Below are 72089 nucleotides of genomic sequence, written 5' to 3'. Positions count from 1 at the left end.
AGTAACAACTAGCACATTTTAAGAGGCTGAGGGCCAACAACCACAACTATGCACTGGAAGCAGCTTGATCACGGCGACTCGACGTCTCGTCAATGAAAAGGAAGAGCCCTCCTGTGCCTTGGTAGAGCATGAGTAGAAAAATGTCTCCAATTTTCCAATATGGATGCATTGCCACGAGAAGCGAGAACTTGTTAATTTGAATGGTTCCATTTCTGCGAGAAATGCAGTACCTTGCAATCACTTTGGCGTTATTAGCAGGCACAAGTGTAATTCGACCATGCCGGGAAATCGATCCAGGAACTGCTATAGGGGACAATTTCTGTTGACATGTAGAATAAAAAAAATTGTAACATATCGTTGAAGGTATATATAGTTTATGAGCATCAACATTAAAATAAGACTTTTTACCAGCATTTTGTGCACACAATTGGTCTTGTTCAGTATGTGTACCATAGGTCTAATTAATCCCATCGAAAATCCAGCGTTCATACGCTATGCTATCTCTGTCAGATTATCAACAAAGTTTATGACATGCTTCAAGTGCATCAAGTGAAGTACGCTTAGTAACATACAGATCATTCACTATGCATCCAACATATCCTGCTTAAAAGGTGGAAAGGTATTATTTATTCAGAACATGGCAAAAGAATATATAGTGCGCATAAATGGGTAAATAGAATTTGTTACTACCTAGGAACAGAGTCAGAATATGATATCACAATTGGTTGCTTAAATAGTGATCAATTGGTTGCTCAAATAGTAATATGACAGCATGGAGAAAGTTGAAAGGACACTAACCTCGATCAGACTTTGATCGGCTGATGACGTTGGGGAAGTAAACATCCATGTTAATTAGACCAGGTTGTGGTGCACGCACTAGAATTTTATTGCCGGCTTTTAGTTCATAACACTTAGACATTTTTCTCCAAAGGTCCGCATTAAAATAGGAGTGACCATCTTTATCAAGTTTACGCTAACCTTCATTGTAAATCCATGCTGCGTTGTCAATATGACATCCTGGGAGTCATCAGCAAAGTAAAGCCCAAGATTTCTTTCTAATCCTGTTCTTGCAAAGCAAGGGATGTACTGCTTGAAATGAAAATTAAGACCGTAAATTAGATATATTGAAATAACAAAGCAAGATGCAAATATGGGAGTAACTAATAGAACAGATCAATATATGGATGGAAGCAAAGTACAAAAATATAGAATTAAAAATAGATAATGTAACAAAGATTTGATGCAATATATAGATAATGTAGTGCTCCCTCTTGAGAACTTCGTTGGTTTCCCTTGAAGAGGAAAGGGTGATGCAGTAAAGTAGCGTAAGTATTTCCCTCAGTTTTTGAGAACCAAGGTATCAATCCAGTAGGAGATCATGCTCGAGTCCCACTCACCTACACAACCAAATAAGAACCTCGCAACCAACACGATAAAGGTGTTGTCAATCCCTTCACGGTCCCATACGAGAGTGAGATCTGATAGATATGATAAGATAATATTTTTGGTATTTTTATGATAAAGAGAAATAAAGATGCAAACTAAAATAAACGGAAATAGAAATAGCTAAGTGTTGGAAGATTAATATGATGGAAGATAGAACCGGGGGCCTTAGGTTTCACTAGTGGCTTCTCTCAAGAGCATAAGTATTACGGTGGGTAAACGAATTACTGTCGAGCAATTGATAGAATTGAGCATAGTTATGAGAATATCTAGGTATGATCATGTATATAGGCATCACGTCCGTGACAAGTAGACCGAAACGATTCTGCATCTACTACTATTACTCCACACATCGACCGCTATCCAATATGCATCTAGAGTATTAAGTTCATAAGAACAGAGTAATGCTTTAAGTAAGACGACGTGATATAAACCCCATCTTTTTATCCCCGATGGCAACAATACAATACGTGCCTTGCTGCCCCTGCTGTCACTGGAAAGGACACCACAAGATTGAACCCAAAGCTAAGCACTTCTCCCATTGCAAGAAAGATCAATCTAGTAGGCCAAACCAAACTGATAATTCGAAGAGACTTGCAAAGATAACCAATCATACATAAAAGAATTCAGAGGAGATTAAATATTGTTCATAGATAAACTTGATCATAAACCCACAATTCATCGGATCTCGACAAACACACCGCAAAAGAAGATTACATCGAATAGATCTCCAAGAAGATCGAGTAGAACTTTGTATTGAGATCCAAAGAGAGAGAACACGCCATCTAGCTAATAACTATGGACCCGAAGGTCTGAAGTAAACTACTCACACATCACCGGAGAGGCCATGGAGTTGATGTAGAGGCCCTCCGTGATCAATGCCCCCTCCGGTGGAGCTCCGGAAAAGGCCCCAAGATGAGATCTCTTAGGTACAGAAGATTGCAGCAGTGGAATTAGGTTTTTGTGGTGCTCCTGGATGTTTGGGGGTACGTGGATATATATAGGAGGAAGAAGTACGTGGGTGGAGCAACAAGGGGCCCACGAGGGTGGAGGGCGCGCCCAGGGGGGTAGGCGCGCCCCCTGCCTCGTGGCCTCCTCGATTGTTTCTTAACGCCCACTCCAAGTCTCTTGGATCACGTTTGTTGAGAAAATCACTTTCCCGAAGGTTTCATTCCGTTAGGACTCCGTTTGATATTCCTTTTCGGCGAAACTCTAAAATAGGCAAAAACAACAATTTGGGCTGGGCCTCCGGTTAATAGGTTAGTCCCAAAAATGATATAAAAGTGTAAAATAAAGCCCATTAACATCCAAAATAGATAATATAATAGCATGGAGCAATAAAAAATTATAGATACGTTGGAGACCTATCATATAGCAATAGACGGTATATGTTCACAAATTTAGGCCATGCTGACTATGGTAGGTTGAGATAGAACATACCGAGCGCTCCCTAAAGTCATCCCGAATGGTGAGATAGAACTTCGTTTCCGACTGGCCACGACCACACTTGCCCGATTTGTGCTCGCACTATGGACACATGAATGAATGATACATGTCCAAGGTATCTATAATTTTTTATTGTTCCATGCTATTATATTATCTGTTTTCCATGTTAATGGGCTTATTTATACACTTTTATATTATTTTTGGGACTAACCTACTAACCCAAGGCCCAGTGCAAATTGCTGTTTTTTTGCCTATTTCAGTGTTTCACAGAAAAGGAATATCAAACGGAATCCAAATGGATTAAAACCTTCGGGAGAGTTATTTTTGGAACAAACGTGATCCAGGGGAGTTGGAGTGGATGTCAAGAAATCGACGAGGAGGCCATGAGGCAGGGGGCGCGCCCTCCACCCTCGTAGGCCCCTCATGGCTCCACCGACCTACTTCTTCCTCCTGTATATATGTCCATATACCCCGAAAACATCCAGGAGCACGATGAAACCTTATTTACACTGCCGCAACCTTCTGTACCCAAGAGATCCCATCTCATCTTGGGGCCTTTTCCGGAGCTCCGTCGGAGGGGGAATCAATCACAGAGGGCTTCTCCATCAACAACATAGCCTCTCCGATGATGTGTGATTAGTTTACTTCAGATCTTCGGGTCCATAGTTATTAGCTAGATGGCTTCTTCTCTCTCTTTGGATCTCAATACAATGTTCTTCTCGATCTTCTTGGAGATCTATTTTATGTAACTCTTTTTGCGGTGTGTTTGTCGAGATCTGATGAATTGTGGGTTTATGATCAAGTTTATCTATGAACAATATTTGATTCTTCTCTGAAATATTTTATGTATGATTGGTTATCTTTAAAAGTCTCTTCGAATTATCAGTTTGGTTTGGCCTACTAGATTGATCTTTCTTGCAATGGGAGAAGCGCTTAGCTTTGGGTTCAATCTTGCGGTGTCCTTTCCCAGTGACAGTAGGGGCAGCAAGGCATGTATTGTATTGCTGCCATCGAGGATAAAAAGATGGGGTTTATATCATATTGCTTGAGTTTATCCCTCTACATGATGTCATCTTGCCTAATGGATTACTCTGTTCTTCTGAACTTAATACTCTAGATGCATGATGGATAGTGGTCAATGTGTGGAGTAATAGTTGTAGATGCAGAATCGTTTCGGTCTATTTGTCTCGGACGTGATGCCTATATACATGATCATGCCTAGATATTCTCATAATTATGCACTTTTCTATCAATTGCTCGACAGTAATTTGTTCACCCACCGTAATACTTATGCTATCTTGAGAGAAGCCACTGGTGAAACCTATGGCCCTCGGGTCTATTCTCCATTATATTAATCTCCTGTCAACAAACTATTTCTATTACCTTTTATTTTGAAATCTTTATTTTCCAATCTATATCATAAAAATACCAAAAATATTTATCTTATTATTATTATCTCTATTAGATCTCAGTCTCGTAAGTGAACATGAAGGGATTGACAACCCCTTTATCGCGTTGGTTGCGAGGTTCTTATTTGTTTGTGTAGGTACAAGGGACTTGTGTGTAGTCTCCTACTGAATTGATACCTTGGTTCTCAAAAACTGAGGGAAATAATTACGCTACTTTGCTGCATCACCCTTTCCTCTTCAAGGGAAAACCAACGCAGTGCTCAAGAGGTAGCAAGAAGGATTTCTGGCGCCGTTGCCGGGGAGATCTACGCACAAGTCAAGACATACCAAGTACCCATCACAAACTCTTATCCCTCGCATTACATTATTTTCCATTTTCCTCTCGTTTTCCTCTCCCCCACTTCACCCTTGCCATTTTATTCGCCCTCTTTTCCGTTCGTCTCTTTTCTCTTGCTTCTTGTGTCGCCGTGAGTCGTCATGGCTAGTCCCTTATCTGCCCCTTTGTCTCCTGAGTTTGAAGTTCTTCACTTCAAACAAAGACAAGTAGAAAATTTAAAAGATGCTTGGTTTAGGATGATGGAATCTTATTGTAATTTCACGCTAGAGGTGAATTTTAGAATTTTACTTCGCAATTTTTATGTTGGGTTGAATATGTCGCATAGACAACTCTTGGATTGCGTTTCCAAAGGGAATTTTATCGAAATTGTTCCTAGTATTGCTCATGAAATCATAGAGGGAATAGTAGGAACACTACCTCAACAAAAGGGGTCACATCATACCTAGGAAGAGACACAAGTTTTTGAAAAGATTTGCGAAGTTACGAAAATTTTACAAATGTCTCTTGAACCTCTTATGAGTGTTAGCGGAAATCTTCACCACATGAATATGTTGATTACCCTTTACAATAAGCGGTTGGATTCTTTAGATCTAAAAATTTCTGAATATGAAGGAACGTAAAGAACCTCCCAGAGCATGACTCCGCTAAAAAAATCAAAACCAAAGATGATAACACCTAGATCTATTCTTGCTTTTATGCCTAGCTAGGGGCGTTAAACGATAGCGCTTGTTCGAAGGCGACCCAATTTTATTTTTGTTATTTGCTTTTTTGGTTCTGTTTCTTAATAAATAATTCATCTAGCCTTTGTTTAGATGTGGTTTTATGCTTTTAATTAGTGTTTGTGCCAATTAGATCCATTGGGAAGACTTGGGGAAAGTCTTTGCGATCTTGCTGTAAAAAACAGAAACTTTAGCGCTTGCGAGATTTACTGCCATTTTCTACTGGAGAGTGAGATTAGGTTGAATCTTTTTGCAGATGATTAATAGGTAAATTCCTCACATCCAGAAATTTATTTTAGAATTTTTGTGGTTACATAAGTATTCAAAACCTACAGATTACTACACTATTCTGTTTTTGACAGATTCTGTTTTTCGTGTGTTGTTTGCTTATTTTGATGAATCTATGGCTAGTATCGGAGGCTACGAACCATACAGAAGTTGGAATACAGTAGGTTTAACACAAATATAAATAAAGAATGAGTTCATTACAGTACCTTAAGTGGTGGTTTGTTTTCTTATACTATGGGAGCTCATGAGATTTTCTGTTTAAGTTTTGTGTTGTGAAGTTTTCAAGTTTTTTGGGCAAAGATCTGATGGATTATGGAATAAGGATTGGCAAGAGCCTAAGCTTGGGGATGCCCAATGCACCCAAGGTAAAATTCAAGTACAACCAAAAGCCTAAGCTTGGGGATGCCCCGGAAGGCATCCCCTCTTTCGTCTTCTTCTATCGGTAACTTTACTTGAGGCTATATTTTTATTCACCACATGATATGTGTTTTTCTTGGAGCGCATTGTATGATTTGAGTCTTTGCTTTTTAGTTTACCACAATCATCCTTGTTGTACACACATTTTGGGAGAGACACACGTGAATTGAAATTTATTAGAATACTCTATGTGCTTAACTTATATCTTTTGAGCTAGATAATTTTGCTCTAGTGCTTCACTTATATCTTTAGAGCACGATGGTGGTTTTATTTTATATAAATTATTGATCTCTCATGCTTCACTTATATTATTTTGAGAGTCCTTTAGAACAGCATGGTAATTTTCTTTGGTTATGAAATTAGTCCTAATATGATAGGCATCCAACATGGGTATAATAAAAAAATATCGTAGAAAGTGCATTGAATACTATGAGAAGTTTGATACTTGATAATTGTTTTGAGATATAAAGATGGTGATATTAGAGTGTGCTAGTTGATTAGTTGTGAATTTGAGAAATACTTGTGTTGAAGAATGCAAGTCCCGTAGCATGCACGTATGGTAATCGTTGTGTGACAAATTTGAAGCATGAGGTGTTCTTTGGTTATTCTTCCTTATGAGTGGCGGTCGAGGATGAGCGATGGTCTTTTCCTACCAATCTATACCCCTAGGAGCATGAGCGTAGTGCTTGCTTTTGATGACTTGTAGATTTTGGCAATAAGTATGTTAGTTCTTTATGACTAATGTTGAGTCCACGGATTATACGCACTCTCACCCTTCCATCATTGCTAGCCTCTTCGGTACCGTGCATTGCCCTTTCTCACCTTGAGAATTGGTGCAAACTTTGCCGGTGCATCCGAACCCCATGATATGATACGCTCTATCACACATAGACCTCCTTATATCTTCCTCAAAACAGCCACCATACCTACCTATTTTGGCATTTCCATAGCCATTCCGAGATATATTGCAATGCAACTTTTCACCATTTCATTCATGACACGCTTCATCATTGTCATATTGCTTTGCATGATCATGTAGTTTACATCGTATTTGTGGCAAAGCCACCATGCATAATTTATCATACATGTCACTCTTGACTCATTTCCCTTCTCGGTACACCGCCGGAGGCATTCATATAGTCATATTTTGTCCTAGTATTGAGTTGTAATCATTGAGTTGTAAATAAATAGAAGTGTGATGATCATCATTAATAGAGAATTGTCCTAAATAAAAAAAGAGAAAGGACAAAAAAAGAAAGGCCCCCAAAAAAACAAAAAGAAAAAAGAAAAGAAATAAAAGGGGCAATGCTACTATCCTTTTTTCCACACTTGTGCTTCAAAGTAGCACCATGATCTTTCTGATAGAGAGTCTCTTGTTTTGTCACTTTCATATACTAGTGGGAATTTTTCATTATAGAACTTGGCTTGTATATTCCAACAATGGGCTTCCTCAAATGCCCTAGGTCTTCATGAACAAGAAAGTTGGATGCACACCCACTTAGTTTCTTTCGTTCAGCTTTCATACATTTATAGCTCTAGTGCATCCGTTGCATGGAAATCCCTACTCCTTGCATTGACATCAATTGATGGGCATCTCCCTAGCCCATTGATTAGCCGCGTCGATGTGAGACTTTCTCCTTTTTTGTCTTCTCCACATAACCCCCTATCATTCTTCTATTCCATCCATAGTGCTATATCCATGGCTCACGCTCATGTATTGCATGAAAGTTGAAAAAAGTTTGAGATTACTAAAGTATGAAATAATTGCTTGGCTTGTCATTGGGGTTGTGCAAGATGAGAGCATTCTTGTGTGACGAAAATGATGCATGACCGAACTATATCATTTTGTAGGGATGAACTTTCTTTTGCCATGTTATTTTGAGAAGACATAATTGCTTAGTCAGTATGCTTGAAGTATTATTATTTTATGTCAATATTAAACTTTTGTTTTTGAATATTTCGGATCTGAAAATTCATGCCACAATAAAGAAAATTACATTGAGAATTATGCTAGGTAGAATTCCACATCAAAAATTTTGTTTTTATCATTTACCTACTCGAGGACGAGCAGGAATTAAGCTTGGGGATGCTTGATACGTCTCCAATGTATCTATAATTTTATATTGTTCCATGCTATTATATTATCTGTTTTGGATGTTAATGGGCTTATTTATACACTTTTATATTATTTTTGGGACTAACCTACTAACCCAAGGCCCGGTGCAAATTGATGTTTTTTTGCCTATTTCAGTGTTTCGTAGAAAAGGAATATCAAACGGAATCCGAACGGAATAAAACCTTCGGGGGAGTTATTTTTGGAACAAACGTGATCTAGGGGACTTGGAGTGGATGTCAAGAAATCATCGAGGAGACCATGAGGCAGGGGCACGCTTATCCCCCCTGGGTGCACCCTCCACCCTCGTGGGCCCCTCGTGGCTCCACCGACCTACTTCTTCCTCCTATATATATATCCATATACCCCGAAAACATCCAGGAGCACGACGAAACCCTATTTCCATCGCCGCAACCTTCTATACCCAAGAGATCCCGTCTTGGGGCCTTTTTCGGAGCTCCGCCGAAGGGGGAATCAATCATGGAGGGCTTCTACATCAACACCATAGCCTCTCCGATGATGTGTGAGTAGTTTACTTCAGACCTTCGGGTCCATAGTTATTAGCTAGATGGCTTCTTCTCTCTCTTTGGATCTCAATACTATGTTCTCCTTGATCTTCTTCGAGATCTATTTGATGTAACTCTTTTTGCAGTGTGTTTGTCGAGATCTGCTGAATTTTGGGTTTACGATCAAGTTTATCTATGAACAATATTTGATTCTTCTCTAAAATCTTATATGTATGATTGGTTATCTTTGCAAGTCTCTTTGAATTATCAGTTTGGTTTGGCCTACTAGATTGATGTTTCTTGCAATGGGAGAAGTGCTTAGCTTTGGGTTCAATTTTGTGGTGTACTTTCCCAGTGATAGTAGGGGCAGCAAGGCACGTATTGTATTGATGCCATCGAGGATAAGAAGATGGGGTTTATATCATATTGCTTGAGTTTATCCCTCGACATCATGTCATCTTGCCTAATGCATTACTCTATTCTTTTGAACTTAATACTCTAGATGCATACTGGATAGTTGTCGATGTGTGGAGTAATAGTAGTGAAACCTATGCCCCCGGGTCTATTCTCCATTATATTAATCTCCTGTCAACCAGCTATTTCTATTACCTTTTATTTTGCAATATTTATTTTCCAATATATATCATAAAAATACCAAAAATATTTATCTTATTATTATTATCTCTATCAGATCTCACTCTCGTAGGTGACCATGAAGGGATTGACAACCCCTTTATTGCGTTGGTTGCGAGGTTCTTATTTTTTGTGTAGGTACGAGGGACTTGCGTGTAGTCTCCTACTGGATTGATACCTCTTGAGCACTGCGTCGGTTTTCCCTTGAAGAGGAAAGGGTGATGCAGCAAAGTAGCGTAAGTATTTCCCTCAGTTTTTGAGAACCAAGGTATCAATCCAGTAGGTGATCATGCTCAAGTCCCACACACCGACACAAACAAATAGGAACCTCGCAACCAACGTGATAAAGGGGTTGTCAAGCCCTTCACGGTAACTTACGAGAGTGAGATCTGATAGATATGATAAGATAATATTTTTTGGTATTTTTATGATCAAGAGAAATAAATATTCAAAGTAAAATAAACGGCAAAGGAAATAACTAAATGTTGGAAGATTAATATGATGAAACATAGACCCGGGGGCCATAGGTTTCACTAGTGGCTTCTCTCAAGAGCATAAGTATTATGGTGGGTGAACGAATTACTATCGAGCAATTGATAGAATTGAGCATAGTTATGAGAATATCTAGGTATGATAATGTATATAGGCATCACGTCCGAGACAAGTAGACCGACTCCTGCCTGCATCTACTACTATTAATACACACATCGACCGCTATCCAGCATGCATCTACAGTATTAAGTTCATAAGAACAGACTAATGCTTTAAGGAAGATGACATGATGTAGAGGGATAAAATCATGAAATATGATATAACCCCCACCTTTTTATCCTCGACGGCAACAATACAATACATGTCGGTTCCCTATCTGTCACTGGGATCGAGCACCGCAAGATTGAACCCAAAGCTAAGCACTTCTCCCATTGCAAGAAAGATCAATCTAGTAGGCCAAACCAAACAAATAATTCAAAGAGACTTGCAAAGATAAACCAATCACACATAAAAGAATTCAGAGGAGAATCAAATATTGTTCATAGATAATCTAGATCATAAACCGACAATTCATCGGATCTCGACAAACACACCGCAAAAGAAGATTACATCGAATAGATCTCCAAGAAGATCGAGGAGAACTTTGTATAGAGATCCAAAGAGAGAGAAGAAGCCATCTAGCTACTAGCTATGGACCCATAGGTTTGAGGTAAACTACTCACACATCACCGGAGAGGCCATGGAGTTGATGTAGAGGCCCTCCGTGATCAATTCCCCCTCCGGCAGAGCTCCGGAAAAGGCCCCAAGATGGGATCTCTTGGGTATAGAAGGTTGCGTTGGTGGAATTAGGTTTTCGTGGTGATCCTGGATGTTTGGGGAGTACATGGATATATATAGGAGGAAGAAGTACGTCGGTGGAGCAACGGAGGGCCCACGAGGGTGGAGGGCGCGCCCAGGGGTGTAGGCGCTCTCCCCTGCCTCGTGCCTTCCTCCCTTGTTTCTTGACACCCACTCCAAGTCTCCTGGATCACATTTGTTGAGAAAATCACGTTCCCGAAGGTTTCATTCCGTTTGGACTCCGTTTGACATCCCTTTTCTTCGAAACCCTAAAATAGGGAAAAAACGACAATTTGGGCTGGGCCTCCGGTTAGTAGGTTAGTCCCAAAAATGACATAAAAGTGTAAAATAAAGCCCATTAACATCCAAAATAGATAATATAATAGCATGGGGCAATCCAAAATTATAGATACGTTGGAGACGTATAAAGCAACCCCAAGCTTAATTCCTGCTCGTCCTGAGTATGTAAATGATAAAAGAAGAATTTTTGATGTGGAATGCTTTCTAACATATTTCTCAATGTAATTTTTATTTATTGTGTCATGAATATTCAGATCCGAAAGATTCAAGATAAAATTTTAATATTGACATAGAAATAATAATACTTCAAGCATACTAACTAAGCAATTATGTCTTCTCAAAATAACATGGCCAAAGAAAGTTGTCCCTACAAAATCATATAGTCTGGCTATGCTCTATCTTCACCACACAAAATATTTAAATCATGGACAACCCCGATCAAAAACCAAGCAATTGTTTCATACTTTTGATGTTCTCAAACTTTTTCAATATTCACGCAATATATGAGCGTGACACTACTAGGGAAAACCCTATACACAGAATCTTAGCAGCAGTGCGGCTCAAAAAGGAGCGCTGCTGCTAATTAGCAGTAGCGCGGGTGTGGAAAACCCGCTACTGAAAAGTGCTTAGCAGTAGCGCGCTCGGCGTAACCCGCGCTGCTACAAATATCGACCGACAGTGCCCACCCAACTCCATTTAGCAGCAGCGCGGTGCCGCGAGCCGCGCTACTGCTATAGCTGTAGCAGTAGCGAGGTTTTTCTAAGGTCGCTGCTGCTGATTTTCAAATCGGGCACACTTTTGGTCCCGGTTAGCAGTAGCGCTTGTACCGAAAGCGCGCTGCTGCTACTTTCTTAGCAGCAACGCATTTTACGTACCGCGCTACTGCTAATCCGCACCCACCACCTTTTCCCCACCCGTCCTCCCCCTCCCCCAAATCCCTACTCTCTTCCGCCACTCCCTCCTCTCTGTCTCCATACGTTCTCACATTGACCTCTTGCCCATGCGCCCCGCCTCCTCCATGGCACCGAAAGAGGGCTCCGCCTCGCGCCACCGTCATCTAGGAGCTCGCCGGTCTTCCACCGGCGTCTATGAGGCCGCCGCCTCGCGCCACCACGCCGGAGACCTAACCACCGGTGACCAGCCCAGCTACTGCCTCCATCTCCTTCCTCTCTCCCTCAGTTTTCTTTCTCTTTCTCTCTCTCTCCCTCTGATTTGACTCACAATCCCATGTCCATGCCCGTGCAGGTAGTCGCCATGGACGACCATATCTGGCATGGTCGAGAAGAGGAGCCCCACGCCGCTGCCTTGCTCTTCCATGGAAACAGGCCCTCCTCCAATAGCCACCGCTGGATCTGGTCTGCCACTGCTTGTTCATGCCTCCGGCGACCCCAACCATCACTGGATCGAACAACTGCTGCCATTGACAACACGCACGGGATCGAGATATTTTTTTGCTTTTGAAAGTAATAGTAGTAGCGCGGGGTATAAGACCCGCTACAGATAATTAGCAGTAGCGTTGTACTGCAACGCACGCTACAGCTAACCATGTATAGCAGTAGCGCGTGTCAACACGCACTACTGCTACAAGTTAGCTGTGGCGCCGTATTAGTAGCGCGGGCGCCCACGCTGCTGATACACCCAAAACCCGCGCTACTGCTAGGCTTTTCCCTAGTAGTGTGAGCCATGGATATAGCACTATGGTGGAATAGAATGGTGATTGTGGAGAAGATAAAAAGGAGAAGATAGTCTCACATCAACTAGGCGTATCAACGGGCTATGGAGATGCCCATCAATAGATATCAATGTGAGTGAGTAGGAATTGCCATGCAATGGATGCACTAGAGCTATAAGCATATGAAAGCTCAATAAAAGAAACTAAGTGGGTGTGCATCCAACTTGCTTGCTCATGAAGACCAAGGGCATTTTGAGGAAGCCCATCATTGCAATATACAAGCCAAGTTCTATAACAAAAGTTTCCCACTAGTATATGAAAGTGATATCATAGGAGACACTCTATATGAAGAACATGGTGCTACTTTAAAGCACAAGTGTGGAAAAAGGGTAGTAACATTGTCCCTTCTCTCTTTTTCTCTCATTTTTTTATTTGGGCCTTTTTCTTTTCTTTTTGGCCACTTTTCCCTTTTTTTCCGGAGTCTCATCCCGACTTGTGGGGGAATGATAGTCTCCATCATCCTTTCCTCACTTGGGACAATTCTCTAATTATGATGATCATCACACTTTATTTACTTACAACTCAAGAATTACAACTCAATACTTAGAACAAAATATGTCTCTATGTGAATGTCTCCAGCGGTGTACCGGGATGTGCAATGATGCATGTGTGACATGTATGAAGAATTATGAACGGTGGCTTTGCCACAAATACGATGTCAACTACATGATCATGCAAGCAATATGACAATGATGAAGCGTGTCATAATAACGGAATGGTGGAAAGTTGCATGGCAATATATCTCGGAATGGCTATGGAAATGCCGTGATAGGTAGGTATGGTGGCTGTTTTGAGGAAGGTATATGGTGGATTTAAGGTACCGGCGCAAGTTGCGCGATACTAGAGAGGCTAGCAATGGTGGAAGAGTGAGAGTGCGTATAATCCATGGACTCAACATTAGTCATAAAGAACTCACATACTTATTGCAAAAATCTATTAGTTATCAAAACAAAGTATTACGCGCATGCTCCTAGGGGGATAGATTGGTAGGAAAAGACCATTGCTCGTCCCCGACCGCCACTCATAAGGAAGACAATCAATAAATAAATCATGCTCTGACTTCATCACATAACGGTTCACCATACATGCATGCTACGGGAATCACAAACTTCAACACAAGTATTTTTCAAATTCACAACTACTCAACTATGATGACTCTAATATCACCATCTCCATATCTCAAAACAATTATCAAGTATCAAACTTCTCATAGTATTCAATGCACTTGTATGGAAGTTTTTATTATTGCCATGTTGTTCTAAAGGACTCTCAAAATAATATAAGTGAAGAATTAGAGAACAATTATTTCTAGAAAATAAATCACCACCGTGCTCTAAATGATATAAGTGAAGTACTAGAGCAAAAACTATATAGCTCAAAAGATATAAGTGAAGCACATAGAGTATTCTAATAAATTTCAAATCATGTGAGTCTCTCTCAAAAGGTGTGTACAGCAAGGATGATTGTGGTAAACTAAAAATCAAAGTTCAAATCATACAAGACGCTCCAAGCAAAATAGATATCATGTCGTGAATAAAAATATAGCTCCAAGTAAAGTTACCGATAGACAAAGACGAAAGAGGGGATGCCTTCCGGGGCATCCCCAAGCTTAGACTTTTTGGTGTCCTTGAATTTTACCTTGGGGTGCCATGGGAATCCCCACGCTTAGGATCTTGCCACTCTTTGTTCCATAATCCATCAAATCTTTACCCAAAACTTGAAAACTTCACAACACAAAACTCAAAACAGAAAATCTCTTGAGCTCCGTTAGCGAAAGAAAACAAAACACCACTTCAAGGTACTGTAATGAACTCATTCTTTATTTATATTGGTGTTAAATGTACTATATTCCAACTTCTCTATGGTTTATAAACTCTTTTACTAGCTATAGATTCATCAAAATAAGCAATCAACACAAGAAAAAACAGAATCTGTCAAAAACAGAACAGTCTATAGTCATCTGTAGGTAACACAAGTTCTGTGACCTCAAAAATTCTAAAATAAATTTCTGGTCGTGAGGAATTTATCTATTAATCATCTGCAAAAATAATTAACTAAATATCGCCTTCCAAATAAAAATGTCAGCGATTCTCGTGAGCGCTAAAGTTTCTATTTTCTATAGCAAGATCAAAAAGACTTTCCCCAAGTCTTCCCAACGGTTCTACTAGTCACAAACACTAATTAAACACAAAAACACAACCAAAACAGAGGCTAGATAAATTATTCATTACTAAGCATGAGCAAAAAGCAAGTAATAAAAATAAAATTGGGTTGCCTCGCAACAAGCGCTATCGTTTAACACCCCCAGCTAGCCATAAAAGCGAAGATAGATCTAGGTATTGCCATATTTGGTAGGTAATTATTCAATGAGACACCTATAATTCTTAGGAGTTTCTTCCTTTTTATTAATTATCAAACTCCTAGGCACAAAATCAAGAAAATCATTTGTAGCAAACGGTTCCTTAATGATAGGAAAAAGATTAGGATGAACACTTATTGATTTTAAATCCGCAGTTTCCTTACTAGAGGATTCACCCTTATTTTTAGGAACATAAACAAGCTTGGCAATTTTAGTAGGAGGATTTGGAGTATTTTTAACGAAAGAAAAAGTGGATCCCAAGTTGGTGATAATTCCCTCAAGTTTATCGATTCTAGTAGAATCTTGATCTATTCTTTCATTAACTATGGGTTCTTTTTCCTTAAAAAATTTCAGAGTAACTCCCACCTTAGATCCATATTGGGTAAGTTGCTTGTGGATCTTTTTATCCAAATTCTCAATCAACTCTACAGTAGCAACTTTATTATCAATAATTTCAAGCCTTTGCATCACATGTTCCAAAGTTAACATAGTTCCATTAACTGAAAGAGGTGGTGGGCCAAACAAATCTATCATAGCATTATAAGAATCAAAAGTATGGCTACCCAAGAAGTTTCCTCCGGTAATGGTATCAAGAATATATATATATATTCCAAGGCGTGATGCCTACATAAAAATTGTGGAGAAGAACGGAAGTAGATTGCTTCCTGATAGATCTATTTTGAGCATTGCAAATTCTATACCAAGCATCTTTCAGATTTTCTCCCTCCCTTTGTTTAAAATTAAGAACTTCATTCTCAGGAGACAACAGAGAAGATAGAGGACTAGCCATAAAGACAAGGTAAGCAATCCAACACACAAGCAAACAAGAAATGAGCAAAAGAGGCAAACATGGAAAGAGAAGGGGAAAGGAGACAGAGAGGGCGAATAAAACAACATGGGTGAAGTGGGGGAGAGGAAAATGAGAGGCAAATGGCAAATAATGTAATGCGAGGGATAAGAGTTTGTGATGGGTACTTGGTAATGGCGCCAACAATGACTCGTTGTTGGAGTCAAATCTTGACTTGACTTGGCGCGAATCTCCCCGGCAATGGCGCCAGAAATCCTTCTTGCTACCTCTTGAGCATTGCGTTGGTTTTCCCTTGAAGAGGAAAGGGTGATGCAGCAAGGTAGCGTAATTATTTCCCCCAGTTTTTGAGAACCAAGGTATCAATCCAGTAGGAGATCACACTCAAGTCCCACGCACCTACACAAACAAATAAGAACCTCGCAACCAACGCGATAAAGGGGTTGTGAAGCCATTCACGGTCACTTACGAGAGTGAGATCTTATAGATATGAGAAGATAATATTTTTGGTATTTTTATGATAAAGAGAAATAAAGATGCAAAGTAAAATAAACGGCAAAGGAAATAACTAAATGTTGGAAGATTAATATGATGAAAGATAGACCCGGGGGCCATAGGTTTCACTAGTGGCTTCTCTCAAGAGCATAAGTATGACAGTGGGTGAACGAATTGCTGTCGAGCAATTGATAGAATTGAGCATAGTTATGAGAATATCTAGGTATGATCATGTATATAGGCATCACGTCCGAGACAAGTAGACCGACTCCTGCATGCATCTACTACTATTACTCCACACATCGACCGCTATCCAGCATGCATTTAGAGTATTAAGTTCATAAGAACAGAGTAATGCTTTAAGGAAGATGACATGATGTACAGGGATAAACTCATGTAATATGATATAAACCCCACCTTTTTATCCTCGATGGTAACAATACAATACGTGTCGGTTCCCTTTATGTCACTGGGATCGAGCACCGCAAGATTGAACCGAAAGCTAAGCACTTCTCCCATTGCAAGAAAGATCAATATGGTAGGCCAAACCAAAGTGATAATTCGAAGAGACTTGCAAAGATAAACCAATCATACATAAAAGAATTCAGAGGAGAATCAAATATTGTTCATAGATAATCTAGATCATAAACCCACAATTCATCAGATCTCGACAAACACACCGCAAAAGAAGATTGCATTGAATAGATCTCCAAGAAGACCGAGGAGAACTTTGTATTGAGATCCAAAGAGAGAGAAGAAGCCATCCAGCTACTAGGTATGGACCCGTAGGTCTGAGGTAAACTACTCACACATCACCGGAGAGGCCATGGAGTTGATGTAGAGGTCCTCCGTGATCAATGCCCCCTCCGGGGGAGCTCCAGAGAAGGCCCCAAGATGGGATCTCTCGGGTACAGAAGGTTGCGGCGGTGGAATTAGGTTTTCATAGTGCTCCTGGATGTTTGGAGTACGTGGATATATATAGGAGGAAGAAGTACGTCGGTGGAGCAATGGAGGGCCCACGAGGGTGGAGGGCACGCCCAGGGGGGGTAGGCGCGCCCCCCTACCTCATGCCTTCCTCCCTTGTTTCTTGACGCCCACTCCAAGTCTCCTGGATCACGTTTGTTGAGAAAATCATGTTCCCAAAGGTTTCATTCCGTTTGTACTCCGTTTGATATCCCTTTTCTTCGAAACCCTAAAATAGGCAAAAACATCAATTTGGCCTAGGCCTCTGGTTAGTAGGTTAGTTCCAAAAATGATATAAAAGTATAAAATAAAGCCCATTAACATCCAAAATAGATAATATAATAGCATGGAGCAATCAAAAATTATAGATACATTGGAGAAGTATCAAACACCCATGAATTAGCTAGAACAAAAATGATTCCACGGCGATTTCCGCCGGTTGATTAATAGCGACGGACGGACTGTGATAAGAGATGAGTGAATATTTCATTAATTAAGTTGATTACCTTCTCCATGAGAAAAATCCCTGGCCCAATCCCGCAGAAAACCCCAGTCGACCAATGTCTAGAATGTCAGTGCAGATAGGCGGCGGAAAGCGGTAGGGGCGAAATTCGGTGCCGTTTGGATCGTGACCTACGCCCGCCGCCAACAGCCATCGAGCTTAAGGTGCGGAGTTGCGGAGGAGTCCGCGGTGAGTGAGTGGGGACGAAGTGGGCGAGGGTTTTCTTTTTTCCTTTTGCATGTGTGAGTGAACACACATGGTTCGCAGCGGCGACGGAGATGAATCGTGTGCGATAGTAAATCACCGAGATTGAATGGGAATCCAAATTTCCTTTGTCCTTCATCCATGAGTTTTTTTCTACAATGAACATAAACCCTGTTAATCACCATGTTCAAATTTGACACTTTTCCAGGTTCATTTAGAATATTTAGGGGATTATGTGCACTTTGTAGGCATTAATGCACATAATTCAAATTCAAACAATCGATGCATGAAAGGGTGCACAAGAATGGTCTGGAAAAACCATACTCGTGGTATTTAGTAATTTCTCAAGCCTTTGACAAGGAATGGGCAGAGATTTTAATGGAATGCGTGGCAATAGTTAACCACAAACGCGTAATGTGTAATCAAGTATAGAACAATGAAATATGTTCTTAAAAAACATGACACCTGGCATGGTGCCATGGTATGGCCTCACCATGCCCTTGTTAAAAGCTGAGAAGGTTTGATTTATGTCATCATGCACACTCTCTTCGTAAATTGAACCATCACCGAGGAAGTTCAATGCTTTCAAGAGGGAAATCACCAAGATTGAAGGGGAATCCAAATTTTCGTCCTAGTTTTCATTCAGTTTTTTTCCAACGATCAACATAGCGCCTCAAATGCAATGTGTTCAAGTTTGACATTTTTCCAAACTCATTTACCATATTTAGGGGATTATGTGCGTTTTATAGGCATTAATTATGCACATAATTCAAATTCGAACAATCGGTGCATGAAAAGGTGCACAAGAACAGTCTGGAAAACCATACTCGTGCTATTTAGTACCTTCTCATGCCTTTTACAAGGAATGGAAACATATTTCAAGGAATTGTGTGGCAGTAGTCAACCATAAACGCGTTGTTTACTGGGTTAACAACTATACAAAAATGAAATACATGCTTGGAAAACATGACGCTTGGTGTGGTTCCATGGTACGACCTCACCGTGCCCTGGTAAAAATGTCGTCATGCACGCCTTTCATAAAATGAACCATCACCGAGGAAGTTTCATGGTTTCGAGGGGGAAATCACCAAGATTGAAGGGGGATCCAAATTTCCTTTGTCCTTTGTCCACGAGTTTTTTTTCTATGATGAACATACAACCTACAAATCATCGTGTTCAAATTTGTCACTTTTCTGGGTCCATTTGCCATATTTAGGGGATTATGTGCATTTCCTAGGCATTAATGCACATAATTCAACTTCAAACAATCGGTGCATGAAAGGGTCCGCAAGAACGGCGTGGAAAACCATGCTCGTGCCATTTAGTAAATTCTCATGCCTTTTACAAGGAATGGACAAATATTTCGATGAAATGTGTGGAAATAGTCAACCACAATGTTTGTTTGTTGGGTTTTCAACTATAGAAAAAATAAATTAAATGCTTAAAAACATGACGCCTGGCATGGTGCCATGGTATGACCTCACCATGCCCTGATAAAAATTTCAGAAGGTTTGGCTTATGTCTGTGACGCCCGGATAATTAAGCTACAGTAACCCTCTACTAATGTTGCCATGTCACCACGATTACTGTTGATAATCTCACGATGGTTCAAAACCGATTCAAATTCAAATTGGAAATCAAGCAAACCATAAAAGTTTTCAAATATTAAAACTAAAATGTTCTGCATGTGACACATAATCCCTAGGTAATGTTGGTGGAGAAACCACATTTTTATTAAATAATTCAATGCAGTAATGTAATTAAAACAGTAGCTAAAACATTTAATTAAATGTCATTTATAAATTATAAATTATTTAAACATTTTATTTAGGGGCCAAACTTTTAAGGTAGTGAGTTATTTAGAGACATTAATTTAGGAACTATTGTCCTATTTTACCAAACTAAAGAAACTAAAAGTAAAATAAAACAGAATAAAAGAAAATAGGAAAAAGAAAAGAAAAACAAACAAGAAAATTAAAAGGAGAAGGAACCCCCCTGCCGAGCCACGGCCCAGCTGGCCAAAACCAGCCGGCCCACCCGGTGCCCCAATATAACCCCACCCCACTAACCCTAGAGCCCACTACCCCCACTCCCCCCACGTCTCTCTCCCCCTCCTCTTCCCCCCATCCCTTCTGGATCGGGGCAGCAAATCCCGCCGCCGCCCCGACGCTCGCCGACGACCGCGCCCCCCTTCCCCTCGACACTGAGTTGGCGCCCCGCCACCTTGACGTTGTCACCCTGGGCCTCGGCGCCCCGTCCGTGCCCCGCGCCGCTGCCTCCAATGGCCCGGTGCTAGCCACAGCATCGCCACCGACCGCGCCCTCGCCACCCGGAACGCCGCCTAGCCGGACTTCCTCCCCAACGTCGCCGTTGTCCCCGACCTCCGTCGAGCCCATTGCCCCGACCCCTGCTCCGCACGGTGAGGCCATGGCCTCCCTCTCCTCCTCCCCGCAAGGTCGTGCTCACCCGCGCCTTGTCCAGACGCGTCCACGCCACACCAAGTGACGCCCGCGGCCGCCCCTGCTTCTCCTCCCGTGCTGCTGACACCGCCGGCCGCAGCTACTGCGTCCCCGGCTGCACCCTCTGTTGCTCCCGATCGAGCACCCCCGGCGCCGCTCCACTGCAGGCGCGCGCCCGCCGCCCCACGTCTCCGTCCCGCCGCGCGCGCGCTCCAGCGCCCTTGCCACGCGCCCGCCGCCCCACGTCTCCATCCTGCCGCGCGCCCGCTGATGCTTCCCCGCGGCCTCGCCCCTCGCTGGTGCCCCACGCCGACGCCCCGCCACTCGCCTGCGTCGCTGCCACCTTGCGCCGCCTCCTCTGTCGCGGTCGCGCCCCCTCGCTCGTTGCTCCTCACCCCCCGCTACGGCCCCAGGGCCGCCCCCTCCCCCTCGCTGGCACACCTTCGGCCGCCTGGCCTCGCCCGCAGCCCCGGCCCCCTGCGCTGCTGCGACCGCTCGTCGATGTGGCCGCTGGCGCCCAGCGAGGCCGCGCCGTTTCCCCTTGTCGACCTGGGCGGTTTCCCAGCGCCCGCACGGGCGATGCCCGTAACTCGCACGCCCGCTAAGCGCCCCCCCTGTGCCACTGACAGTGGGGGCCCACCTGAGAACGTATTTTAAAAAATAAAAATAAAAATAAAAATAATTAATTAATTAAAGAAATAATTAACTTAATTAATTTTGTTTAATTAAATTAAACAACTAATTAAACTAATTACACATTAGTTATCTAATTAACCTGATTAGTTAATTAATTAATTAGTCAATGACAGTGGGGCCCACCCTCCTAATTAATCCTAGTTAGGTTAATTAATGTGTTTAAGTAAAATGGGTCAATGACAGGTGGGACCCACACGTCAGGTTGACCAGGTCAACGGTCAACGTTGACTGCTGACGTCATGATGACGGCATCAAACACTATTCTGGATAATGTTGAATTTAAATAAATTAAATAAATCCTAAAAATGATTTAAATCTGTCATGTCATGTCATGCATCGCTATGCATCTATTTGCTTAATATTTATTGTTTATTCCCCCTCTTCTCTTGCTAGACACTGAGACCGACGCCACTGCTACCCAGTACAACTACGGTGTTGACGACCCCTCTCTGTTGCCAGAGCAACCAGGCACGCCCCCCCTTGATCACCAGATATCGCCTATTCTTCTCTCTACTGCTGGCATTAGAGTAGTGTAGCATGTTACTTCTTTCCGTTAATCCTATCCTGATGCAAAGCGTCTCCTTGCTACTACTGTTGTTACCTTTACATACAACCCTAAATGCTTAGTATAGGATGCTAGTATTCATTAGTGGCCCTACATTCTTGTTCGTCTGCCATGCTATACTATCAGGCCGTGATCATTTGGGAGGTGATCATGGGGATATATTTATATACATAATATGTGATACATGTGATGACTAAATTCGGGTCGGCTCGTAGAATACCCGCAAGTGATTCCGATGTGGGGGCTGAAGGGGCAGGTGGTTCCATCCAAGTAGTGGTGGGCCTGGGTTCCCGACGGCCCCCGACTGTTACTTGTGGTGGAGCGACAGGGCAGGTTGAGACCACCTACGAGAGAGGTGGGCCTAGCCTTGGTCGGCGATCACGGATACTTCAATTAACACGCTTAACGAGATCTTGGTATTTGATCTGAGTCTAGCTACTGGCCTATACGCAGTAACCAACTATGCGGGGACAGTTATGGGCACTCGACATCGTGGTATCAGCCGAAGCTTTCGTGACGTCAGCCACTGAGCGCCGCGTCCCGGGTTGGACTGGAACGCCGGCTCTTGTATAAGGGAGGCTAGGTCTGCTCACCGGCCGCGTACGCAACATGCAGGTGTTTAATGGGCGATGGGCCCAGACCCCTGCGCCATAGGATTTAGACCGGTGTGTTGACCTGTCTGTTGTGCCTAGGTAGGGCTGCGACGTGTTGATCTTCCGAGGCCGGGCATGACCCAGGAAAGTGTGTCCGGACAAAGGGGATCGAGCGTGTTGGGAAATGTGGTGCACCCCTGCAGGGAAGTTAAACTATTCGAATAGCCGTGATCTTCGGTAACAGGACGACTTGGAGTTGTACCTTGACCTTATGACAACTAGAACCAGATAATTAATAAAACACACCCTTCCAAGTGCTAGATACAACCGGTGATCGCTCTATCACAGGGCGACCAGGGGAGGATCATCGGTTAGGATTATGCTATGCGATGTTAGTTGGTGAACTTACCATCTACTCTCTTCTTCTGCTACAAGATGGAGGTAGCCAGAAGCGTAGTCTCCGATAGGACTAGCTATCCCCCTCTTATTCCGGCATTTTGCAGTTCAGTCCACATATGATACCCCTTTTCCATTTGATACCAATGCATACATATGTAGTGTAGTTCCTTGCTTGCGAGTACTTTGGATGAGTACTCGCAGTTGCATTGCTCCCCCTTTTCCCCTTTCTATACCCGATTGCTGCGACCAGACGATGGAGCCCAGGAGCCAGACGCCATTGTTGACGACGACTCCTACTACACTGGAGGTGCCTACTACTACGTGCAGGCTGCTGACGATGACCAGGAGTAGTTTAGGAGGATCCCAGGCAGGAGGCCTGCGCCTCTTTCGATCTGTATCCCAGTTTTTGCTAGCCTTCTTAAGGAAAACTTGTTTAGCTTATGTCTATACTCAGATATTGTTGCTTCCGCTGACTCATCTATGATCGAGCTCTTGTATTCGAGCCTTCGAGTCCCCTGGCTTGTAATATGATGCTTGTATGACTTATATTTATTTGTCGAGTTGTGTTTTGATATCTTCCCGTGAGTCCCTGATCTTGATCGTACATGTTTGTGTGTATGATTAGTGTACGATCAAATTGGGGGCGTCACAAGTTGGTATGAGAGCCGACTGCCAGTAGAAATCCCCCTTCCACACTCCTTGGCCGAAGTCAAGTCTAGACATTACAAAACTTTTTACTAACATGTGTGAGAGCCTTACGGGCCCACGTCGCCATTTGGGTGGTATTAGGATCTTTTATTCCCCGTCTATAATCTGGGACTCTGATCTCTCTTCTATTCGGGTTAAATGATTTTGCTAACTCTAACATTAGGATCTCGTGATCACTTTCATCCGGAGAGCACCTTATTACCGATGATCGTCTGCTGCCCCATAAGATTCCGAGGTTACTCTACGATGTTCTCCCGAGACACTCGTACCCACCGCCGTTGCAAATTCCCTACCACTGTTATATCCCTATTGATAACTGCATACACCTGCCATTCTTACATTCAATCCCATTGATCTTGTTATTACAAGATGTCCTGAACTGCTCTCTGTTGTTCCAAGAATCCTTTGAGCTTACTGCCTTGCAGTTCCTTGTCACCTGAATACCCCTACGAATAATTTTGTGCACCTATCGAGTATCCGCTCATCCTCAATTGATTCATGTACTTCCCAAAAGTCTTCGTAATACCATTTGTTCTTTTGAAAATCCTCAACAGCCTATTGTTCTTGAATTTCTTGCTTGCTTGCATAATGTTTAATACCATAAGTCTAGTAATCTTATTGTCATCCTTTGTCATTATCATTTTGAGTCCGTTGATACAATATGTTGTGAATGCTCACATTCCTCAATCAGATCCTAGAATTCATCCTTTTGGCTCATACATCATTTTAACATGAGCTGGATCTTGACCAACCAAATTGCCATCGATTGTACCCCTAAGACTATTCAACTTGTGCATCCTTAATCAGAGTGTTTGCTTCTGATCCATTGATTTGGACATCATAAATCCTTTGCATTTGAGCTTTGAGTTAGTTAGTTGTTTATATAATCTGATCTCCTTGCATTGTTTCTTCTTCTGATTGTGTGCCGGTGCTCACATCAGCTCTGTTATGGACCGTCAGATCCTTTGCTGGATTTTATCCGACACTGCCCTTCATATTCAATAACCTTGTGAGGGTATATAATGCCTTTGGTAAATTGTATCCTCTGCTTTGTGAACCATGCTCTACTTTTGAGCTTGTATTATTTACTCTGAAATTTGTGGTATATGTTCCTAGATTCCCCAATGGGTTGAACCAATGCCTTCCCTAATATGTGTGAACCTGAAAGATTTCACGGGTCATACTTATCTGGTATTGCACCAGGTAAAACTTTCAACAACTAATTTCATTTACAAAATAAGAGAGATGAATGGAAGGTTATGCATTGAGGAAGTGGGAGTCGACCTTGAACCTTTGTGTTCATGCCCATGGACACGATGTAGATCCTATCATGGAAGCTTCTTATAATAATAGCTATTTCCTTGATATAATATCCTTTGGTATTGGTGAATTGATCCTTTGCAATCGTGGTTCCGACCATATGTTCTTCTTTGATACCATTTCTCGGGCAAGTTTAAGCACTGGTCTTCTGTGGATCAATACACCTGTCCAACTTATACTTTGATCTTTCGTCGAGTATTACACCCTGGTATCTTGAGATTATCACGGAACTGCATAACTTCTTATGAGTTCTCCATCAAGTACTACATTCTCACTGATTCCAATTTTTTCACGAGCTCTGAACACTCAAGGACACCGATAACTGAATCGAGTCTGCATCATGATTAAGCAACTATTAGTAATCTTCTTTACTTACGAGTTTGTACTCGATCACGTCATTTCTAGCCTGATCGGCTAGCACAATTTTGGATGATGAGGTAACCTTACGTCGATCTTCCTCATCGTATCATTTTTCCTTGAACACCAAGCTTGGTTTCGAGTTTGTGTCACACTCTTGGTTCCAATAATCTTTTGCCTCATCATTCCTTTGACTTGGTGTTGTCGCCGATCGATTACATCTTCATGAAATCTCGCAACAAATGTGTCATGAACATCATTAACATTCTGAGCTCTTCCAAGATATCTATCGAATTCTTGATGAGAAATACCACCCTTTGCTATCAATGATTTGTGTTATCATCGACCACTTTATTGCCTTTCGTTCAACACAAACTTGTTCGTGCTTTGTGGTATACCTTGAGATCCTTGCTATCCAGCAAATGTTCTTCTTTACCTTGGAGTATTACCATCTTTTATGCCAGGAATGTCGTGAGAATCTCACCACCTCTTGAGAATTCTTGATATAAGTGATACTTCACCACCACCATTCTTTTCTTGGTCCCCGTGTTGTTCCTAACAGGAATACTGACAGATGGACTTGTAATTTTAAAACTTCTAGCAACCTTATTGCTTTGAAGTTAATGGTCAACATTTCATTCTTAGACCATTGGTTATCGAATCGCCATTCTAACATTGTTTGTGCTACCTAAGTCCGTATTTTGGGTGCACTGTCAACCAATGTTTAATCGTGTATGTTTCCTCGAGCATACCTCATTATATCATTTGAACTGACAAAAGCTATCTCCTTGTTCACATAATTGTGGAAATCCATCTTTTCAGAATCTTGATGAATTGTCACTGAGTTCATCAACCACCTCCTCATTCTCTCCTTGATTTAATAATGAACTCAAGATTTGGAATTTTCTTCCATAGTTTATTTATTGAGAATCTTACAATGTCGTCTCGTCAATTTGTGTTGTACCTTTCCTTCTCAAGAATCCTGAGTATGAGGTATCCTGACATCAATCCGAACTAAATCTCGGTCGGATATGTTGGTTGGGACATTTTCCAACAGTCGTAACATTGGTATTTATGTGAACCGGTAAGGTGATGTCATGCCTAGCACAGCTGGCCGGAGGCCCTATTGTTATAGATTCCTTTTCAGCAAGGTTATCCATTCTTCCATGAGGAAATTGTAAGACTTATTCTATAAGTTGTTCCTGATGGATCATTTGTGTTTCCAAAGTCCGATCTTTACCCAATGACCATGTCAATGCTATCTCGAAGCATGTCTCTGGTACTCTGATTTTACAATAAGCACATTTGTAGCACAATGCAAAATGGTTCTTGATCAATTATCCAAACACTGTTGTATGAGTAATGTCATAAAATTTCTTTCCCTTTTTCTGAAGGGTTTTCTACTTTATATCCTGCCATGGATATCATGCTCTACTTGTCCTTGCGAAGGGTATACCCGTGGCATATGTGTCAAATACATTTTCCTTTGCATTGATTTGTTTAATCTTCCTTGTGATCCATATGATCTAAGCAGTAATAAGTCACTGCTTTTGTAAACACCTTGGTGTACAACTCTGTCAGTAAGAACCCATTACTATTGTTGATGACATTCTGGTATCAACCGGTGGACGAGAACTTTGCCTAATGGTCCACCTCGTTCAACGAGCAGGAAAATGGTTCTCTTCATCCCTCGCTCTTGGTATCGATGTTGTTGCCAACATAACTGACAGGCTACCCTTTGACATGCCTTGCTATTGTGACTGTGTAAGATGTCAGCCCCCTTTCTACCTTGAACCACATGGTGGGCCCATAACCCACAGTTCCACAGGATCGAAACCTGACTCTCATGTACACCCTATTGCCAAAGTTATTCCTAGAGCTTGACTCGTATGTACTTCACGGGCCACCTGCTTAGTGATCTATTCTGGTATCAGACGCAATACTTATTCCCATTGCTTTGAACCCCTTTCACATTTCGTATCAGGCATCAAACGATTGCCTATGTGCTTGAAACTTCTTATTGTACCTTCAAACTTTACTCTCGATGTGTTTTAATTGTTCAACTCGAGAGGTACTCAGATGCTCATTCATGGGTTAATCCCAGATTATTACCCTTATAGCATTCTGTCATTCCCGATCTGCCCCGTTACCTATTCATGAGTACGAAGGGACCCCGAAGAAAGGATGATGACTTCATAATAATGACCTGAATCCGTGGAATGAAGACATCAATGCAATGGATTGAACTCTTCGAGAAGAGTAGCCAAGATTGAGAAGATCCGTAGGATTACATAACTGGACCTTTCCCCCTTACTCTACCTCTTAAATCTCGGGACGAGATTTCTTGTAGTGGAGGAGAATTGTGATGCCCGGATAATTAAGCTACAATAACCCTCTACTAATGTTGCCACATCACCACGATTACTGTTGATAATCTCACGATGGTTCGAAACCGATTCAAATTCAAATTCAAAATCAAGCAAACCATAAAAGTTTTCAAATATTAAAACTAAGATGTTCTGCATGTGACACATAATCCCTAGGTAATGTCGGTGGAGAAACCACATTTTTATTAAATAATTCAATGCAGTAATGGAATTAAAACAGTAGCTAAAACATTTAATTAAATGCCTTTTATAAATTATAAATTATTTAAACATTTTATTTAGGGGCCAAACTTTTAAGACAGTGAGTTATTTAGAGACATTAATTTAGGAACTATTGTCCTATTTTAATAAACTAAAGAAACTAAAAGTAAAATAAAACAGAATAAAAGAAAATAGGAAAAACAAAAGAAAAAAACAAGAAAATTAAAAGGAGAAGGAACCCCCCTGCCGGGCCACGGCCCAGCTAGCCGAAACCAGTGAGGCCGGCCCACCCGGTGCCCCTGTACAACCCCCACCCCACTAACCCTAGAGCCCACTACCCCCACTCCCCCATGTCTGTCTCTTGCCCCTCCTCTTCCCCCGATCCCCTTCTGGATCGGGGTAGAAAATCCCGCCGCCGCCCCAACGCTCGCCGACGACCGACGTCCCCCCGACACCGAGCCGGCACCCGCCACCTCGACGTCGTCACCCTGAGCCTCGGCACCCCATCCGTGCCCCGCGCCACTGCCTCCAATGGCCCCGTGCTGGCCACAGCTTCGCAACCGACCGCGCCCTCGCCGCCTGGAACGCCGCCTCGCCGGACTTCCTCCCCAACATCGCCGTCATCCCCGACCTCCGCCAAGCGCATTGCCTCAACCCCTGCTCCGCACGGTGAGGCCACGACCTCCCTCTCCTCATCCTTAGCGGCCGTGCTCGCCCGCGCCTTGTCCGGACGCGTCTACGCCACAACCAGCGACACCCGCGGCCGCCCCTGCTTCTCCTGCCGTGCCGCTGCCACCAGCGACCGCAACTGCCGCGTCCCCGGCCGCACCCTCTGCTACTCCCGACCGAGCGCCCCCGGCGCCGCTCCACTGCAGGCGCGCGCCCATCGCCCCATGACTCCGTCCTGCCGCGCGCGCGCTCCAGCGCCCCTGCTACGCGCCCGCCGCCCCACGTCTCCGTCCTGTCGCGCGCCCGCTGCTGCTTCCCCGCGGCCTCGTCCCTCGCTGGGGCCTCGCTCCGACGCCTCACCTCTCTCCTGCGCCGCTGCCGCCTCGCGCCGCCTCCTCTGCCGTGGCTGCTCCCCCCTCGCTCGTCGCTCCTCACCCCCCCCCCGCTATGGGCCCAAGGCCGCCCCTCCCCCTCGCTGGCACACCTCCGGCCGCCTGGCCTCGCCCGCAGCCCCGGCCCCCTGCGCCGCTGCGGCCGCTCGTCGATGTGGCCGCCGGCGCCCAGCGCGGCCGCGCCGTTTCCCCCTGTCGACCTGGGCGGGTGCCCAGCGCCCGCACAGGCGATGCCCGTAACCCGCGCGCCCGCTAAGCGCCCCCCTGTGCCACTGACAGTCGGGGCCCACCTAAGAACGTATTTCAAAAAAATAAAAATAAATAAAAATTAATTAATTAAAGAAATAATTGACTTAATTAATTTTGTTTAATTAAATTAAACAACCAATTACACATTAGTTATCTAATTAACCTGATTAGTTAATTAATTAATTAGTCAATGACAGTGGGCCCACCCCCCTAATTAATCCTGATTAGGTTAATTAATGTGTTTAATTAAAATGGGTTAATGACAGGTGGGTCCCACTGGACCCACACGTCAGCTTGACCAGGTTAACGGTCAATGTTGACTGCTGACATCATGCTGACGTCATGATGACATCAGCAAACACTATTCTGGATAATGTTGAATTTAAATAAATTAAATAAATCCTAAAAATGATTTAAATATTTTAAAATGAATATAAAATAAACCGTAGCTCGGATGGAAAAACTTTATACATGAAAGTTGCTCAAAACGACGAGACGAACCCAGATACACAACCTGTTCATCCGCCATGCATCCCTAGCATAGCGAACACACAACTTTCCCCCTCCAGTTCATCTGTCCGAAAACGCTAAACACCGGGGATATTTTCCCGGATGTTTCCCCCCTTCACCGGCGCCACCTCATACCGCGTTAGGGCACCCCTAGCACCGCTACTTGTCATGTCATGCATTGCTATGCATCTATTTGCTAATATTTATTGTTTCTTCCCCCTCTTCTCTCGCTAGACACCGAGACCGACGCCGCTGCTACCCAGTACGACTATGGTGTTGACGACCCCTCTCTCTTGCCAGCTCAACCAGGCAAGCCCCCCTTGATCACCAGATATCGCCTATTCTTCTCTCTACTGCTTGCATTAGAGTAGTGTAGCATGTTACTGCTTTCCGTTAATCCTATCCTGATGCATAGCTGTCCTTGCTACTACTATTGTTACCTTTACCTACAATGCTAAATGCTTAGTATAGGATGCTAGTATTCATCAGTGGCCCTACATTCTTGTCCGTCTGCCATGCTATACTATCGGCCTGTGATCACTTGGGAGGTGATCACGGGTATATACTTATATACAAAATATGTGATACATGTGGTGACTAAAGTCGACTCAGCTTGTAGAGTACCCGCAAGTGATTCCTATGTGGGGGCTGAAGGGGCAGATGGTTCCATCCAGGTAGTGGTGGGCCTGGGTTCCCAATAGCCCCCGACTACTACTTCTGGCAGCGCGATAGGGCAGGTTGCGACCACCTAGGAGATAGGTGGGCATGGCCCTGGTCGGCGTTCGCGGATAATTCAATTAACACGCTTAACGAGATCTTGGTATTTGATCTGAGTCTGGCTACTGGCCTATACGCACTAACCAACAACGCGGGGACAGTTATGGGCACTCGACGTCGTGGTATCAGCCGAATCCTTCGTGACGTTAGTGACTGAGCGGCGCGCGCTGGGTTGGACTGGAACGCCTGCTCTCGTATAACGGAGGCTAGGTATGCTCACTGGCCGCATACGCAATGTGCAGGTGTGCAATGGGCGATGGGCCCAGTGTTGGAAATATGCCCTAGAGGCAATAATAAATTAGTTATTATTATATTTCCTTTTTCATGATAATCGTTTATTATCCATGCTAGAATTGTATTGATAGGAAACTCAGATACATGTGTGGATACATAGACAACACCATGTCCCTAGTAAGCCTCTGGTTGACTAGCTCGTTGATCAATAGATGGTTACGGTTTCCTGACCATGGACATTGGATGTCGTTGATAACGGGATCACATCATTGGGAGAATGATGTGATGGACAAGACCCAATCCTAAGCCTAGCAGAAAGATCGTGTAGTTCGTATGCTAAAGCTTTTTCTAATCTCAAGTATCATTTCCTTAGACCATGAGATTGTGCAACTCACGGATACCGTAGGAATAATTTGGGTGTGCCAAACGTCACAACGTAACTGGGTGGCTATAAAGGTACACTACAGGTATCTCCGAAAATGTCTGTTGGGTTGGCACGAATCGAGACTGGGATTTGTCACTCCGTGTAAACGGAGAGGTATCTCTGGGCCCACTCGGTAGGACATCATCATAATGTGCACAATGTGACCAACGAGTTGATCACGGGATGATGTGTTACGGAACGAGTAAAAGAGACTTGCCGGTAACGAGATTGAACAAGGTATCGGGATACCGACGATCGAATCTCGGGCAAGTACAATACCGCTAGACAAAGGGAATTGTATACGGGATTGATCGAATCCTCGACATCATGGTTCATCCGATGAGATCATCATGGAACATGTGGGAACCAACATGGGTATCCAGATCCCGCTGTTGGTTATTGACCGGAGAACGTCTCGGTCATGTCTGCATGGTTCCCGAACCCGTAGGGTCTACACACTTAAGGTTCGATGACGCTAGGTTTATAAAGGAAGTCTGTATGTGGTTACCGAATGTTGTTCGGAGTCCCGGATGAGATCTCGGACATCACGAGGAGTTCTGGAATGGTCCGGAGGTAAAGATGTATATATGGGAAGTCCTGTTTTGGTCACCAGAAAAGTTTCGGGTTTTTTCAGTAATGTACAGGGACCACAGGGAGGGTCCCGGGGGTCCACCAAGTGGGGCCACCAGCCCCGGAGGCTTGCATGGGCCAAGAGTGGGAAGGGACCAGCCCCTGAGTGGGCTGGTGCGCCTCCCACAAGGCCCAAGGCGCAGCTAGGAGGAGAAGGGGGAAACCCTAGGCGCAAATGGGCCTAAGGCCCACCCTAGGGCGCGCCCTCTTCTCCCCCTCTTGGCCGCCCCCTCCATCCCATCTAGGGCTGCCGCCCCCCTAGGGGTGGGAACCCTAGAGGGGGCGCACCCTCCTCCCTTCTCCTAGAAATAGTGGGGGTTTTTGGGCTGCCCAAGACACACGATTTGATCTCTCCCTGGCGCAGCCCTACCTCTCTCCTCCTCGTCTCTTGCGGTGCTTGGCGAAGCCCTGCTGGAGTACCACGCTCCTCCACCACCACCACGCCGTTGTGCTGCTACTGGATGGAGTCTTCCTCAACCTCTCCCTCTCTCCTTGCTGGATCAAGGCATGGGAGACGTCACCGGGCTGTACGTGTGTTGAACGCGGAGGTGCCGTCCGTTCGGCACTAGGATCTCCGGTGATTTGGATCACGACGAGTATGACTCCTTCAACCTGTTCTCTTGAACGCTTCCGCATAGCGATCTACAAGGGTATGTAGATGCACTCTCCTTCCCCTCATTGCTGGTTTCTCCATAGATAGATCTTGGTGACACGTAGGAAAATTTTGAATTTCTGCTACATTCCCCAACAGTGGTATCAGAGCCAGGTTTATGCGTAGTTTCTATGCACGAGTAGAACACAAAGTAGTTGTGGGCGTTGATTTTGTTCAATATGCTTACCGTTACTAGTCCAATCTTGATTCGGCGGCATTGTGGGATGAAGCGGCCCGGACCGACCTTACACGTACTCTTACATGAGACTGGTTCCACCGACTGACATGCACTAGTTGCATAAGGTGGCTAGAGGGTGTATGTCTCTCCCACTTTAGTCGGATCGGATTCGATGAAAAGGGTCCTTATGAAGGGTAAATAGCAATTGGCATATCACCTTGTGGTTTTTGTGTAGGTAAGAAACGTTCTTGCTAGAAACCCATAGCAGCCACGTAAACACATGCAAACAACAATTAAAGGACGTCTAACTTGTTTTTGCAGGGTATGCTATGTGATGTGATATGGCCAAGAAGAATGTGATGAATGATATGTGATGTATGAGATTGATCATGTTCTTGTAATAGGAATCACGACTTGCATGTCGATGAGTACGACAACCGACAGGATCCATAGGAGTTGTCTTTATTAATTGTATGACCTGCGTGTCATTGAACAACGCCATGTAATTACTTTACTTTATTGCTAACCGGTAGCCATAGTAGTAGAAGTAATAGTTGGCGAGCAACTTCATGGAGACACGATGATGGAGATCATGATGATGGAGATCATGGTGTCATGCCGGTGACAAGATGATCATGGAGCCCCAAGATGGAGATCAAAGGAGTTATATGACATTGGCCATATCATGTCACTATTATTTCATTGCATGTGATGTTTATCATGTTTATGCATCTTATTTGCTTAGAACAACGGTAGTAAATAAGATGATCCCTCATTAAAATTTCAAGAAAGTGTTCCCCTAACTGTGCACCATTGCGACAGTTTGTTGTTTTGAAGCACCACGTGATGATCGGGTGTGATAGATTCTAACGTTCACATACAACGGGTGTAAGACAGATTTACACACGCGAAACACTTAGGTTGACTTGATGAGCCTAGCATGTACAGACATGGCCTCGGAACACAAGAGACCGAAAGGTCGAGCATGAGTCGTATGGTAGATACGATCAACATGAAGATGTTCACCGATGATGACTAGTCCGTCTCACGTGATGATCGGACACGGCCTAGTTGACTCGGATCATGTAATCACTTAGATGACTAGAGGGATGTCTATCTGAGTGGGAGTTCATAAGATGAACTTAATTATCCTAAACATAGTCAAAATGTCTTCGCAAATTATGTCGTGGCTCACGCTTTAGTTCTACTGTTTAGATATGTTCCTAGAGAAAATTTAGTTGAAAGTTGATAGTAGCAATTATGCGGACTAGGTCCGTAAACTGAGGATTGTCCTCATTGCTTCATAGAAGGCTTATGTCCTTAATGCACCGCTCAGTGTGCTGAACCTCGAACGTCGTCTGTGGATGTTGCGAACATCTGACATACACATTTTGATAACTACGTGATAGTTCAGTTAAACGGTTTAGAGTTGAGGCACCGAAGACGTTTTGAAACGTCACGAAACATATGAGATGTTTCGAGGGCTGAAATTGGGATTTCAGGCTCGTGCCCACGTCAAGAGGTATAAGACCTCCGACGAATTTCTTAGCCTACAAACTAAGGAGAAAAGCTCAATTGTTGAGCTTGTGCTCAGATTGTCTGAGTACAACAATCATTTTAATTGAGTTGGAGTTGATCTTCCAGATGAGATATTGATGTTTCTCCGAAGTCATTACCACCAAGCTGCTAGAGCGTCGTGATGAACTATAATGTATCGGGGACATATATGATGATCCTTGAGATATTCGCGATGTTTGACACCACAAAAGTAGAAATCAAGAAGGAGCATCAATTGTTGATGGTTGGTGAAACCACTAGTTTCAAGAAGGGCAAGGGCAAAAAGGGATGCTTCATGAAATGGCAAATGAACTGCTGCTCTAGTGAAGAAACCCAAGGTTGAACCCAAACCCGAGACTAAGTGCTTCTGTAATAAGGGGAACAGCCACTGGAGCAGAATTACCCTAGATACTTGGTAGATGAGAAGGCTGTCGATAGAAGTATATTGGATATACATTATGTTAACGTGTACTTTACTAGTAGTCCTAGTAGCACCAGGGTATTAGATACCGGTTCGGCTACTAAGTGTTAGTAACTCGAAACAAAAGCTACGGAATAAACGGAGACTAGCTAAAAGGTGAGATGACGATATGTGTTGGAAGTATTTCCAAGGTTGATCAAATATCGTACGCTCCCTCTACCATCAAGATTGGTGTTTGCGTTGAGCATAGACATGATTGGATTATGTCTATCGCAATACGGTTATTCATTTAAGGAGAATAATGGTTACTCTGTTTATTTGAATAATACCTTCAATGGTCTTGCACCTAAAATGAATGGTTTATTGAATCTCGATCGTAGTGATACACATGTTCATGCCAAAAGATATAAGATAGTAATGATAGTACCACCTACTTGTGGCACTGCCACGTAAGTCATATCGGTATAAAACGCATGAAGAAGCTCCATGTTGATGGATCTTTGGGCTCACTCGTTTTTGAAAAGTTTGAGACATGCAAACCATGTCTATTGGTGTATATGCATGAAGAAACTCCATGCAAATGGACCGTTTGGACTCACTTGATTTTGAATCACTTGAGACATGCAAATCATACCACATGGGCAAGATGACTGAAAGCCTCGTTTTCAGTAAAATGGAACTAGAAAGCAACTTGTTGGAAGTAATACATTTTGATGTGTGCAGTCCAATGAGTGCTGAGGCATGTAGTGGATATCGTTATGTTCTTACTTCACAGATGATTTGAGTAGATGTTGAGTATATTTACTTGATGAATCATGAGTCTGAATTATTGAAAGGTTCAAGTAATTTCAGGGTGAAGTTGAAAGATCGTCGTGACAAGAGGATAAAAGATCTATGATATGATCATAGAGATGAATATCTGAATTACGAGTTTGGCACAGAATTAAGACATTGTGGAAATTGTTTCACAACTAATACAGCCTGGAACACCATAGTGTGATGGTGTGTCCGAACATCATAACTGCACCCTATTGGATATGATGCATACCATGATGTCTCTTATCGAATTACCACGATAGTTTATGGGTTAGGCATTAGAGACAACCACATTCACTTTAAATAGGGCACCACGTAATTCCGATGAGATGACACCGTATGAACTATGGTTTAGAGAAACCTAAGCTGTCATTTCTTAAAAGTTTGGGGCTGCGACGCTTATGCGAAAAAGTTTCAGGCTGATAAGCTCGAACCCAAAGCGGATAAATGCATCTTCATAGGACACCCAAAACAGTTGGGTATACCTCCTGTCTCAGATCCGAAAGCAATAAGGGATTGTTTCTAGAATCGGGTCCTTTCTCGAGGAAAAGTTTCTCTCGAAGGAATTGAGTGGGAGGATGGTGGAGACTTGATGAGGTTATTGAACCGTCACTTCAACTAGTGTATAACAGGGCACAAAGAGTTGTTCCTGTGGCACCTACACCAATTGAAGTGGAAGCTTATGATATTGTTCATGAGACTTCGGATCAAGTCACTCCCAAACCTCGTGGGATGACAAGGATGCGTACTACTTCAGAGTGGTACGTAATCCTGTCTTGGAAGTCATGTTGCTAGACAACAATGAACCTACGAGCCATGGAGAAGCGATGGTGGGCCCGGATTCCGATAAATGGCTCGAGGCCATAAAATCCGAGAGAGGATCCATGTATGAAAACAAAGTGTAGACTTTGGCAGAACGGCTCGATGGTCGTAAGGCTATTGAGTACAGATGGATTTTAAAAGGAAGACGGACAATGATGGTAAGTATCACCATTAAGAAAGCTCGACTTGTCGTTAAGATTTTTTCTGACAAGTTCAAGGAGTTGACTATGATGAGACTTTCTCACTCGTAGCGATGCTAAGAGTCTGTTGGAATTATATTAGCGATTACTGCATTATTTATGAAATCTTGCAGATAGGATGCCAAAACATTGTTTCCTCGACGATTTTCTTGAGGAAAGGTTGTATGTGATACAACCGAAAGGTTTTGTCAATCCTGAAAGATGCTAATAAGTATGCAAAGCTCCAGCAATCCTTCTAAGGACTGTAGAGCATCTCGGAGTTGGAATGTATGCTTTGATGAGATGATCAAAGATTTTGGTTGTATACAAAGTTTATGAGAAACTTGTATTTCCAAAGAAGTGAGTGGGAGCACTATAGAATTTCTGATGAGTATATGTTGTTGACATATTGTGGATCAGAAATGATGTAGAATTTCTGGAAAGCATATAGGGTTATTTGGAAAGTGTTTTTCAATGGAAAGCCTGGATTAAGCTACTTGAACGTTGAGCATCAAGATCTATAAGGATAGATGAAAACGCTTAATGGTACTTTCAAATGAGCACATACCTTGACATGATCTTGAAGGTGTTCAAGATGGATTAGTCAAAGGAGGAGTTCTTGCCTGAGTTGTAAGGTATGAAGTTAAGACTTAAAGCTTGACCACGGTAGAAGAAAGAGAAAGGACGAATGTCGTCCCCTATGCTTTTGTCATAGGCTCTATACGGTATGCCATGCTGAGTACCGCACCTGATGTGTGCCTTGCCACATGTCTGGCAAGAGGGTACAAAGGTTATCCAGGAGTGGATCACTAGATAGCGGTCAAAAATTGTCCTTGGAGTAATAAGGACATGTTTGTCGATTATGGAGGTGATAAAGAGTTTGGCGTAAAGGGTTGCATCGATGCAAGCTTTAACACCTATCCGAATGACTCTGAGTAGCAAACCGGATACGTATAGTGGAGCAACCATTTGGAATAACTCCAAGTGGAGCGTGGAAGCAGCATTTATAATATGACCTAGAAATTTACGAAGTACATACGGATCTGAATGTTGCAGACCCGTTGACTAAAACCTCTCTCACAAGCAAAACATGATCAAACCCAGAACTCATTGAGTCTTAATCACATGATGATGTGAACTAGTTTAGTGACACTAGTAAACTCTTTGGATGTTGGTCACATGGCGATGTGACCTGTGAGTGTTAATCACATGACGATGTGAACTAGATTATTGACTCTAGTGCAAGTGGGAGACTGTTGGAAATATGCCCTAGAGGCAATAATAAATTAGTTATTATTATATTTCCTTGTTCATGATAATCGTTTATTATCCATGCTAGAATTGTATTGATAGGAAACTCAGATACATGTGTGGATACATAGACAACACCATGTCCCTAGTAAGCCTCTAGTTGACTAGCTCGTTGATCAATAGATGGTTACGGTTTCCTGACCATGGACATTGGATGTCGTTGATAACGGGATCACATCATTGGGAGAATGATGTGATGGACAAGACCCAATCCTAAGCCTAGCACAAAGATCGTGTAGTTCGTATGCTAAAGCTTTTCTAATGTCAAGTATCATTTCCTTAGACCATGAGATTGTGCAACTCCCGGATACCGTAGGAATACTTTGGGTGTGCCAAACGTCACAACGTAACTGGGTGGCTATAAAGGTACACTACAGGTATCTCCGAAAGTGTCTGTTGGGTTGGCACGAATCGAGACTGGGATTTGTCACTCCGTGTAACGGAGAGGTATCTCTGGGCCCACTCGGTAGGACATCATCATAATGTGCACAATGTGACCAAGGAGTTGATCACGGGATGATGTGTTACGGAACGAGTAAAAGAGACTTGCCGGTAACGAGATTGAACAAGGTATCGGGATACCGACGATCGAATCTCGGGCAAGTACAATACCGCTAGACAAAGGGAATTGTATACGGGATTGATCAAATCCTCGACATCGTGGTTCATCCGATGAGATCATCGTGGAACATGTGGGAACCAACATGGGTATCCAGATCCCGCTGTTGGTTATTGACCAGAGAACGTCTCGGTCATGTCTGCATGGTTCCCGAACCCGTAGGGTCTACACACTTAAGGTTCGATGACGCTAGGGTTATAAAGGAAGTTTGTATGTGGTTACCGAATGTTGTTCAGAGTCCCGGATGAGATCCCGGACGTCACGAGGAGTTCTGGAATGGTCTGGAGGTAAAGATTTATATATGGGAAGTCCTGTTTTGGTCACCAGAAAAGTTTCGGGTTTTATCGGTAACGTACCGGGACCACCGGAGGGTCCCGGGGGTCCACCAAGTGGGGCCACCAGCCCCGGAGGCTTGCATGGGCCAAGAGTGGGAAGGGACCAGCCCCTGAGTGGGCTGGTGCGCCTCCCACAAGGCCCAAGGCGCAGCTAGGAGGAGAAGGGGGAAACCCTAGGCGCAGATGGGCCTAAGGCCCACCTTAGGGCGCGCCCCCTTCTCCCCCTCTTGGCCGCCCCCCCTACATCCCATCTAGGGCTGCCGCCCCCCTAGGGGTGGGAACCCTAGAGGGGGCGCACCCTCCTCCCCTCCTCCTATAAATAGTGGGGGTTTTTGGGCTGCCCAAGACACACGATTTGATCTCTCCCTGGCGCAGCCCTACCTCTCTCCTCCTCGTCTCTTGCGGTGCTTGGCGAAGCCCTGCTGGAGTACCATGCTCCTCCACCACCACCACGCCATTGTGCTGCTGCTGGATGGAGTCTTCCTCAGCCTCTCCCTCTCTCCTTGCTGGATCAAGGCATGGGAGACGTCACCGGGCTGTACGTGTGTTGAACGCGGAGGTGCCGTCCGTTCGGCACTAGGATCTCCAGTGATTTGGATCACAACGAGTACGACTCCTTCAACCCGTTCTCTTGAACGCTTCCGCATAGCGATCTACAAGGGTATGTAGATGCACTCTCCTTCCCCTCGTTGCTGGTTTCTCCATAGATAGATCTTGGTGACACATAGGAAAATTTTGAATTTCTGCTACGTTCCCCAACACCCAGACCCCTGCGCCATAGGATTTAGACCGGTGTGCTGACCTCTCTGTTGTGCCTAAGTAGGGCTACGACATGTTGATCTTCCGAGGCCGGGCATGACCCAGGAAAGTGTGTCTGGACATAGGGGATCAAGCGTGTTGGGAAATGTGGTGCACCCCTGTAGGGAAGTTAAACTATTCGAATAGCCGTGCTCTTCGGTAACAGGACGAATTGGAGTTGTACCTTGACCTTATGACAACTAGAACCGGATACTTAATAAAACACACCCTTCCAAGTGCCCGATACAACCGGTGATCGCTCTCTCACAGGGCAACGAGGGGAGGATCATCGGTTAGGATTATGCTATGTGATGTTACTTGGTGAACTTACCATCTACTCTCTTCTTCTACTGCAAGATGGAGGTAGCCAGGAAGCGTAGTCTTTGATAGGACTAGCTATCCCCCTCTTATTCCGGCATTTTACAGTTCAGTGCACATATGATACCCCTTTTCCATCTGATACCAATGCATACATATGTAGTGTAGTTCCTTGCTTGCGAGTACTTTGGATGAGTACTCACTGTTGCTTTGCTCCCCCTTTTCCTCTTTCTATACCCGGTTGCTGTGACCAGACGATGGAGCCTAGGAGCCAGACGCCACCACTGATGACGACTCCTACTACACTGGAGGTGCCTACTACTACGTGCAGGCCGCTGACGACGACCAGGAGTAGTTTAGGAGGATCCTAGGCAGGAGGCCTGCGCCTCTTTCGATCTGTATCCCAGTTTGTGCTAGCCTTCTTAAGGAAAACTTGTTTAATTTATGTCTGTACTCAGATATTGTTGCTTCTGCTGACTCGTCTATGATCGAGCTCTTGTATTCGAGCCTTCGAGGCCCCTGGGTTGTAATATGATGCTTGTATGACTTATTTTTATTTGTAGAGTTGTGTTGTGATATCTTCCCGTGAGTCCCTGATCTTGATCGTACATGTTTGCGTGTACGATTAGTGTACGGTCAAATTGGGGGCGTCACAATGTTGTCATGCACGCCCTTGATAAATTGAATCATCACCGAGGAAGTTCCATCCTTTCGAGAGGGAAATCCCCAAGATTGAAGGGGAATCCAAATTTTTGTCCTAGTTTGTCATTCAGTTTTTTCCCAATGATCAACATACCGCCTCAAATGCAACGTGTTCAAATTTGACATTTTTCCGGGCTCATTTACCATATTTAGGGCATTATGTGTATTTTCTAGGCATTAATGGACATAATTCAAATTCGAACAATTGGTGCATGAAAAGGTGCACAAGAACTGTCTGGAAAGCCATGCTCGTGTTATTTAGTACATTCTCATGCCTTTTACAAGGAATAGGCAGATATCTCAAGGAAATGTGTGGCAATAGTCAACCATAAACACGTCATTTACTAGGTTAACAACTATACAATAAATGAAACACATGGTTGGAAAACATGATGCCTGCCGTGGTGCCATGGTATGGCCTCACCATGCCCTGGTAAAAATTGGAGAATATTTTCCTTATGTCATGATGCACGCCTTCCATAAATCGAACCATCACCAGGAAGTTTCATGGTTTCGAGGGGGAAATCACCAAGATTGAAGGGGGATCCAAATTTCCTTTGTCCTTTGTCCATGAGTTTTTTTTCTATGATGAACATACAACCTGCAAATCACTGTGTTCAAATTTGGTACTTTTCTGGGTTCATTTGCCATATTTAGGGGATTATGTGCATTTCCTAGGCATTAATGCACATAATTAAAGTTCAAACAATCGGTACATGAAAGGGTGCAAAGAACGGCCTGGAAAACCATGCTTGTGCCATTTAGTAAATTCTCATGCCTTTTACAAGGAAGGGACATATATTTCGATGAAATGTGTGGCAATAGTCAACCACAAATGTTTGTTTATTGGGTTTTCAACTATAGAAAAAATGAAATAAATGCTTGAAAAACATGACGCCTGGCATGGTGTGCCATGGTATGACCTCACCATGCACTGGTAAAAATTAGAGAAGGTTTGGCTTATGTCATCATGCACGACCTTCATAAATTGAACCATCACCAAAAAAGTTCCACGCTTTCAAGAGGGAAATCACCAAGATTGAAGGGGAATCCAAATTGTCTTTGTTCTTTGCCCTGGAGTTTTTTTCTACGACGAACAACACCCTGCAAATCACCGTGTTCAAATTGGCCTTTTTCCAGGCTCATTTACCATATTTAGGGGATTATGTGCATTTTCTAGGCATTTAGCGCATATAAATCCAATCCAGCTACAGGTGCACAGGTGCGATGTGAGGGACGTCAATTGCCATTCGATCGCTGCGCATCCTACAGTGCACACGCACGATCCGCATGGCTGGGGTTCTGGCGAATCATAACGCAACAAACAATAGGCTCAGTGCACACTGTTTCCGGAAGCGACGGTGATGAACCGTGTTTGATAATGAACGAGCAAAATTGTAAGGGAAGCCAAATTTCTGTTATCTTTTGTCGTTGATCTCTTGAATACCACCACACTGTATGGCTGCCCGGCCCCTCCATCCCAGAGCTCTCTCTAGGTGTCGTCCATGGCACCGCAACGCACAGTAACTGGTAAGGAAGCAATGTCATCCCGCCGCACCCCGTTCCTCGCTGCCCGCGACCGCACACATGGTATGGAAGCGATGGCATCTCGCCACGCCAAGTTCATTGCCGCCCGCGGCCAGACAGTTACATGGCCGGACTTTGAGGCTGCCATGGCTGAATGGGTGGTCGATCTAGAGGCGGCCAAAGCCACACAGAAGGAGCGGAAAAGGCAGAAAGCAGTCAAGAAAAGAGAGTCCCGCCACTACAAGAAAAAGAGGACGCACTCCGTGGTGAGGAGAGCTTGGTGAAGATCGAAGCACGGTGGGATGCCGCCTACAATGCCAGGAAGGAGAACGCCGGCGTCTGGCCAGCATGCCCCGATGGCAGCATGTGAGAAGTAGTTTAAGTTTGTAGTATTAGAGCAAATTACCAGTAGTACTTTAAGTTTGTAGAATTAACGTACCATGTCGGTAAGAGCATCCTTTGAGGGCTTTGAGCATTGATTAGAATGTGTGCCCATGTGCGTTTTTTGCGTTAATCATTAGAAGATCACAAAACAAACAATTTCTATGCCATACCCGTCTGACTTTTTTGCGTTAATGACCCATAAGTTAGTTACCTGTGCGATGTTTCCTAATAAAACAGGCATACCATCGACCGAAAAAAATCAAGTACATGTGTACATTTTTTGGAGATGGGATCTGCCAACTTTCTTTCTTCTCGCACACGAGTATTTTACGCGCTTCGTCACTGTTGTGTGTTTCCCCCGCCCAAGTTTCAAGTTTCGCAGCGAAATTTTCATTACGCGCGTGATTTCAAAATTTATTCATCCTATCAGCGTCCTGGGAACGGGGGTACCTAGACCTGCCTGCCTGCGGCCCAGGGCGTGGCTCCACCAACGGCCTGGTACGGCCCATCTTCATCAGCAACCACTCAAGACCCTTGCGAGGGGCCAAGCCTCGTGAGGTGGATGATACCAAGACCTCCCCAGGGGCGGCCTCGCTAGGCTGGCTCCTGAGGAGCGGAGATAACTATGCAAGGGGCACCTCACGAGGTCCGCGTGATGTGAGCCATGACGACCAAGGCCAGGCGAGCGCCAGCGGGCGCATAGTGCCAGTTTCCTGTTTGATGCTAAGGAAGCAGGCGCATGCGAGGAGTCCCGAGGAATCAGGAAAAGGTTTCCATATCAGTGCAACAAGACCAAGACCAGCAGGACGGCATGACGGAGGTCACCGCGGAGCCCACAACGGCGTCACCACCAGAGCCTTAGGTAGGCGAAGACCACCTTTTGTCAGGATAACTTGTACTAGTTTTCTCCCTTCAAAACTTGTCGTTGTGGGATCCCTTCCTGCCTAACATTTGGGAAGAGGACCAGGGCCTCTACAAATAGGGCTAGCCACCACCATAGCAGGGACGGATCATTCGGACCATCCTCAAACACACTAGCTCATCGAGCTCAAGAACACCTATCCTCAGGAGGCTGTTCATCCACTTCACTAGTCATACTTAGCCCACGAGGCAATCCATCACACCACACTAGAGTAGGGTATTACACCACAACGGTGGCCCAAACCAGTATAAACTCTCGTGTCTCTTGTTCCTTGGGTTCGGCGAGCTAGGCCTTTAGATCGTTGCGAGAGCGAGCTAGGGAGAGATCCTCGTGCGCACCCCAGTGTTCGAACCTCAAGGGTTTGCCGGAACCCGTAATCTGACATTTGCGCACCGGGTAGGGGTGCGCTGAAGCCTTTCTTTCGTTGATTCATGCTCCACCGCTCCACCGCATCCATGGACGACGCTCACCGAACCCGTGCTTAGCACTGGGCCTCCCTCGCCGCTCGCATCACTCAGATGACGCCCGTTGGAGGACCTCCATGCCGTTCTTCACCACCCGCTGCCAACGCCGCCACCGACCTGGCAGCAAACGAGCAACAAGCTTCATCGCTGCACCCCTCCGTGCGGCGGGACGGACGTACCTCCACCCCGTCGCTGACTCCGGCCGGCTCGTCGTCCCATGCTCGTCGCGCCACTACAAGAAATATGTCAACTTATGACCTTCTGTCAGTGACCCATGAAGAATTGGTCATAAATTTATGACCATTTTAGACCAACTGGTCAAAAGTTGTTCAGGGGGGTCCAAACCCTAAACCATGGCGACCATTTTGGTCAGAAAGGTCGTAATTTCCTTACACGAAATGGTCACAAAGCAAACAGTGCTAGTCCGTTGCCTTATTTCTAGTTGTTAATGACCAATATAGATGGTCATAGCCTTGTAGATTGTGATGGGTTGGGATGACTAGGCGCCATCTCATCAGTTTTGCCTATGTGTCATGTCCATGTGGCAGTTTTTGCCCTAGGTTGTGAAGCAACCTATATTTCTATCATTCCCAAAATTCCCAAAAAAATCTCATAAATTCTTTGGGGCATATCTTCATCAAATATGTAAAAATCCTTCCTTGCCTAGTTCAAAACTAATTCAACAATTTCATTTATCTATTATGTTCACAACAACACTTTATGAAGGAAGTGCTATTTATATATTCTTGATTGCCCTCGGAATTTTTGGGCACTCTTTCCTATCCAAATCATTACCTCATGAAAAAATTCAGCTCCATTTGCCTGGCAAATCTTCCTCGGAAAATTTCCAAAGTTTTTGTCCACCTAGAAGCATTGTGAAGGAAGTACATTTATTATATCTCTAAATGACATGAAATTTATACAGTTCCTTCATATGCCCAAATATCACCCTCCTCCAAATTGCAGCTCAGTCAAATCATCTATGTGAGCCCAGGTTCAATTTATATTTTATGGCCAAATTGGCACGTTGCAAAGCAAGTGTTATATAGACCCCTCCTATTACACTCAAACTTTTCGGGAACTCTTCCATACCCAAATCATTGCCACATGATAATATTCAGCTCAATTTTCCTAGTAAATCTTTCTCAGGAAATTTCCAAAGTTTCTACCTCGAGAGAAGCTTTGTGAAGTAAGTACTAGCTAGGCTTACCCAAATGATCTGAAAATTTACCAGCGCATGACCATACCTATGTAACTTACCTACACCAATTTTTAGCTCATTTCATTCATCCAATCTCTCTCACTAGTTTCCCCAAGTTTTTGTCCATAGAAGAGCATTGTGAAGGAAGTACTACTTTGGCATGTCAAAATGATATCAATTTTCTACAATGCTTTCCTATGCCCAAATAACCATCCTCCACCAAATTTCAGATCAATCCATTCATTATTTTGAGCCCAGCTTCAACATTCATATTTTTGTCCAGTGTGGTACTTTGCAAAGCAAGTACCACCTAGGATCCTCCTTTTGAGCTAAAAATTTGTGAATACATTCTCCTTAGTAGATGATCATCCTTGGCCAAAACTCACGCCCATTGCCGATGTGCATTTCCCGTACCGCTAATCAAACACTTGGCTGCTTATTCATGTTTGAGCATCGATCGCTCTCCTCGTGAGAATCTTATGTTGTAATTTTCTTCCTAGCACCTACCTGGGGAGTGCCCAACCCACTAGACATGCCTAGGCCGCCCACAACACATGGCAACGCCACGGCCACACGGTGACCACGCGGCGGGCATGCGAGTTTACGCGCTCTAGAGTTGGGGGCCTCGGCCACCGCCCAAACCTCGACGTATCGCCACCAAACTATGTATTTATGAGTAAATAGGTACTTATGTAACTAGAAATGATTTTTGGAAAAAATAAATAGCAAACTATGAGGCAGCTGCAGTTCAAATTTGACCCGCTTCCTACTGAATCGGCGGGAATTTGTCTTTTTCACCAAAGGTGGATCAAAAATTTTGACACCCAACCATTTTATCAATTGTGCATTAAATATGGCCTAGTATTTTATAAAATTGATTAGGTCCAATTTTGCAACAAATATATGGTAGGTCCTTCACAAAAAAACTCATTTCAGGCACTCGGAAAATGGAAAATGGTTTTTTCGTCCAAAGAAAATGAAAACTTCCTTAGGCAACATTGTTTGCCATTTCAATATGCACCCTTGTGCACAATATGAGATCATTTGAACAAACTATGCCATGAATGTGGCCATAAGATTGATCATTTGGCTTGAAAGCCATGAATCTTCACACTTGATAGCTCATTTCTGAGAACACTTTTTTAAAATAATTACTATATTACAATTTTATTATTTTTCCTGGAAACTTGTTCACATATAATGACACAATGCTAAGGTTTTCCAATTTTTTGATTTTTTTGAATTTTTTATGCCCGTTTCAAAATGCGGTCAAAACGGCGGGCTTGACCGTTCCTAGCTAGTGGTTGAATATTAGAATTTTTTTTGTGTTTCTCTGATTAAATAGATACTTATGTACCTAGAAATGATTTTTGAAAAAATAAATAGCAAACTATGAGGCAGCTGCAGTTCAAATTTGACCCGCTTCCAACTGAATCGACGGGAATTTGTCTTTTTCACCAGAGGTGGATCAAAAATTTTGACACCCAACCATTTTTTCAATTGTGCATTAAATATGGCCTAGTATTTTATAAAATTGATTAGGTCCAATTTTGCAACAAATATATGGTAGGTCCTTCACAAAAAAAACTCATTTCAGGTACTCGGAAAATGGAAAATGGTTTTTTCGTCCAAAGAAATTGAAAACCTCCTTAGGCAACATTGTTTGCCATTTCAATATGCACCCTTGTGCACAATATGAGATCATTTGAACAAACTATGCCATAAATATGGCCATAAGATTGATCATTTGGCTTGAAAGCCATGAATCTTCACACTTGATAGCTCATTTCTGAGAACACTTTTTTAAAATAATTACTGTATTACAATTTTATTATTTTTCCTGGAAACTTGTTCACATATAATGACACAATGCTAAGGTTTTCCAATTTTTTGATTTTTTTGAATTTTTTATGCCCGTTTCAAAATGCGGTCAAAACGGCGGGCTTGACCGTTCCTAGCTAGTGGTTGAATATTAGAATTTTTTTTGTGTTTCTCTGATTAAATAGATACTTATGTACCTAGAAATGATTTTTGAAAAAATAAATAGCAAACTATGAGGCAGCTGCAGTTCAAATTTGACCCGCTTCCAACTGAATCGACGGGAATTTGTCTTTTCAACCAGAGGTGGATCAAAAATTTTGACACCCAACCATTTTGTCAATTGTGCATTAAATATGGCCTAGTATTTTATAAAATTGAATAGGTCCAATTTTGCAACAAATATATGGTAGGTCCTTCACAAAAAAAACTCATTTCAGGTACTCGGAAAATGGAAAATGGTTTTTTCATCCAAAGAAATTGAAAACCTCCTTAGGCAACATTGTTTGCCATTTCAATATGCACCCTTGTGCACAATATGAGATCATTTGAACAAACTATGCCATGAATGTGGCCATAAGATTGATCATTTGGCTTGAAAGCCATGAATCTTCACACTTGATATCTCATTTCTGAGAACACTTTTTTAAAATAATTACTGTCTTACAATTTTGTTATTTTTCCTAGAAACTTGTTCACATATAATGACACAATGCTAAGGTTTTCCAATTTTTTGATTTTTTTTGAATTTTTTATGCCCGTTTCAAAATGCGGTCAAAACGGCGGGCTTGACAGTTCCTAGCTAGTGGTTGAATATTGGAATTTTTTTGGTGTTTCTCAGACTAAATAGATACTTATGTACCTAGAAATGATTTTCGGAAAAAATAAATAGCAAACTATTAGGCAGCTGCAGTTCAAATTTGACCCGCTTCCAATTGAATCGGCGGGAATTTGTCTTTTTCACCAGAGCTGGATGAAAACTTTTGAAACCCAACCATTTTGTCAATTGTGCATTAAATATGTCCTAGTATTTTATAAAAATGATTTGGTACAATTTTGCAACAAATATATGGTAGGTCCTTCACAAAAAAACCTCATTTCGGGCACTCGAAAAATGGAAAATGAATTTTCCGTGCAAAGAAAATGAAAACTCCCTTTGGCAACATTGTTTGGAATTCCAAGATGCACCCTTGTGCACAATATGAGATCATTTGAACAAACTATGCCATGAATGTGACCATAAGATTGATCATTTGAGTTGAAATACATGAATCTTCACACATGATAGCTCATTTCTGAGAACACTTTTTTAAAATAATTACTGTATTACAAGTTTATTATTTTTCCTGGAAACTTGGTCACATATAATGACATAATGCGAAGGTTTTCCAATTTTTTGATTTTTTTGAATTTTTTATGCCCATTTCAAAATGCGGTCAAAACGGCGGGCTTGACCGTTCCTAGCTAGTGGTTGAATCTTGGAATTTTTTTGGTGTTTCTCTGATTAAATAGATAGTTATGTACCTATAAATGATTTTTGGAAAAAATAAAGAGCAAACTATGAGGCAGCTACAATTCAAATTTGACCCGTTTCCAATTGAATCGACGTCAATTTGTCTTTTTCACCAGAGGTGGATCAAAACTTTTTTCACCCAACCATTTGGTCAATTGTGCATTATATATGTCCTAGTATTTTATAAAATTGATTTGGTCCATTTTTGCAACAATTATTTGGTAGGTCCTTCACAAAAAACCTCCTTTTGGGCACTCGAAAAATGGAAAATGAATTTTCCGTGCAAAGAAAATGAAAACTTCCTTAGGAAACATTGTTTGGAATTCCAAGATGCACCCTTGTGCACAATATGAGATCATTTGAACAAACTATGCCATGAATGTGGCCATAAGATTGATCATTTGGCTTGAAAGCCATGAATCTTCACGCATGATAGCTCATTTCTGAGAACACTTTTTTAAAATAATTACCGTATTACAAGTTTATTATTTTTCCTGGAAATTTGGTCACATATAATGGCACAATGCGATGGTTTTCCAATTTTTTGATTTTTTTTGAATTTTTTATGCCCGTTTCAAAATACGGTCAAAACGGCGGGCTTGACCGTTCCTAGGTAGTGGTTGAATCTTGGAATTTTTTTGGTGTTTCTCTGATTAAATAGATACTTATGTACCTAGAAATGATTTTTGGAAAAAATAAATAGCAAACTATGAGGCAACTGCAGTTCAAATTTGACCCGCTTCCAACTGAATCGGCGGGAATTTGTCTTTTTCACCAGAGGTGGATCAAAACTTTTGACACCCAACAATTTGGTCAATTGTGCATTAAATATGACCTAGTATTTTAGAAAATTGATTTGGTATAATTTTGCAACAAATATATAGTATGTCCTTCACAAAAAACTCATTTTGGACACTTTAAAAATGGAAAATGATTTAAAAAAACTAATTTCTCCTAACTCTTTTAAAAGATATTTGTCTTATTTCAATTTGTCATTATTCCTGAAAACCAAGGTCAAATTTGATGAAACATGAGAAGATATTTTATTTTTATTTTTATTTTTCAGATCATAAAATAGCCAATATGATTTAGCACCTTACTTTTAGTCGATTACGACCAATTTAGATGGTCAAAAAATGTAGTACTGGTATACTGCGTTCTGATTGGTCCAGGAGCATCTCACGCGGATCGTGCCTAATCACCGTCGGATGCTCCTGGATCCAACGGCCCACCTGTCTCACCCACGTCGCCCAACCCACAACCCGCACTCCCTCCCACGCACCCAACCGCACCCAACCCCGCGTGCCCACTCGCCTCTCTCTCTCTCTCAAACCCTAGCACTCCACTCCTTCCTGGCCGCCGCCACCTCCGGCGCCCTCTGTCCGGCGAGATCCATATGGATCAATACCCTCCAATCCGCACCACCTCCGGCGCCCTCTGTCCGGCGAGATTCATATGGATCGATCCCCTCCAACCCTCCAACCGACTCCTCCTCCTCCTCTCCTCCTCTCTGGATCTCTGGATTGACCCAACTGCTTCTTCCCCAATCCCGGCCTCCTCCATGCCGAGCCGAGAGACACTCCCCACTTCCAGCCGAAACCCTAGTCTGAGACCCCTTCCTCCTCGATGGGCAACCCCTCCATGGCGGCCGGCGGTAGGGTGCCCTTGGCGGAGGGGGTCCGTGCCGTCGGAGCCCATATCCACAACCGCATCCGCGTGGCGCCCGTCGACCGCGTGGCTGCGGCCCTGGCGACGCGATGGTAGCGTCGGCCCTTGCGGCCTTGGAGGCGGCGAGCCAGTCCCTGAGTAACCGCGAGATCCTCGGCGCCGTGGGCACCACCGCGGCGGCGCTAAGCACCACCGATGCTGATGGGGTCCAACGAGGCGGACAAGCCGCTGTAGTGGATCAGTGCGTCGTTCGAGCAGCTCACGGCCGTCGCCAAGCCACAGCAGCAGCCCGCGATGGCGGCGGGGGACTTCTCGCGTGCCTGCTCCAACGTCTCCGTCCTCTTTGGCTGCCTCGGCATCGCCTTCAAATTTGCCTTGATGGACTATGTCGCCAAGGAAAGCGGCCGCTCCTCAGCCCCCCTCTCCTCCCCTGCTACCTGCTCTGCTGTTCGGTATGCTACTTCATTGTGCTTGTACTGTATGTGGTAAAATTTCTGGTGATTCCTTCCCGGGACATTGATTTAGTTTTGTGAAGCTGAGAGGTTTGGGATGAAATGACCATTGCTTGTTCAATCAGTAAATTCTTCAGTGTTCTTGGCTTCTTAGTACATGCACATTGAGTACATGCACATTCACATTTATTGTATCTGAATTGTATCAACTTGCCAGTTAGCTAATTACTAAAATCATGTGCACATAACTATGTGAAGTTGATGTTCAACCATTACATGTGATAACTAGGAAGCATATTTTTATCAGTGGACTGCTATTTCTTTTCTTGCTTCTATTTGCAAAATTAGGTGATCATGGTAGCCTTGTTTTCTTTAGTGTTAAAAAAACTACTAGGCTATAGTTTTTTAGTGTGTCATCTTTATATGTGTCTTTCGAGTGAACAAACTATGCTAAAGGTAGATCAGGACTTTCATCTGAAGTGGAATTCTATCTTGGGTCTGATCTTTTGAATGAAAAGTTTTAGTTAGAAATACACTGCTTTCTATTTGAAGGGGTGTATAGCTGTGTTGTATGACGTTGTTAGTTTTTGATGTACAAAAATTTGGTAGGTATTATAGGCTGATGATTGTTGGGACTCTATAGTTATTGAATGGATTTGCTAGCAACAAGGTGCCAGGCACAATTTACTGGTTATGAGAAGACTATAGTTGTGTTATTATGATATTCAATTTATAGAATTGCCTATGTTCTATTTTTGCTTCAGGTAAACCAAGGTTTTGCTCATGGCTCGTACTAAGCAGACTGCTCGTAAGTCCACTGGAGGAAAGGCTCCTAGGAAGCAGCTAGCCACAAGGTTTGTGACTGCAATATTGATAGTTTACCTATGCCATGTCTTTATTTATGGTTTAGGTAAATTGAACTAGGTATAATTTGAACCTCAACCTTCATTGCCAGCTTATGACCAGATATCTTACTGATGTATATGGACTATCATGGTATTATTGTTAATTTAACCATGTGCTCTACTTTGCTTTTTGACAGGCTGCCCGTAAGTCTGCTCCCACAACTGGAGGAGTGAAGAAGCCTCATCGTTACCGCCCTGGAACTATTGCTCTTCGGTGTGTAAAATCTTCCAACCTATTCTAGCATGTGTTATAGTTTTGTTTTGAAGTGTTCTCAAATGAGTAAATTTTGTGCTTGACTTTGCAGTGAGATCCGCAAGTACAAGAAGAGCATGGAGCTACTCATCAGGAAGCTTCCATTCCAGAGGCTTGTTAGGTAGATTGCCCAGGACTTCAAGGTGATCAATCAACTTGTGCACTACATTGTGATGCTCCTGTTGTGTCAACTCTTATAGTATAATGAATCAAGTAAACTAAAAGCACCATCCTGTTCTGTCTGTGCAGACTGACCTCCGCTTCTAGAGCCATGCGGTGCTGGCCCTTCAGGAGGCTGCAGAGGCCTACCTGGTGGGTCTCTTCGAGGATTCGTGGCGAGAGGGCTTAAGGTGCTTGCTTTACCTGTGGGAATGTCTCTGGAGGGCATCTTTGTCTGCTTTTCCTGCTGTTTTTAGTGATTGTTTGGAACTGCTAGCTCTAATTTAACTTATTTCTCGTTCCCCTATTTCTGCTGTCAGTATTCCCATGGCAATTTAGGTAACTATAGTAATACTGTACAAGAAACATCATTGCATTACAAGTTGGGTTTGAATCTACTTGTGAGCAACTGGGTGCGCCCATTCTAGAAATATGATATGTAGATTTGCTTCACAGAACTGATGATGATGCACGTATTTGGAATAGTCCAGTCCATTCTCACAACCAATTAGGTCCAGAGCTCACACCTCTCTGTTGATGATGCACGTACATTCCAGTTAAAGAATAACACATGATTAATTAATTCTTGGGCTCTTCTAGCCGTGCTTCTTACTCTAGGTTCCAAGTAGAGATTCCTATATACGTATACTTGCTTTGCTGCCGATTCCTGACTCTGTTTGTCTGTTTTGGAACTGTAAAAATGCAGTGATGCCAAACATCGCCTCTGCTTCAACTGATTAATTTTCTGTGTGCCAAACAGAGCCTGTGATGTTATCAAAATATTTGCTACTCTTAATGGGTTTATCCCACTTGATGATCTTAACCACCAAGATCTCTGAGGCTCTTATTTCTAGTCTAATGTTATCAGTACAGTACATCTGCTGTTTGCCTGATAGATACATATATGTGACATCAATTTGTCGTTGGATATTGCTGGAAACTAGCTATGTCACATCAATTTCTTGGTTGTCTAGTTTGTTATGTCACATCAATTATATGCTTTTTTTGAGATTGTGTTTTAGCTACTGCCACTTTGAGCTGTTGTAGATTTTAGTTATCAATTACAACAAAGCATTCTTACATTCCAAACTTGATCTTACTGCTAAATAGCACCCCCTGTTGTTGTTGTTGTTGTTGTTGTTGTTATTCACCCTATCCTTGCTGTTCTGTTTTCTTGTTGGCAGATATTTTGAGTAAATTCAAGACGAAAGATGTTCAAAGAAGCTCCAAGACATTCTTATATAGCAAGTTATGTAATAATAGATGGGTTATCTCGGAATTTAATGTATCTTCTCTCTGTTTGTGAATGAAATAGTAATTATGTACGTGATTTAATGTATCTTCTCTCTGTGAATTTCATGTATGTTTCAGAATTACAATTCCTGTTTCATATGAAATAGTAATTATGTATGTGATTTGAAAATGTGTGCAATGAAAACATGACTCATGCGACCCACTTATCAAAATAATTTGAGCACATTTGAAATTTCTGATGTGTGGGACCAGTGTATGATATTATGATATTTGGGACAAATGTAAAACAGTGGAAAATAAAATAGAAAAAAGTAAAAGATCATACGCTGTAAAAGGCCGCATCTAGAAATAAAAAGGCCAAATTATTGGGCCAGGCCCATGTAGCTAGAGAAAATTAATAGAGAAAATATATAGTAAAAAGGCCGAATTGTTGGGCTAGGCCCATGTAGAAAACCGAATTGGATGCCTACGTGGCCTGGGGAGGTTACTAGTGACCAAAACTCCATAGTAGACGTATTTTGGTCATAAACGTCTTCGACCATTCCATAAGAAAGGTCGCTAATGTCAGTTTATGACGGCCAGCTTTTTGACCTTATGTTTTTGGTCACAAAAAGGTCACAAATGAAAATTTGTGACCATTCAATGAGCAATAGTGGTGGTCACAAGTTGACATATTTCTTGTAGTGCGCGCCCACGGACGCGCAGGCCGCGCTGATCATGGCACGCGAGCTCCTGCGTTATCGCTCGAGACTGGCTGGACCGCATTGCTGAGCTTGCCAGCACTGCCAGGGGCTCTCCCGCACCGTCTCTCTTGCTGCCTCGCCCACCCCCAGCTGAGGGCAACGTAGCTCATGGAGCGCCTCCGCCGCCTCCGCATCAAGACAGCGCCCTCGCACCAAGACGCGTGGCTCACGGAGTGCCACTGCCTCCTCCGGATCAAGACGGCGCCCTCGCACCAAGGCGCGCGGTCCCGCGGCATGACCCGCCATGATGGGCGTTCACACACGAAGAAGGAAGCTGCCAAGAAGTCCCGACGTCGCAAGAAAACGCTCCTGCGCTCCCAGCACCATTGCGTCAAGACCGCGCGCTGCCTGCAGTGGCGGCGCGTGGATATCAGGATCAGGCTCTGCCACCGTGACGGGCCCTAGTGACCACAGCAGGCTGCCGTGCCTTTACTCCTGAGCTGCGTAGCGTCGTCTGGCCAGGGAAGTTCAAGCTAGACCTGCCTCCGTGCTATGACGTCATCCCCCACCTCGTGGAGTTCTTGTAGCTCTACGAGTTGAGCATCAAGGTAGCCAACGGAGACGAGAAGGTCATGGCGAACTGGTTTCCCATGGCCCTCAAGGATGGCGCGCGCTCGTGGCTCCTAAACTTGCCCGCGGGATCAATATCCTCCTGGGGCGAGATGCGCGAGCGTTTCGTCGCCAACTTCTAGGGTACTCGCGACCGCCTGCCGGCCGCAGGCGACCTGCGGTGCATCAAGCAGCAACCGGGGAAACCCTGCAGAAGTACATCCATCGCTTCAACAACGTTCTCCTCAAGATTCCCAAGCTGACGGACAAGGCCATCATCTTTGCATTCTCCGATGGCATCCGCGATGTCAAGATGAAGGAGGAGCTCGCCATCCACGAGGAGCTATGCACGACCCTGGAAATGTTCAATATGTCGACCAAGTGCACAAGGGCTGAGGAAGGATGCCTTTCCCTCCTCGAGATCCCAGCTGCTGACCAGGAGGACAAGAAGGCAAAGATCAAGGATGTGAAGCGCAAGGGGGCTGCCATGCTCGCGGCGGAGCCAGCGATGAAGCGCGGCCGCGACCACCCCGAATCATCCAAGGCCAACCGCCTATTCTACGCCTTCCACAATGTTCACAGCCACAACACCAGCGACTATCAGGAGCTCAGGGCCATTCGAGATGGGCGCTTCGGTCGACGCCCCGAGCGCAACGACCGAGGCTATGACCGAGGAGGAGGACGAAGCGGAGGACGCTAGGACGATCGCGGCCCCCACCAGGAGTGGCGTGACCAGCCCCGTGAGCAACGCTGGCAGGACCAACCTCGCGAGGGCGCCTGGAAAGACCAGCCTCGTGAGGACCGCCCTCAGGACAACGTCGGCCTCCCTCTGTTGCATCCCCCACCAAGAAGGAACGACGACCACCATCAAGACGAGGGGGCTGGGGGCTTCCAGGAGCCATGTGCCATCGTCTATATCTTGGGTGGTGATCAAGCCCCAGCCTCTCAACGTGCCTTCAAGTAGTTTTCTCACGAGGTGAACGCGGCCCTTCCCAGGCTCGAGGCCACGCGCCCGCTCTGGTGGTCCAAGTGCGCCATCACCTTCAGTTCGTCAGACCAGCTCAAGTGCGCGGCGACCACCGGCACCCTCCCGATGCTCTACTCACACTACAAAAAATACACTTCAGTGATGATACGTGTTTGTCACAGTAGGTTGCGTTTTTTCTCATGCATGTACATCCATGACAAATTTATGACAGAGTCAAGATAGTCATACCTGTGGTGTCGTAGAAGTGTTCCATGACATTACAAAAATTATCATCACGGAAGTGTCCACTTCCATGATGATAAATCGCACGTCATAGAAGTGCTTTCGTCAAGGGTGACCGACACGTGGCATCCACCATAACGGAACGCCGTTAAGCTATCAGTTCGGGTTTTGGATCCGATAACCCATTAACAGACCCATCCAATGGGGATTTTCCACGTGTAAAATCATCATTGGCTGGAGGAGACACGTGTCAGGTCCGCGTTGGCACAGGTGTCACTCATCCAATGGGCGAGATGCGCCTATGATATGTTGACACGTGGACCGGCCCATCAAGTTTAAATGGGCCGGCCCAACTGAAGGCCCACAAGATTTTGCGGACCATAATGGGCCGGCCCAGCTAAAGGCCCACGAGATTTTGCGGACCATAATGGGCTGGCCTAGCTAAAGGCCCACAAGATTTTGCGGGCCATAATGGGCTGGCCTAGGTAAAGGCCCACAAGATTTTTGTGTACCATAATGGGCCGGCCCAGGTAAAGGCCCACAAGATTCTTGCGGATCATAATGGGCCAGCCCAGCTAAAGGCCCACGAGATTTCACCGACATTAATGGGCCGGCCCAGCTGTACGCCCACAAGATTTTGAGGACCCTAGTAGGCCGGCCCATTAACTGGTTGCCATGTTTTGGGTCAAATGCCGGCCCATATTTGATCCGGTCCATTAATGGCCTGCCACGCTCCGGGCCTAATAGTGGCCCATATGAGATCCGGCCTCTTAAAAGCCTACCACGTTCTGGGCCAAATTACGGCCCGGATCAGGTCTGTCACTTTAAGAGGCTTTGGGCTCAATTATGGCCCATATCAGATTCGGCCTGTCAACTGGACACTATGCTTTTGGGCCCACTTGCTATAGGCCCACTCAGTAATTCGGCCTGATATTAGTTTTGGCCTGTTAAGGGCCCATTTAACATTTTTGCCTGTTAAAAGCCCGTCATATAGTTGGGCCTAACTACGGCCCGGTTTGCATCCGGCCTGCTCGCAGCCGATATCTGATTGGGCCAAACAAGGACCGAGACAATTTTGTCCTGTTAAAAGCCCGTGATTTGATTCACACAATCATAGCCGGGGTTCATTTCGGGCTGCTGCCGACCCGTGAGCTATTCAGCACATTTCAGGCCCAACCTACATCGTGATTGAATGACGGCCCGATTATGTACCGTAATTTTACGGTTTGGCCGGTTTACTGTGAAGACAGGATATATATACAGTAAAATAACTACAGCATCGTGAATAAGAAAAAACCTAGACTATACAATAAAGAAATTACGTCATATTACATCCACTGGGCATCAAAGTTTGCCACTATGATAATAAAGCACAAGCAGACAACAGATTACATACACTGGGCATCAAAGATCGCCACTAGTGCAAATAAACACGCCGACAAAATAATATACAAAACTGACAGCACTTCAATAGAGTTCAAGAAATGTTAGACCTTGTAGGGAGCTGTAGCGCAAGCAACTGAGCAAGATGATGAGACTGCGCTTGTTCAACACTTATATCTTCCTCACTCTGAAAGATAAACAAGCAGAGAAATGACAGGTTTTGCACATAAAAGTATCAGTGCTGACAATTCATCACATTTCTTACTAACGAATAAAGTGACACAGTTTAAAATTGCATTAACACAATATGGTATTGTTCAGGTCAAGACATGGCAGGAAATGACATTGTGAAGTAGTTGGCAGCTTCATGACACCACTAGATTACAGATCAAGAACTCATAAGTATCAATGGTTAGTGTGTTATCAATTTATACCATTTCAGATTGGCAAATAAAGAGACAGTTTAAATAATAGTAGAATGATAGGACATTGTTCATAGTTAAGACATTGCAGAATATGACATTGTGCTGTAGTGGGTAGGTTCACCATACCACTGGATTACGGATGAAGAACAGAAGCATACATGCAGTGCAAAAGAAGATCACTTGCTCTGTATAGTTTAATTTACATGGTATGAAGAAGGAACTTGGTTGTACAACTGAAAATTAAATTGAGAAAGGACAAACTTTTGTTTATGAACTACATAATAAACTTTAAACAAGCAATTTGATGCAAACACCAAAAATAAATAGCTGTTGTGGTCATGCCTAACTAAATATATACAACAAAGTTTGAAGGCTTGAGATGGACAAACTTACATTATTGGTGAAGACAGGCTCTATAAAGGCCTTGTCCATGCTGGTGGGGGGGGGAATTCAAGAAGTTTACCACAGAATCTTCTTCAAAAGCATTGCCTTTGTTCTACATTTTGTTAAGAGTAAATATAGATGTGATAATATAAGAAAAAATGGAGAATATTTAAGGTAAGATGAAGAGTATTGCTACATAACCAAGTAGCTATAAATGTAAGGGCAGCGATACAGGCAAAAGGTACAACCAAGAGCAATGCACAGCTAAACTTCTTCAGTACCAACCTTATGGTAAGAGTAAATATAGATCTAATGTGTAGAAAGTGGAGGGCAAAGGAAAATAAGATGCAAAGTGATGGTACATGAACAACTACTAGTCATTATAAGTACACTGATAAAGGACAGCATGTACTTACAAGAATAATGCAGAGCTAAAAAAACATTGGCATTGGATATATTCTACACTAATGTGACCATTCATACAGATCAGATAATTTGGAGCGAACAATTGATAAGCATGCTATCATGCATACTACTGTCGCATAATGAACCAGGTATGTATGCAAGTACAGTGATACATGACAACAGGTACTAACAAGAGCAAAGCAGTGGGCAGCATATTTAAGATATCATGTCGTTCTTGTCAAACCGGAATTCTTCTTCGAGCAGATTTCCTGCAAAAAAGATCCGTAAGGCACATGTAGAAAAGTAGAAGTTCAAATTGTCATGTGATTTCATAGACAGTACCTCCTCCTGGGAACGAGACCAGTGCATAACAAGGTTTTTCCATTTAATGTCTTCTAAATTTAGCACAGGAGACTTCTCCGGAAATTCGTTTATAGACTTACCATCAAAGTGTGATTTCCTCAGGTTACACCGATACTGCTGCAATGCTTCCTTGAAAAGCACAAGCAAGCTTTGCTCGTCATGACTATCCAGATAGACCCTCGCGTAGTTACAACAATGTAATGTAAATCATTGATGTGTTCAATCAGCAAAAAATAGGAAAATAATAACCATGAATAATAGCACTTACACGTAAGTTCGACAGGAAGATGTGAAAATGGTGTTTGTCTTCACAATAATCTTCCCATGATGGGAATATATGCACGTAGTCCCTAACAACATTGAAAGAATTGTCTTTTAAACTGGGAATAAATGGAATGGGGTTCCAATCAGCAGGAATTGGCCGTCTCTGCAGTTGGGATAGGTCTTCGGCTGGTGGACTTGCTAGAGTTTTTGCTGGAGTGGGATTTTTCTGTGGTACAGCTGGTGCTATGGCAAATGAAATCGGTATACCTTTTGCTAGAGTGCAGGTCCTGTGTGGTGGGGCTAGTGGTGTGGCCAGTGAAGTATGGGTACAGTCTGCTGGAGTCGGTCCTACGTTTTGTGTCACTGGTTGTACAGCCAATATAAGTTGGGTACTGTCTGATTTCTCCGGCACCACCACGTTTTTCAAGGACTTTGCTAGTGCTCCTTCAGGTTCGGCAATCACCCTCTTCCTTTTTGATGTCTGATGCACAAGAACAACATTTGAGTGGAAAAACATGGTATCACGACAGATGGAATATGTATTGATAATGGATGGGCATGGCATCTCGACATATATGATGAGTAAACTAAGAAGATGGCGGTGCAACAAAGTAGAAGAAATGCAAGACAACGCAAGATACCCGCAATCAATAAAACATTGCGAAATTAGAACAGGCACCTTGATGGGTGAACAGGAAAGGCCATCTGCCTTTGACTCCTCGAGGTTAGAATAGTCATTAGGATCATATTCTGAACAAGAATCAACAGGTGGGGAGAGTATGAGTTTCATTGCATCCAGAATGGCACTCAATGCCTTGGTGCCAATTTTGTAAGTCATTGCAGTGTTTAGCTTCAAGATTGGACTGCTGCTAGTGCGACACAAAGCAGCTACACAGATCATAGTGTAGATAGAACGGGAAAACCTTAAGCATGAGAGTAAAATCAGCAAAGTGGAACTTGCTGGAATATATGTGCTAGTATTGCCGGTACGGCTAGAAAGGCTTCGGAAGGTGCGGTACTGTTAATATCAGTGTAACTCTCAAAGGCGACACAGCTCTCTTCAAGTGAAGGTGTGGTACTGTTAATATTAGTGTAACTCTCAAAGGCGACACATCTCCCCACATTTCCTTGCTATTCTTATAGGATTCAAGTGGGTAGGCCACTACAAATCCTATTCCTATGTTTACAAGATCCTACGAATCAAAGAGGCTCAAAGTGTCCATCACAACCGACCGTATAGACCTCTACACTGCAAATGTCCCTGCTCATCTTCAGTACAAGGAACATACGGTACTACTATCATACTCCCTTCGTTCCAAAATATAAGTCTTGGTAGAGATTTCCACTATGGATCACATATAGATGTATCAAGATACATTTTAGAGTGTAGATTCACTCATTGTGCTCCATATGTAGTCCATGGTGGAATCTATACAAAGACTTGTATTTAGGAACGGAGAGAGTACATATTAAAGAAGAATGGAAGAGGAACATGGTAAAGAAGAACAAGCATATTTTGGATAATAAAATGTTGGTTGCGCAGTGCCCACACATGATGAACCAGAGCGCATTAAGAATGCAACTCCCAGCTGTCTCTCGACCATTTCAGGCAGTTGGATGAAGATCCTATGTCTCCTAACCCTTCTTCTTCCTCGTCTCTGATTCTTCCCATACAAAACACCGCATGGGCCGCCGGCCGGACCACCGGCCCCCACCGCCTGTGTTACTCCGCCACCCCCACCCCCACCCCATCCCCCACCCGTGTCGAGTTTTCTTCGTTCGGCGAGGCCCCACAACCACCCGAGCCCCTTCGATCGCACCAGCGAACTCCGACAAGCTTTGAAAAATCGACTGACCCAACTTTGAAATTTAGTCTACTGTGATTTAACTAGTGTGGAATATAAAAGGGGAAAACCATAAGCATTGGGAGTATAGTGTTGAGCGTGCCATGGCGGATCTGAAGGTGCAAACTGGACAAAGGCAACTTCGCAACCAAGACAAGAAATCAGAGTAAAGCAGCGGCGATCTATTTTCTTGCTGTGATAAATAAGTTGAGCAGATGCGAAAGAGTACCGCCTCTGGCGCGGCGCCATGTACACATCTACTAAGAATTTGACGGTGCTGCGATAGCGATGGCTGTCGGCGGCGTGGAAGCAGATCTAGGAGGGTAGACGGTGGTGGCGGGGCACGGTGGACTTGCTCAGGAGGTGTTTATGTTTTAATATTGCTTTTACGAACCACAGTTGAAGCTTTAGCATGATCCTTTATCCTAACAGGGAAACGTGGCTTCTCAACATAAGAGGTAGGAACAATAGGATCATTATAAGTGATAGTCTTTTTCTTCAACTTTAATAGGTGCAACTACTTTTACTTCTATGGGAGGATGATATTTAAACTAGTTCTCCTTGGGGAGATCAACATAGGCAGAAAATGATTCACAGAAAGAAGCTACTATCTCAGAGTCAAGTCCATATTTAGTGCTAAATTTACGAAAAATATCGGTATCCATAAAAAATTTAACACAATCAAAACTAGGTGTCATACCTGACTCCTTACCATTGTCGAGGTCCCAATCTTCAGAGTTGCGTTTAATTCTTTCCAATAAATCCCATTTGCATTCAATAGTCTTCATCATAAAAGAGCCAGCACAAGAAGTATCAAGCATGGTGTGATTGTTACCAAAAAGCCGAGCATCAAATTTTTAATAATCATTTCTCTTGAGAGATCATGATTGGGGCATGAATATAACATTGAATTAAGCCTGCCCCAAGCTTGAGCGATGCTTTCTCCTTCGTGAGGCCAAAAATTATATATATAATTGCGATCACGATGAACAAGATGCATAGGATAAAACTTCTAATGAAATTCCAATTTCAATCGTTTGTAATTCCAAGACCTCATATCATCACATAGCCTATACCATGTCGATGCATCTCCCCTTAAAGATAAGGGAAAGACCTTCTTCTTAACAACATCTCCGGATACACCTGCAAGCTTAAATAATCCACAAACTTCATCCACATATATCAGATGTTCATCAGGATGTTTTGTTCCATCTCCTAGAAAAGGATTAGCTAGCAGTTTTTCTATCATACCCGAAGGAACTTCAAAGCAAGCATTTTCATTTTCATTTTCATTTTAAGTAGGTTCAGTAGGTTGAGGAGCAACTCTTTGCTCTACTGGTCGGGGTGAAGATACCCCGAACAAGCCCCTGAGAGGATTACTTTACATGGTAACAAGTGACAGTAAATTTCAGCACACTATATAATTTTTTCCTTACCAAATTCCACCTACCAAAGGCACTTCACTCCCCGGCAACGGCGCCAGAAAAGAGTCTTGATGACCCACAAGTATAGGGGATCTATCATAGTCCTTTCAATAAGTAAGAGTGTCGAACCCAACGAGGAGCAAAAGGACATGATAAGCGGTTTCCAGCAAGGTATTCTCTGCAAGTACTGAAATAAGTGGTAACAGATAGTTTTGTGATAGGATAATTTGTAACGAGCAACAAGTAACAAAAGTGAATAAGGTGCAGCTAGGTGGCCCAATCCTTTTTGTATCAAAGGACATGCCGGGAGAAACTCTTATAAGATGTAAAGCGCTCCCGAGGACACATGGGAATATCGTCAAGCTAGTTTTCATCACGTTCATATGATTCGCGTTCGGTACTTTGATAATTTGGTATGTGCGTGGACCGGTTCTTGTGTCCTGCCCTTACTTGGACAAGCATCCCACTTATGATTAACCTCTATTGCAAGCATCCGCAAATACAACAAAAGTATTAAGGTAAACCTAACCATAGCATGAAACATATGGATCCAAATCAGCCCCTTACGAAGCAACGCATAAACTAGGGTTTAAGCTTCTGTTGCTCTAGCAACCCATCATCTACTTATTACTTCCCAATGCCTTCCTCTAGGCCCAAATAATGGTGAAGTGTCATGTCGTCGACGTTCACATAACACCACTAGAGGAGAGACAACATGCATCTCATCAAAATATCGAACGAATACCAAATTCACATGACTACAAATAGCAAGACTTCTCCCATGTCCTCAGGAACAAAAGTAATTACTCACAAAGCATAAACATGTTCATAATCAAAGGGGTATTAATATGCATAAAGGGTCTGAACATATGATCTTCCACCAAATAAACCAACTAGCATCAACTACAAGGAGTAATTAACACTACTAGCAACCTACTAGCACAATCCCGGACTTGGAGACAAGAATTGGATACAAGAGATGAACTAGGGTCTTGAGATGAGATGGTGTTAATGAAGATATTGATGGAGATTGACCTCTCCCGATGAGAGGAGCATTGGTGATGATGATGGCGATGATTTCCCCCTCCGGGAGGGATGTTTCCCAGGCGGAACAGCTCCGCCAGAGCCCTAGATTGGTTCCGCCAAGGTTCTGCCTCGTGGCGGTGGAGTTTCGTCCAAGAAGATGTCTTATGATTTTTTTCCCATCGAAAGACTCCATATAGAAGAAGAAGGTCACCGGAGGGCCACCAGGGGGCCCACGAGGTAGGGGCTGCGCCCAGGGGGTAGGGCGCGCCCCCACCCTCGTGGGAAGGGTGTGGCCCCCCTGGTGAAGTTCTTGCTCTCAGTATTTTTTATATATTTGGAAAACATCTTCCGTGAAGTTTCAGGAATTTTGGAGTTGTGCAGAATAGGTCTATAATATTTTCTCCTTTTCCAGCCCAGAATCCCAGCTGCCGGCATTTCCCCTCTTTATGTAAACCTTGTAAAATAAGAGAGAATAGGCATAAGTATTGTGACATAATGTGTAATAACAGCCCATAATGCAATAAATATCGATATAAAAGCATGATGCAAAATTGATGTATCACCGTGTTTCACACTGCTCTGTCGTAACAGTGGAGACAATAGCTTTCATAAAAAATAATCAAGGAATACTCATTGCTCGTCCTCTATATCGGAAAGAATACTTTCATTCGCTGACATGTGGGACGTCGACCATCCTGGTCCACCTGCCATGCACAAAATTATCCCGGTCTACCCCGGTCGTATCGCAGGCCCAACCTTTCCCACTGTAAGTTGTTTAGACGAAGGAACCATCATGACTTCGTTGAATTCTGCTTCTTCAAGAAAACTTACTATACCCGCAATACTGCTACCACACGCGAAGACTGGACGGCACTATACCACGTCATATCACTGAAACCCACTAGGCCAAACTAGCCCGCCTAGGTCATCTATTTTGGAATGGAGGGAGTACGTCTCTGCACTGCTATGATTTTGTGTTGCACGTTCTCTGTACTTTTGCTACGATTTTCCTACCCTATGAACCAAATGAGGCCTGAATGTATGTAGACTATTGTCTGATCGATCGCTAAGCCTACAATTTTAGGTGCTAGGGCTATTGGTCGATCGACGAGGGATAAGTATAAGCGTACCACGAGCTCATCAGCCCCAATGTTTCTCTTCGGTGAGTGTTTTGCAAGTAATATAGCTCGCACAGTAGCTAGCCTACTAACACCAAGAATCATCAAACAAGCCCTACTGATATGATAAACAGTTCAAACTTACATCTAAGCATGCAATATAACACATCAAAAGCTGGTGAGGATACATCTGTTTCCATAACTCGGAGAGGGTTCGCTTGATTCATCGCATGATTCACTATCAAACAAAAGTAGTAAGATTCGCCCACACAAGACAGTGCACTAGCCCTAAGATGGTTTATAACACGCATCATTCTGGTAATTAAACAAAGGGCAATGCAAACTACCCTGAAGGATTAGCGCGACCAACTATTTCTTGTCATCGATCTCTCGGGCAATGACCACAGCATGGACAGCGGCATGGGAATCGATTTCTGGGGCGATATCCACAGGACTGACCGCGACATCAGAATCGATCTTTGGGGCGATGTCCACAGGATGGACAGCGGCATCGGAATCGATCTCTGGGGCGATGCCAACAGGACGGGCCACGACATCGGAATCATCAAGGACGTCCACCGGCACCTGCACAACCCTAACATATTAGCAAGCACATTGCAAATAATCAAAAACCACAAATATGGTAATAAGCCATTATTTTTTACCTTGTGCAGCTCACCGGGGGATCTCATCCCTCTGGGGCCCATCTCCTCGTCCTCGATGGGGTCCATCACCTTGCCAGGGGAATACTGCTTCTCAATGGCGACTACCTCCTCAAACTCGGTCTTGAGCCTCACATAGGTGGCAATCAGAGTTCCTAGGGTAGGCACGGTGGGGCCCTTGCTATTCTTCCAACTTTCTTTGAGGAGTTCGTCCGCCAACGTCCTCAACTCTTTGGCCAGTGCTTGTTTCTTGGAGTTCTTCGTCTCCATGGGTTGGCCCGCCAACATGGTCAACTCGTTGGTCGGTGCTCGCTTCCTGGAGATCGCTGTCTCCAGTGGGTTGTCCTCCGGCAACTCTTTGCCTAGTGCTCCAGGATCCATCAATGAACTGACAAACAAAAAGCAATCGAAAGGAAACCACAATCGCAATGAAAATGAGAAAAGAATAGGATGTGAGAATCGGTCGGTGCTTCGCAAAAAGAAGATTCTTGGAATGAAAATATAGCAGCATAACTGATTCGCCCACCTTTCCTTCGTCGGTACAGAAGAAAAATGGCAGAAGTGACTAGCCTGGAGTGAGGTTTTCTTCAAGAAAGGGAAGAAAGGGCTTGAACGAGCGTTCTAGTGAAATGATGGTTGCTTCGTCCAGTCCAACTTGGAGACCACCTTAGAACTGCTGGTAAAGTTGTGGGTTTTGTGATATGACGGGTCATGACGGCCACACCGGGGTGACGGGTGAGTCTCGACTATAGAACCTCGCTGTGATTATGTGGATGGCACGCGGGCCTGGATGCTTTGAAATGTCCCGCATGTAGATAGAGCGGCTAGTCATATAGGAGCACTCAATATTGTGCACCACGACCAAGGCGGAGAGGAAAATGAGAGAACTACGTAATTAATGCATGAGTTTAATTAGGGTAGTTTTGTAAAGTACGAGATACATTCCTCCAATCGCAAAATGCCTTGGTTCATGAGATTTGAGATTTGAGCCCTATAAATCGGAAGGGAGGGAGTACTGCACACGGTGCAGTCTAGTCACTTGTTGAAATCTCTAGAAAGGCAAATACTCCTTTTCGGTTTATAGGGCTATACCACTCCCTCCGTCTAGGTGTGTAAGTCATCTTACGAAAACCAAATACTACCAAAACACTTAGGCGCGGTGCATTAACTTCTACCTTGTTTCTTGTTTCTTGACATATCGACCAATAAGAGATGAGAGGTGTGCATGCTTTTAATGACTTGCAATGGCTAGTTCATTGCATGCAATGCTATTAATTAGCAAATAAACATTGGTGACCCCAAGAGGAAACAGTGCTAAGTGCGTGGACCTATGCAGAATGGGTATCAACCAATGGATAATGGAGTTTAATTGTTAAACAATAGCAATTTTGTCTCATGCAAGAGCCTAGCTAGTACTCCACGGAACCGCACCACGCGAGCGTTCGCAACTGCCACGTTCGGGTTGCGCTTGGTTCTTCGCCTCTTCGAGAAGACGAACAATGATGTTACTCCTAATTCTACAGTATCGAATCCACTGCTACATGTCCGTCCACCTCGTGCGGGAGGGATAGCATGTAGCGAAAGCTTCTACTTACTACTCCTGCCTTTGCGTCTATGACAGGTGGGCCCAACAGGCGGTTGGCCCTCCTGTCATGCAGCCAAAGGCAGGTGCAGTTAAGGCACCGGAGATCAGTCCATGAGGGAGAGGGCGTTGTAGTAATCAAATTTCTCGGTCTTGTATGAGTTGACGCGACACATCAAAGCACTGCACTCGATATAAGTCTTTTTACACATTTCAAATGGGCTACTTCGTATGTAGGAGTAGACATATTGTGCTTCGTATGTAGTCACTTGTTGCAATATCTAAAAAGACTTATATTTGGAAACGGAGGGAATACAACGCAAGCATGCATGCCGTGACTTTCCTTTTGATACTTGCATGTGTTGATTTGATGCACCTTGCCAAATTTTGACTATAAATTTAACTACCCAAATTTTCATGCATGTCACAAAAAATTATGGGGCTGTTTGGATTGTGACTATGTTTGTCTTATACTCCCACATTATTTTTACCACACTTGCCTAACCTGAGTTGCTCAAATTGTTAGACACACTTTGGCTTGCCTAAGGGAATCTTGCCACAATTTTTGTGTCTATGACATGTGGGGTTCACTACTAGTAAAAAAAATCTTGTCTTAGGTGTGGCTAATAAAAAAGACTTATATTTAGGAACGGAGGGAGTAGAAAATATAAATAATAATGCATGTTGGGGCAACCCACATTTCTGCTAATTTTAGCTGTGGGCTTGTTCACAATTTTTACGAGGGTGTGGTTGTTCATTTAATGGAGGGACTTGTAGTACCAGACTTGAACGATACAAAGTGCGACCTGGCACACCGTAACACCACTTGGAACAAGCGGGTAGCTATCTCAAAAAACAATCAACAACTAAAAAACCCGCGACCTGGCATGTAGTAGTACACAATTTTAAACGATTGTTTTGATGGAGTGAAAAAGGAAAACTAACCCACTACGTATATATAGGATGGAGCCTCCGCGCTTGCTTGCTAGGGTTGCTCTATTCACACACTCTCATCCTCTCCAGATCTAAACAAGATAGGGGTAGTAACACTGTCTTTCTCCCTTCAAAAAACACTGGCTTTCTATCCTCACCGCTGGTTATAGATCCGGACGTATCCCCCTCCGTCGGTGAAGGGGAGGAGGGGCAGCGTTTAGGCCGTCGTCGACAGCGAGGGAGGAGACCCACTGCCGGCCGCACCGTTATCTCTGGCCGAGCGCCGGCGCGGGAGATCCTCCGATCCCTTCGTCGTTGCCTGTGGGCGGATCCGGCCTCCCGCCGCCCACCTATCCACATCCCGACGACCTTCAGGTATATCTTCGTTCAAACCGCCTTATCTCTACTTCCCCATCTCGCTACATTGCTGCATGTGCATCATTTTCTACCTCTCAGCCCATCTCGATCGGATGGTCCAGCGTCACCTATTTTTTTCTTGTATTGTTAGAGGTAAAGCTACTTCATGGAGTCGAATCTCGTACTTTGTTCAAAAAAGAAATAAAGGTGGGGGGGATTTGTATGTACATCGAACTTGGTACAAACAGGAAGGAAAGGGGGTGAAAGTAGTACAGACTGTTCATCCAACCGGTCTCTTGGTCGAAAAGGGAAATATAGGGGAAACATTGTACGTAGTGGTATGACCAGGACTAGATTTGCTATCCACACATAGGAGTAGGTGGCTAGAGTGAACAAAAATGGGACCAGCCCAGATATGTTTCTTGGATGTTTGTTTCTCGGGGCAACAAACTATGAATCACCACTTTATGCCCCTTTTACGTACAAGGTGCTGGACTGCTGGTGCACCCACTATCCCATGCCCTTATACCAAATATTTAGGCTCCGTTCGGAATAAAGGGGCAGAAAACATAGGTCTTGATGAAAATATAGGAATAGGAAAGGAATGTAGGTATAAAACTATGGAAAAGCGAACCGGAGGAAACTCTCAAGAGAATGTGTTCGGATGGACTACGAAATTTACAGAGTTGTTTTTTTAGAGTAGCATGCTTGGCAGTATGAGATGCTATTTGTTTATTCAGCTGCACGGTGACTACTCTTGTCCTCACCTCACGTACCACACATAGGTTGATTTTTTTATTCCGGCAACACAGCACAGCAACCTGTCTAATGCATGGCAGCGAGCGCCTGCCTCGGGCTTCTGCCCAAAAAATGAGCAGCGCGTGGATGTTTCTAATCCTATGGAATCGGTACTACCAGACCAGCTTTCCTATGAAACACTATCACCTTTCCCGTGTTCCGAACGGTTGGAAGGGAAATAATACCGTAGGAATTGTGATCTTACGAAAATCCTGCACCAAACCTGTGAACCGAATGCAGCCTTAGCTGTTCTTAATCTAATGTCCCTGGTAAAAATGAAGCCATGCCACTGTTATAAGCCATGACAAGTTTAGCCAAATGTTTTTGCCTGTAATTGTTTGAGACTCTAACTGTTTCCTCTGTGCCTTTTTGTGCAAACAGGGATATCCGATTCACCTGGTTGCTGTTGTGACCTTTTGGTGCACTGCACAAAACTCTTCTTAAAAGAAGTGACTTTTGTGCTGTTTAACTGGAATGTCAAAATGGAACAGTTGGTTCATTTGGGTGGAACTGCACAAAGGGAGATCTGTGTTCCAATCCTCATCATCCATATTGGCGCCATAACCTTCCTTTAGGTAAGAATGATATTTAATGCATGTGTTCATCTCTATTTTTCGACTGCCATGAGAAAATAATGATGTTTTTTACTAGTACACTTGTACTCCCTCACTGACAAAACCAATTCTGAATTAGAAGGCCAATCATGTACTTGGTATCACCAACTGGTGAGGAGAAAGAGAAACAGAGCATGAAGAGGAAGAAGAAGAAGAATAAACAGTGCCAAGGCGATCTTGCTGAAGCCAGAGGCCTCAATCGAGGCCATTCAAGGGCTCCGGCAACGACTACCTTAAATGTGGGACGATCCTCCAGGGAGCCCTTCCACTTCTGTTGTCTCACTTAATTAATTAGGAGTACTTAAGTACCACTAATTTATTACTGCCTAGTTTTCCTGTTGGAGTTAAACAAATCTTTAGTAGGACCCTATGCTGAATCATGTACGTGTGTATGTCTGTCTATGGAGGTGAATCATGTGGTGGAGCAGGGAGGGAATATTATTAGTGTCATGACATAATAGTGCTATTGTTTTGCATGTCAATTTATTGCCATTGGTTCAATGAGGCAATGTTTTGCGTATTGTCCATCATGAATTTGATGCTACTGTTTGATTAATATGCTAATGTCTCTCTATCCTTTCTCACTAAGCTAATGAAGCTTTCACCTTGTTCCTACTTGTGCAAACAGGGATCATGTTGTGCCAATCATACATTTTAGTGGAACTACACAAGACAATACAATGAACTGTATCCCAGCCAGTGCTTTAACTCTGCTGGAAGTTCTTGATAATCTTTCGATATAATCTCAGCACTGGTAAACAAGAGTGATTTCAACCATACATTTGAAGTGCACAAAAATATATACTATTGTGTGATTCCAGTGAGTGCTTTATCATCTCTTATGGGACTACATGAATAAGCTTTTGTTCTCATGTTGGTATGGGCCTAAGGCATTCATCCATATTAGTTTGCTGTCATCTCTATTTGTATCGTGCTACTGTCATGGGAAACTCCTTTGTCTTTGCACGTTAAAGTTTTGCAACCTATGATAAATGGCAATGCTTTGAGTGTTGAGTTGAGCTAATTGGCACTGATTAAATAAACTAATACCTCTCTTTAAGCATGACTACTATGTTGCTAACTTTAACCATTAAGATAATGAGGGTGCTTCTATTTGTTAGTGTATGTTTCATCAACTAGTCCCACTATTACAGTAATCTCACTCTCTCAATATATGTGCCAATAGGGATGCTCGATTTTGGTGGAACTAGACAAAATCTTTGGGTGCTTCATTGCCTCGACAGCTTTCGTCCTTTCCTGTCAGTCGCTAATCTTCGCTTGCTTTCTTCCTTTGCTGTCAGTCGCTTGGCTTATCTCGGCTTCCAGTCAAAGGAAATAGTAATTGATATGCTACACACAGGTTGGTACTGGTCTGTATCCTGATTATTGTGCCTGTCATATGTATTGGTAATTTGGTATTATGCTACTGTTTGCCGATTTCATAAAGGAGTAATTTGGAGCCTGAACTCGCAGGCAAATCATTACATTGGGTGATTTCAGTAGAACTGCACAAAATGATCAGATGGACAGGTACTTATGCTGCTGCTATGTACTCCAAAGTTCACTCAGACAAGCATCGATGTTGACAAGAAGTGCCTATATTCATTCGAGTATCAACCGGCGTCAACCAATTGTCAAACTCCAAGTATTAGGAGAGTGAACGCCAAAAATATTGCTTGGTGCATAGCCCAGAAAAACGTAGTCCAGTCTTTGGTCCCAACTTGTGCCTTTTGGTTATCGACACATATGGTAGCGAACTATATGGCATGGAGTCTAAAGATTCCAGACAAGTTGGTTGACGCGTATATTCATTTGGCACTTAATCAGTCTGCACGCCAAGGATGCTCCATTTCAGTTGAACTGCACAAAAAATTTGGGTGGTTCATTTTCTCAACCGCCTCCTTTCTCGTCTGCAATGTAGAATTTTGGCGAGATACAGGACCAAGATGAGCCAGTAAACTAGTTGGATGAAAGTAGTGGCCAAGTTGCTCAAACCTCCCTCGGCACGAGGCCACTATTTGAGGATAAACCTACAAGCAAAGTTCAGATTGTCTGTGCTGCCTCTTATGTACTCGAAAGTTTACTCGTACAAGAACTAATTTTAGCAAGAAGTACCTCCGATTGAACACCATTTACCAGTCTGTACCCTAGGTAATTAAAGTTCGTCCATGGATCATATTGGCTGTGATCTCAATCATTTGGATGCATAAACATGCTGAGCATGTGTATATCTGAATATTTTTGTGAATTATGTATGAATATTGTCGTGTGATCTATCAATCATTTGGATGCATAGATATGCTGAGCTTGTGTATATATGAATCTTTTGAGTTGTTGATAGTGAATGCTGGCTATGAATATGAACGTGTCCTGTGAACCTGAGTTTGATATGAATGTTTACCTTTTCTGTTGTATTTGTGTGTGAACTTGTTAGTATGCCTACTTTGGGGTATAAAACGCAGGTCTCTTATAAAAGTAATGTTGTGTCCAATTTATGTTTTCCCTTCTAACCACATTATATATATTTATATTATTACTATTATCGTATATTTTATAGAGACTTATATATACATTATAAAAACATCCCACGTGTTATTAACTTATAAAAGTAAGTGTTTAACGGAAGTTGGCAAGGAAAATCCTGGTTGTTTTTGACTCACAGGCATGGAAAATCCTGGTGATTGCGTACAAAAGCTTGCGAAGATTTTAAGGACTAATTTAATAATAACGCGCTCATTTTCATTTTGAGCAATAACTCGCTAATTTCTTAATTATATATATAATGTGCCTCTCCGGTTTATTCTTTGATATTAATTTCTCCTTCTAACATAACATTATATATATAACGAGCCCACCTAATACGTGTATTTCAAGGAAGTGCAAATGGGCTGGGATTTCTTAGAAAGTATAAATGGGCCTGATTGACGTGAAATTATTTGTTCACCTAGCCCAGCAAATGGATTGTACATTCTAGAAAACATGGGTTAAATATATGCCACATTTTTGCAGGCTGACATGTGGGCCAATAGGTCGAAGCCTACGCAGGGCGTTGTCAACTTGGTCAACAAATGATTGTGTCATCCACAGCCATTGGATTTATATCCAATGGCCGGCATGCACCTTCAATCTCTTGTCTTCTTCCTCCGGCGTCGCCGGGACCGCCTGGTCCGGCCTCCGGCGGCTAGCGGCTCTGCTTAGCACGCATCG

General features: G+C 43.5%; 1 non-coding gene and 1 pseudogene across 1 annotated transcript; both read left to right on the top strand.

Moving 5' to 3' along the window:
- The first annotated feature begins 50069 nt into the window (after positions 1 to 50069).
- LOC123106662 (histone H3.3-like) lies at positions 50070 to 52383 on the top strand (annotated as a pseudogene).
- On the top strand, positions 52305 to 52387 carry LOC123109157 (small nucleolar RNA SNORD24). Its single transcript, XR_006452450.1, has one exon. It is a non-coding gene; the product is annotated as a small nucleolar RNA SNORD24 (small nucleolar RNA).
- The last annotated feature ends 19702 nt before the right edge of the window (positions 52388 to 72089 follow it).

The sequence above is a fragment of the Triticum aestivum genome, chromosome 5A, assembly GCF_018294505.1.
Source record: "Triticum aestivum cultivar Chinese Spring chromosome 5A, IWGSC CS RefSeq v2.1, whole genome shotgun sequence".
Lineage (NCBI taxonomy): Eukaryota > Viridiplantae > Streptophyta > Magnoliopsida > Poales > Poaceae > Triticum > Triticum aestivum.
Note: the sequence above shows the minus strand (reverse complement) of the source record. Positions and strands in the feature narration are given on the sequence as shown.